The sequence below is a fragment of the Schistocerca americana genome, chromosome 5 (genome assembly GCF_021461395.2).
Source record: "Schistocerca americana isolate TAMUIC-IGC-003095 chromosome 5, iqSchAmer2.1, whole genome shotgun sequence".
NCBI classification, from domain to species: domain Eukaryota; kingdom Metazoa; phylum Arthropoda; class Insecta; order Orthoptera; family Acrididae; genus Schistocerca; species Schistocerca americana.
In genome coordinates this window covers 178,841,941-178,914,029 of record NC_060123.1, presented here as the reverse complement: position 1 = coordinate 178,914,029, position 72,089 = coordinate 178,841,941, and the positions used below count along the sequence as shown (strand labels likewise).

Genomic DNA, 72,089 nt, shown 5'->3' with positions numbered 1-72,089 from the left:
ATAAAGTTATTTACTATTGTTATTTATAGCTGAATTAACTTTCCCTTAACCATATACTTACTTTACAAATCTATTCTACAAAAATACCCTTTGTTTATATCCATACTTCGTCGAAATAACTTGTTAAACAATTATCTTCATATTAACCTTAAACCACACTCACGCATCATTTATATTGTTAAAACACGTTTATAACATTTTACATACACAAAAAGACATAATAACACTTTATGAAAATACTAGAACAGTTTATGAAAAACATTCTATTACTTTAATGCACTCTAGTGGGCACAATCGAAACTAAAATCACAGTCCCCCTATCCAATATTGTCCTCTATCGGCTGATACATTAACTACGTGCGCGTCCAGTCTCGCGTCACCATCTGTCACTATCCAGCTCTGAGAGACATCTCCCACTTAACCGCCTCCAAGGCAGGATCGGTGCACGGCGCTACGCCTCAACTCGACACAGATAGATTAAGAAATCAACCATGTCCTTGTCAAACCAGCACAGCACTTTCCTTTATCAGTTTAGGGGAACGAAGAGAATCTAAATCTGTTTGGCTGATCGGGGAATCGAACTACAATGCTCACAAAAGTTTGTTCCGAGTCTTACCAACGCTTCATCTCGCTCGTTGCTCCTCTTCTGTGAGTACAGCCAATGATAAGAGAATACTTATACGTCATACGAACCGAGGAGACATTTCCAAACGCGACGACGTAGTTTATCTTCCGTGTAATTTTCCGTGCACTTTGCTTCAGAATTGCTGTCACTTACTCTTACGACAGCCCATTAATGACTGTCACAGTCGCCGTTGATGTTCAAAACATGATTTACGTTTCCATTGAGAAGCGCAACTGCTGGCCCCGATGGATCACAGAGACAAGCAGCCTTCGCAACAGCTCCATTGAAATGCAGAGGGGCGCCATCACAGCCCGCCGTCGTGAATGCAGGCGCGACACGCCCAGCTCGGCCATTATCACGCTGCGCTTTAATAATGTGCGGCACGAATAGCGTAATCAGAGTACTGTTCGCTGGACTTAGCCGCACTCGCTGCTTTATGATCCTCGTTTGCATTAAACTGCGGTAATTCCAGCAGCGAATGTCACTCTGCCTAGCGATAGTGAGCCAAATAACGCCTGCTGTATGAACATTAATTAATATCGCATTACGCGCAAGTGTTGGGTTTCAATGTTAGTGACAAACCCCGGGACAATTTAATTAAATTTTCGTAATACTAGCGTCAACAGAAGTGTAGCTTGTTCACTGTAACAGTGGGAATTAGCATCGGCTTACGCCCAAAACCATTCAATACCTCCTCGTTTCGACGAGTACGTTATTGTATCCGACTACAGAGCGAGAGATGTTAGCACACGGTATAGTTACGCTTTCTAAATCATGTTTTAAATTTATTTTCCAGATATTTAAAGTTCTTATTTAGATGGCCGAAATGGACCGCTCGAATCTACATTTACAGTTTCCATTTAGTCGGCAAACGAAAATATTTTAAATCGAATTTTGCGTAGGTATTTTGCCGAACACGATAATAACATTGAAATGGAAATACGTTCCCGATGTCTTGCAAAAGTTATTTGTTTGATAACGAACCGGCTTTCGGCTACTTATGTCATATTCAAGTGACGACATGTCTTGAAGACTGCTAAAAGTTGGAAAAGAACAACACAAGCCTTTGGGGTTAGGACTAAACACCGTGTATTATTTCCCGTCATAATAACCCAAGTAAGTGTAGCACGCTATGCAGATCACTTACCTGTCATTTGACGCACTGGTCTGGATATTTTCTATAGTGTTCGTATCACAGGCCTTCGTGGGCCATTTATCATCTATGATTTCTCCCAAAGTTTCCTCATGACATGCGGACACAATCTGAGTCCTGTGGACCTGAGAATAATCACGACGAAACGCAGAGCTTTTTCTTGCGGTTCTGCTTATTCGAAAGGTGGATGCTAAATGTAGTTTGTACGTCACACCGTAGCCCTTTACATTCATAATGTAAGGTTTCATACGCAATGTGCCACTGTTTCGCGATTAAATTATGCATATTACATAGCAGACCTCTTTCAAATTGTGTCACTCCTTGCATGTAACCCTCTTTGAATCCATTTTAAGGTTTACAAATTACACGATGCCAGGTGATACTCTCACGTACCTAGGAACTTAATTTACCTTATCGACAATAACTTTACTGATTTCTTTAGTGTGTAATCACTTTCTATTGTACTCGTACAACAGTAATTGTCATTAAGATAGACGTTAATGAACCTGTCGGATGCCCAATAAAAACTCTACTCTTGAGTTTGCTGCGCAAACAGTGACCTTCGATAGAGGAAATGTGATGCTGTGGCGGCGGTTTTCCTGGTTTTGGTTCTCACATGCATAGTACTCGCAAAACACAGGAAGTCCACTTCAAAAGAAGGAAATCTCAGTTCAACGTCCCGTCCAGAGACGGGGCAGAAGTACGGAGTAGGGAAACAAGGCGAGGGAAATCATCTGTACTCTTTCCAAAGAAATCGTCCTGGCATTCACCTAGACCAGTTTAGGAAAATCAAGGAAAATATGAGTCTGGATGAGTGGAAGGACATTTGGACAGTCGTCCCATCGAAATCGTCATCTCGCTTGTTGTGGAGCTCGACTGATGTTCCTGATATTCTCATTCAGTTGTCGCTTCATATAGAAGTCGTAGCATCTGTGTTGGTAGGACAATCGAAACTGTTGTGAAAATGTTTTGGACAATAACACCCTTTCAACACTGCGTCCAGTCGCTGGACTCGAAAATGTCGTTGTATTATCAACAGTAAATGCGGCCCAGATAGCGGATCCTGCTTGACTGCTTTGGGTAGTTTTCGAATCTACCTAGCGGCATCAGTTTATTGCGACTAGAGAGAGTTTGCAGCGCACAAAAGCAAGTTGCGTACTACACGGTAGGAAATTCATGTATGTAAACAAAGGGTTATTACACCGTAGGCCCAAGAAAACAGAATCTGCTTGACTAACCAACTCAAAGCCCCGACCTGTGAACATACTACTAGCAAGCTGGGTGCCACGCTTTGTTAAGTAGTCAAAAAAAATGGTTCAAATGGCTCTGAGCACTATGGGACTTAACATCTAAGGTCATCAGTCCCCTAGAACTTAGAACTACTTAAACCTAACTAACCTAAGGACATCACACACATCCATGCCCGAGGCAGGATTCGAACCTGCGACCGTAGCAGTCGCGCGGTTCCGGACTGAAGCGCCTAGAACCGTTTGGCCACACCGGCCGGCAAGTAGAGCCACACCTCCCCACAGCGGCTCAGAGACAAACGTGTACGGCAAGATACGTTTCTTTGTCTCGTTCAGGTAATATTAAAATAATTTTTGTTCACTTACGAAAGCGACAACTTGCATGCATGAATGGCAGAAAGGTAAGGAACGATTAATACACTACTGGCCATTAAAATTCCTACACCGTGAAGATGACGTGCCACAGACGAGAAATTTAACCGACAGGAAGAAGATGCTGTCATATGCAAATGATTAGCTGTTCAGAGCATTCACACAAGGTTGGCGCCGGTGGCGACACCTACAACGTGCTGACATGAGGAAAATTTCCAACCGATTTCTCATGCACAAACAGCAGTTGACCGGCGTTGCCTGTTGAAATGTTGTTGTGATGCCTCGTGTAAGAAAGAGAAATGCGTACCATCATGTTTCCGACTTTGATAAACGTCGGATTGTAGCCTATCGCGATTGTGGTTTATCGCGACATTGCTCCTCGCGTTGGTCGAGATCCAATGACTGTTAGCAGAATACGGAATCGGTGGGCTCAGGAGGGTTATACGGTACGCCGTGCTGGATCCCAACGGCCTCGTATCACTAGGAGCCGAGATGACAGGCATCTTATCCGCATGGCTGTAACGGATCGTGCAGCCACGCCTCGATCCCTGAGTCAACAGATGGGGACTTTGCAAGACAACAACCATCTGCACGAACAGTTCGACAACATTTGCAGCAGCATGGACTATCAGCTCGCAGACCATGGCTGTGGTTACCCTTGACGCTGCATCGCAGACAGGAGTGTCTGCGATGGTGTGAATCCAGGTTCTGTTTACAGCATCATGATGGTCACATCCGTGTTTGGCGACATCGGGTGAACGCACACTGGAAGCGTGTATTCGTCATCGCCATACTGGCGTATCATCCGGCGTGATGGTATGGGGTGCCATTGGTTACACACGTCTCGTCACCTCTTGTTCACACTGACGGCACTTTTAGCAGAGGACGTTACATTTCAGATGTGTTACGACTCGTAGCTTTACCCATTATTCGATCCCTGCGAAACCCTACATTTCAGCAGGATAATGAACGACCGCGTGTTGCAGGTCCTGTACGGGCCGTTCTGGATACAAAAAATGTTCGACTGCTGCCCTGGCCAGGACATTCTCCAGATCTCTCACGAACTGAAAACGTCTGGTCAGTGGCTGCCGAACAACTGGCTCGTCACAATACGCCAGTTACTACTCTTGATGAACTGTGGTATCGTGTTGAAGCTGCATGGGCAGCTGTACCTGTACACGCCATGCAAGCTCTGTTTGAATCAATGCCCATGCGTATCAAGGCCGTTATTACGGCCAAAGGTGGTTGTTCTGGGTACTAATTGCTCACGATCTATGCACCCAAACTGCGTGAAAATGTAATCACGTGTCAGTTCTAGAATAATATATTTGTTCAATGAATACCCGTTTATCATGTGCATTTCTTCTTGGTGCAGCAATTTTAATGGCCAGTAGTGTATTTCCGTAGTCAAAATGCAATATCCGTCAAGTGACTCTGGTAAATATATACACCACTTGACTTACGTGCTGTTCATTACTTTATTTACTACAAACAATCGATTGTATTGGAACTGATATACTCACGAGTATCTCCGATAAGTATGAATACGATTTTCATGTTTCTAAGTCGGTACGATTAAGATATCGGGGAACAGCTGGGTAATGGTATGAACATTTATCAATAACCGTGGAGACACCAGTATTCGCTTATGGTTTTGTGTTCAGCTAGAATTTGCCAAAGTGTGGGTTTCCTGTTGTGAAGTCAGTTCGAAGTGACCTCTAATTTTACTGATTATCCGCTGTGAAATGCTTCGTTTAGTGAGGAATGAACATTCTAGATCATATTGTTTCACGAATTGTCTCGAAAATGTTAGCCACTGGAATAATATAAACTATTTTTGGTGACAATGCACATGTAGGATGATTACTGAAAATATACAACAGGCTATGACAGCATTTCAATGCAATAGGTATATTATTTGCTCATTGTTGGCTGGCTTTTGTAGTTAGAGGGATTTCACTGACATTTATGAATATTTATTTTAAACCTGTATGTATGACTTCACGGAGGTGGAGTACGAGGTGCATTCAAGTTCTAAGGCCTCTGATTTTTTTTCTCCAGACTGGAAAGAGATAGAAACATGCTCATTGTTTTAAAATGAGGCCGCGTTCATTGTCAATACGTCCCAGAGATGGCAGCACCGTACAGCAGATGGAATTTTACCGCCAGCAGCGAGAATGAGAACTGTTTTAAATACTTAAAATGGCGACGTTCTCCTTACTTGAACAGCGCGCAATCATTCGTTTTCTGAATTTGCGTGGTGTGAAACCAATTGAAATTCATCGACAGTTGAAGAAGACATGTGGTGATGGAGTTATGGATGTGTCAAAAGTGCGTTCGTGGGTGCGACAGTTTAATGAAGGCAGAACATCGTGTGACAACAAACCGAAACAAACTCGGGCTCGCACAAGCCGGTCTGAAGACATGATCGAGAAAGCGGAGAGAATTGTTTTGGGGGATCGCCGAATGACTGTTGAACAGATCGCCTCCAGAGTTGGCATTTCTGTGGGTTCTGTGCACACAATCCTGCATGACGACCTGAAAATGCGAAAAGTGTCATCCAGGTAGGTGCCACGAATGCTGACGGATGACCACATGGCTGCCCGTGTGGCATGTTGTCAAGCAATGTTGACGCGCAACGACAGCATGAATGGGACTTTCTTTTCGTCGGTTGTGACAATGGATGAGACGTGGATGCCATTTTTCAATCCAGAAACAAAGCGCCAGTCAGCTCAATGGAAGCAAACAGATTCACTGCCACCAAAAATATTTTGGGTAACCGCCAGTGCTGAAAAAATGATGGTGTCCATGTTCTGGGACAGCGAGGGCGTAATCCTTACCCATTGCGTTCCAAAGGGCACTACGGTAACAGGTGCATCATACGAAAATGTTTTCAAGAACAAATTCCTTCCTGCACTGCAACAAAAACGTCCGGGAAGGGCTGCGTGTGTGCTGTTTCACCAAGACAACTCACCTGCACATCGAGCTAGCGTTACGCAACAGTTTCTTCGTGATAACAACTTTGATGTGATTCCTCATGCTCCCTACTCACCTGACCTGGCTCCTAGTGACTTTTGGCTTTTTTCCAACAATGAAAGACACTCTCCGTGACTGCACATTCACCAGCCGTGCTGCTATTGCCTCAGCGATTTTCCAGTGGTCAAAACAGACTCCTAAAGAAGCCTTCGCCGCTGCCATGGAATCATGGCGTCAGCGTTGTGAAAAATGTGTACGTCTGCAGGGTGATTAGGTCGAGAAGTAACGCCAGTTTCATCGATTTCGGGTGAGTAGTTAATTAGAAAAAAAATCGGAGGCCTTAGAACTTGAATGCACTTCGTAGTTAAGTGGCAATGAAGTTCTGGCTGAGCGTGCACTGAACTGTTGGAAAGAAGTTACAGAAGAGCTCGTAGAGGATCCAAAGCTAGGATGACACCCTGATGTAGGTGTTTCAGTCACTATTTCTACAGTTTCAAGCATTTCTATAGTAACTAATGGTAGTCTGGGTAACGCCGTGCCAAGTCGACTGGTGGGTGAAACGTCTAGTACAGATGCAGCATATAGGGTAGACTGTTTTCGAAGAAGCATTTCGTGAAAGGCTCTGATACTGATGTGTCTGAAAATGTGGATTTATATACTTGGTCTAAGTAGGTTGTGGGCACCAGTCCATTGAGAAATGTCTTTCTCCAGAAGGTATATATTTACTAACAGAATATGTCATTGATAATTTCCTGCATGCTTTTTCAAACTTTCTCTGCACAGATTTTGTGGGCCCTATTCATTGGTGTGAATCTTTACCATCCCATAATTCATGGTGGAATTGGAAATACGTAGTAAATTCAACAGTTTTAATGATTGCTATTCTCAAAGAGTACCTATTTACAAGTATTTCATTTTTATATTGGATAAAACATTTTGTCACTTGCTAGATTATCATTACAACTTGTTATAATGGTAATGAAAGAGTATAATACTTTATGAAAAGTTTGCTTTACACAATATGCTGTAATAAGGGTAAACCATACACTGTTTTCCATCTCCCTCCCATGTATCGCCAAAATAAGTTTTGATTGTAACAAACTTGTATCAGATTGGTGGTTTACACTATGTGGGTCTTATGTTGCTGTTATGTAGTGTTTAATTATTACATGGTCGTCGAAACACCTATGATTTTCTAAAGGGTTAACATTAATAAATCCGAAAAACTGCAATGACAATTGCTGACTGTAAATTGAGCAAAAAAGGTCCTATTGAACTTTTGTCTCGAAATTCATCGTTGCCACAGTAGATGGTGCTCACGCGCGGAAGTTTCTCTGACCATGTGCCGCATGTTCCTCTTATGTTGCAGGCCGTGTGATAGACGCAGCGGTATTAACGTCGGGACCAAGTCGAGATAGTGTCTGTGTGCGGCTAAGCGGATGGAAACGCTGAGCTGTACCAAACGGCTGTACCAAAACAGGTACCCTCACAGACACCAACCTCATCACACAATATTTCAAGTCCTGTTTGGACACTTGTGTGATCATGGGTCTTTTCAGACAGACCAACGTCATGGGAGGCTGTTGACTGTCGTACACCTGATTTGGAGGACCGGTTTCTGCAGTATCCTGTAGAACCTGGTACACAGCCCTCACACAGCCTGTAACACACAAGGAACACACGGCATGTAGTCACAGGAACTTCCATTTTTCATCACTGTCTGCTGTGGCAACGATGCATTCCTGGACACATGTTCATAGGAGCTTTTTTCCCGATTTCCAGTAAGGAATCCGTCACTCTAGTTTGTCGGCTTATTAACGTTCACCCTGTGTGATTATATTTTAAGAAAGTTGCATCTGGTCTATGTTTCAGCTCCATGGTACTGGCTACATGCTGGAACTGCGCAGTAGTGAAGAACACAAAATAAAATTCAAAAAATTTCTGGTCGTATGTGAAGTATGTTAGCGGCAAGAAACAATCAATGCCTTCTCTGAACGATAGCAATGGAGATACCATCGAAGACAGTGCCACAAAAGGAGGGTTACTAAACACAGTCTTCCGAAATGCCTTCACAAAAGAGGACGAAGTAAATATTACAAAATTCGAATCGCAAACATCTGCCAACATGAGTAACGTAGAAGTAAATATGCTCGAAATAGTGAAGCAACTTAAATCACTTAATAAAAGCAAGTCTTCTGGTCCAGACTATATACCAATTAGATTCTTTTCGGAATATGCTGATGCATTAGCTCCATATTTGACAATCATATACAACCGTTCGCTCGACAAAAGATCCGTACCCAGAGACTGGAAAGTTGCCCAGGTCACACCAATATTCAAGAAAGGTAGTAGGAGTAATCTACTAAATTACATGGCCATATCGTTAACGTCGATATGCAGCAGGACTTTAGAACATATATTGTGTTCCAACATAGTGAATTACCTCGAAGAAAATTGTCTATTGACACACAGTTAGCATGGGTTTAGGAAGCATCGCTCCTGTGAAACACAACTAGCTCTTTATTCACATGAAGTGCTGAGTGCTATTGACAAGGGATTTCAGATCTATTTCGTATTTCTGGATTTCCAGAAGGCATTTGACACTGTACCACACAAGCGGCTCGTAGTGAATTTGCTTGCTTATGAAATATCGTCTCAGTTATGTGACTGGATCTGTGACTTCCTGTCAGAGAGGTCACAGTTCATTGTAATTGACGGAAAGTCATCGAGTAAAACAGAAGTGATTTCTGGCGTCCCCCCAAGGTAGTGTTATAGGCCCTTTGCTGTTGCTTATCTGTATAAACTATTTGGGAGACAATCTGAGCAGCCGTCTTCGGTTGTTTGCAGATGACGCTGGCGTTTATTGACTAATAAAGTCATAATAAGATCAAAACAAACTGTAAAGCGATTTAGAGGAAATATCGGATTGGCGCGAAAAGTGGCAGTTGACCTTAAATAACTAGGTCCACATGAGTGCTAAAAGGAACTCCTTAAACTTCGGTTACACGATAAATCAGTCTAATCTAAAAGCCGTAAATTCAACTAAATACCTAGGTATTACAATTACGAACAATTTAAATTGGAAGGAACACACAGAAAACATTGTGGGGAAGGCTAACCAAAGACTGCGTTTTATTGGCAGGACACACTAGAAAATGTAACAGAGCTACTAAGGAGACTGCCTACACTACGCTTGTCCTTCCACTTTTAAAATAACCGTTGCGCGGTGTGGGATCCTTACCAGATAGGACTGACTGAGTACATCGAAAAAGTTCAAAGAAACGCAGCACGTTTTGTATTATCGCGAAATATGGGAGAGAGTGTCACGGAAATGATACAGGATTTGGGCTGCAAATCGTTAAAAGAAAGGCGTTTTTCGTTGCGGCGGAATCTTCTCAAGAAATTCCAATCACCAACTTTCTCCTCCGAATATTTTGTTGACGCCGACTTACATAGGGAGGAACAGTCACCAAGATAAAATGGAAATCAGAGCTCGTACGGAAAGACATAGGTGTTCATTCTTCCCTCGCGCTATACGAGATGGGAATAATAGAGAATTGTGAAGGTGGTTCGATGAACCCTCTGCCAGGCACTTAAATGTGATTTGGAGAGCAGATGTAGATGTAGATGTAGATAAAACGAACGACTGCAACTGTTACAGATTATTGTCGTTCTGAGGATGTGCTGTAAATAAAATAAGTTATCCACCTTTAAAGGCATGGGGCACTCCAACATTAAGCACTTTTCTCTTGTTTAAAGTATAATTACTGAAATGAGTTATTGAGAATCGTGCGATCTGTTCCTTGTTGCTGTGTAGGCATCTCTGTGAGCACGGCTAACGGTGGACTTCCATTACCGCGACGTACGTCTGATCCTCAGCTGCCGCCTACACACGTGCTGGAGTATCACGCACTGATGAGGATCCATCAGCAGACGACGGCCGTGGTCGTTCGTAATGGAGGCAGCAGGTGTTTGGCAGAGTACACTAATTGTCTTCTGCAGCCACCGAGCGGCCAGCCACGCCTGCCCGATGCAGCACGCATGACGTCATAGCCAGCACACCGCGCAGCCGGAGAAACAAGAGCAGTACCACATCCCAAGCGGTCGAAGACTCACAATCCTACATTTAATCACTTTTGCCTTATCTGGAAGCAAGTTTAACTTCATTGGAATTTACAGAAAGATTATTTTTTACGGAAAAAGTGCCTGTCCGCCATTTACGTTCGTTTTCACGATTAGAATTGTTACCTTTCGTTACTCTTCAAGAACTGTCCAGTATTTATGTTTCCTTCTGTTGTTTTTCTGCTGTTTTAATCTGTTATTTAGCCTAGACGTACCTTAGCTCCCCAGACATTTCCATCTGAAGATTATTTTATCACCAACTTTCAGCTTCGCTTAGTATATCTTGTCTTCCTTCATTTAAAGTTGTGGTTTCGCTTGTTGATGCAAATGCCAGAGAAGATCAGCACGAGAACAATTTGCCCTTCGAGTAGCAATTCTTTCCACTCCTCCATACACGACTATGCCGGATCTCAGATAGGGCAACAATTTGTCTGTAACTTCCGTCGTTCTTATAATTACATATTGAATCATATTGCTTTTGAGAATGTATTCGGTTGTTGGGGCACACTGGTGTAAGTAGTGTGACTTAGTACCCAAACGTATTCTAATACCGATTCATGCACGTGGTGACGTTGATTCCCAGCTTTAGTAAACTCTTTGCCTAGCATTACTTAGTTACCGCTGTCCTGGCGCCACACAAAGGATGTAAGCACGCACGCAGCTCGGCCAAGGGCGGCTGGAGTTTGGCCGTGTCTATGGAACTTTGCGTAAGTTGTAAAAGAGTTTTGCTATTTGGGAAGCAAAGTAACTGATGATGGTCGAAGTAGAGAGGATATAAAATGTAGACTGGCAATGGCAAGGAAAGCGTTTCTGAAGCAGAAAAATTTGTTAGCATCGGGTATAGATTTAAGTGTCAGGAAGTCGTTTCTGAAAGTATTTGTTTGGAGTGTAGCCATGTATGGAAGTGAAGAGTGGACAATAAATAGTTTGGACAAGATGAGAATAGAAGCTTTCGAAATGTGGTGCTACAGAAGAATGCTGAAGATTAGATGGGTAGATCACGTACTAATGAGGAGGTATTGAATAGAAGTGAGGAGAAGAGGAGTTTGTGGCACAGCTTGACAAGAAGAAGGAATCGGTTGGTAGGACATGTTCTGAGGTATCAAGGGATCACTAATTTAGCATTGGAGGGCAGCGTGGAGGGTAAAAATCGTAGAGGGAGACCAAGAGATGAAGACACTAAACAGATTCAGAAGGATGTAGGTTGCAGTAGGCACTGGGAGATGAAGAAGCTTGCACAGGATCGAGTATCATGGAGAGCTGCATCAAACCAGTCTCGGGACCGAACAGCACAACAACAACAACAGCATTGCGTTCATTTTACCCGACATACCGATTAAATTGAACCAAGGAACGACGTAAGATATTTAATTCCGCACATCTCATAATACAAAATATTTATACTGAGTATTATGTTTATTAAGCAAAATACTGAACAACATACTCCACAAGAAGAAAATAGCTTATAAAACAGCAAGAAAAACGAAGAAGAAGACTCAAGTATAACCGTATTTAGTAAATGGTCTCTTGCATATCTGTAAAACAACTAAGACTTCTTCAGAGAGGAGTCACTTATCGTTTCAGGACGGTCCCATCCAATGCATTCAGAATGACACCGAAAAGTACACGAAATACACGGGTATCATCCCTTGCCACTGCTTACTACCCACAGATCTTTGGCGCTGGTATGGTTTTGTTCTAGATATCGCTCTGTCTAGTTCATGTCCCATTATGAACAGCACTGATGGCATTTCTTAATTCATCCGCTGTCCAAGAAGCTCTCTCTGTTTTACGGAGTACGTCCTCGGCATCTGAACAGACGTCTCCGTTCTTATAAAAATGATGCACTATGTTTAGTTTGACTTTCATTAAATATATATTGATGTATCTCATTCAGCGAACTACTTTTATTGGTGTGAAACTGAAGTAGGATAAAATGACGCACTCGTCCAATGTGCGCCAAATTACTCAACAAGCATAGTCTATATAAAACTATAGTTCCACACTCCCCTTTCGCTTAAGAGGAATAATACTTATATAATCGTGAATGTTAATGTGTTGAGATAGGCGTAACAACAAAAACTTTTATTTTAACAAAACAGGAAATGGCTTACCTCTTAGAAATTACACATCAATTATTAGAAGAAACAGAGACAAAACACACTCTTGCTTCTTGCGCTGACAACTGGAAAGTCACGTTCTTTAAGCTTATTTGTATAACAGAGCACAAGGTGGCAGCATCTACCAGATAAGACTAGCTCTCACAATTAAGGTCATACTGACGTCCGTCATTTTATCCGCTGTGCCAAATTCCAAATTCCATCACTCTCCCATACAGTGGCTGGTCGGTGACGGGCATAATTGGAGTTCTGTTCTGCAGCGTTGGCTGCTTGACGTGGCCGTTATACACTTTCTATGATTTGCTTCGGCCTGGTACAGGGACGGTGGTAAGTAATATAGTATTTTGAGTCTTGATCAGAATTCACGAGGCAACACCGTGTCTCACTGGAGTCACTTCTGAGCGTCCCTTGTTATTTTGACATTAAAGTGATTCGACTTCTTCTATTGGCTGTGCTTGGTCAATACCTTCGTATGGGTCAGCATCCTGGGAATAAGAATCTGTTAAGACATACACTCGTCTAATCACAATGAGATGCACTTTCAGGAGCCGTATGTGCTCTTTTTTTATTAAAATATGTCTATTGTCTCCTGTATTTAAGTGCCACTTAATATCTGTCTTATTTTGGTAATAGTGGGGCAGATGGTCTCAGTTGTACGGCTTCAGGTTTCTGTTGCATGTCCCTGCTGGGTAAAATAATTTGTATTCTATGCGTGTGTTTTAGAATTTGTCGAGCAATTGTCTGGGACGTCGGCCGAAATTTGCCTAATTTGTATGCTTCCGGCCTTTCTCTTTCTGAAATTTCGTGCACATAAAAATGCTTAATAAGCCTGTCAGTCTGCTCAGAGACGTTTTGAATTCGAAGTCACTGTCTACCGTGGTTATGTATATCAATCCAACAGGTGTTTCCTTTAGGCTCTTTGAGATGCGTATTTGTAAAGTTATAATAATATTTTTGTCTCTATGAAACTTTGAAATTCTGCCTCTGAAGTAATTGATGTTTGTAGACACTAATTTCAGTTTCACAGATGTGTAATGTTTTATCTTATGTCAGCAAAATAGCAATTCCTTCAGGCTGCTTAACAGCCAAGTTTTTTAAAACCATAATACTGAGTTTCGCATTTGGCAGTTGATTTCATTTGGTACCATAGTTTACTTCACAGACGTATAAATTAACTCAAATTTCTGCTTTCCCAGATTGTCCTAGTTAGTGAGATAACAACATTTTTCTGCTTGCCTTTTCAGCTGCGTGTGCAAAACTTTTCTTAAAATGTGTGGTACTCTCTAACGTTGATGGATATTCTGTATCTTGCCTGCTTGGTGGGCATTTATCAGGATACAACGATTTATTTTCAAAATTAGCTTCAAATGGTTCAAATGGCCCTGAGCACTTTGGGACTCAACTGCTGTGGTCATAAGTCCCCTAGAACTTAGAACTACTTAAACCTAACTAACCTAAGGACATCACACACATCCATGCCCGAGGCAGGATTCGAACCTGCGACCGTAGCGGTCGTGCGGTTCCAGACTGTAGCGCCTTTAACCGCTCGGCCACTCCGGCCGGCAAAATTAGCTTCCATGGGGAACAAATATCATTTACTTTTGTAGTAAAAAAATTGGCCTTGGGGATAAAACAAACGAATAATTTTACTCGTAACATTACTTACTTTCGCTATGTACATTACTGCTCCCAGATCCTCGCTCCCTACCAGTGAAAGTACATTTAAGGGAACCATGCTACTCTATCCTGTGCAAACTTCTTCATCTCCGAGTAACTACTGCAGCCTGCATCCTTCCGAATCTGTTTAGTGTATTCACGCCTTGGTCTCCCTCTACGGTTTTTACCCTCCGCGCTTCCCTCCAATACTAGATTGATGACCTCCTCATGCCTCAGAACGTGTACTACCAACCGATTCCTTCTTCTGGTCAATTTGTGCCACAAATTCCTCTTGTGCCCAATTCTGTTCAATGCCGCCACGTTAGATATGTTATCTACCGATCTAATCTTCATCATTCTTCTGTAGCACCACATTTCGAAAGCTTCTATTCTCTTCTTGTCTAAACTATTTATCGTCCATATTTCACTTCCTTACATGGCTATACTCCATACAAATACTTTCATAAAAGACTTCCTGACACTTAAAACTATACTCGATGTTAGCAAATTTCTTTTCTTCAAAAACGCTTTCCTTGGCAGTCTACATTTTATATATGGGGTGGAGAAAAATTGTGTCACGAAATTTATAACCCTGGATAGCTGATACCAGTAGGAACCAAAATAACTAGCGTTGTGTAGGTTGACAACGCACCATTTTTTAAACTACGGAAACGGCACCACGCGCTCCGATTGGCCGCGGGATTGCCCTGTTGCCGGATGCTCTGGACAACGCATGAGCGTGAATGTTTTACCTGCCGCAGATCGCGCTGTATCCAAGGCAGCCCGCATGCTCGGTGGTAGCGCGCCAGCCTTCCAATCTGGGCGCCTGGGGGCGAATCCGCCGGCATCCCGAAACATCCATTGTATCATCAGGTTACCTTCCATTTGGAAAGCGATTCCACTCAGCGACTTTTATATTGACTTGTAAATATACACTCCTGGAAATGGAAAAAAGAACACATTGACACCGGTGTGTCAGACCCACCATACTTGCTCCGGACACTGCGAGAGGGCTGTACAAGCAATGATCACACGCACGGCACAGCGGACACACCAGGAACCGCGGTGTTGGCCGTCGAGTGGCGCTAGCTGCGCAGCATTTGTGCATCGCCGCCGTCAGTGTCAGCCAGTTTGCCGTGGTATACGGAGCTCCATCGCAGTCTTTAACACTGGTAGCATGCCGCGACAGCGTGGACGTGAACCGTATGTGCAGTTGACGGACTTTGAGCGAGGGCGTTTAGTGGGCATGCGGGAGGCCGGGTGAACGTACCGCCGAATTGCTCAACACGTGGGGCGTGAGGTCTCCACAGTACATCGATGTTGTCGCCAGTGGTCGGCGGAAGGTGCACGTGCCCGTCGACCTGGGACCGGACCGCAGCGACGCACGGATGCACGCCAAGACCGTAGGATCCTACGCAGTGCCGTAAGGGACCGTACCGCCACTTCCCAGCAAATTAGGGACACTGTTGCTCCTGGGGTATCGGCGAGGACCATTCGCAATCGTCTCCATGAAGCTGGGCTACGGTCCCGCACACCGTTAGGCCGTCTTCCGCTCACGCCCCAACATCGTGCAGCCCGCCTCCAGTGGTGTCGCGACAGGCGTGAATGGAGGGACGAATGGAGACGTGTCGTCTTCAGCGATGAGAGTCGCTTCTGCCTTGGTGCCAATGATGGTCGTATGCGTGTTTGGCGCCGTGCAGGTGAGCGCCACAATCAGGACTGCATACGACCGAGGCACACAGGGCCAACACCCGGCATCATGGTGTGGGGAGCGATCTCCTACACTGGCCGTACACCACTGGTGATCGTCGAGGGGACACTGAATAGTGCACGGTACATCCAAACCGTCATCGAACCCATCGTTCTACCATTCCTAGACCGGCAAGGGAACTTGCTGTTCCAACAGGACAATGCACGTCCGCATGTATCCCGTGCCACCCAACGTGCTCTAGAAGGTGTAAGTCAACTACCCTGGCCAGCAAGATCTCCGGATCTGTCCCCCATTGAGCATGTTTGGGACTGGATGAAGCGTCGTCTCACGCGGTCTGCACGTCCAGCACGAACGCTGGTCCAACTGAGGCGCCAGGTGGAAATGGCATGGCAAGCCGTTCCACAGGACTACATCCAGCATCTCTTCGATCGTCTTAATGGGAGAATAGCAGCCTGCATTGCTGCGAAAGGTGGATATACACTGTACTAGTGCCGACATTGTGCATGCTCTGTTGCCTGTGTCTATGTGCCTGTGGTTCTGTCAGTGCGATCATGTGATGTATCTGACCCCAGGAATATGTCAATAAAGTTTCCCCTTCCTGGGACAATGAATTCACGGTGTTCTTATTTCAATTTCCAGGAGTGTAGATTGCAGCAATCAGTCGTCCTTGCTTAAATTTTATTATGCAGATTTAGATTTCAGCTAGAAGCTAGCCATTCTCAATGTACTATTATTTTCGCTCAAAGGATGTAAGTACCTGTTATACGGGCTTCACCCATACTTCATTGAATACAGTATTCAATGAACTGTTGGTGAAGCCCTATCATTCGCTCAAAGGATGTAAGTACCTGTTATACGGGCTTCACCCATACTTCATTGAATACAGTATTCAATGAACTGTGGGTGAAGCCCTATTATCAGGGACTTACATGCTTTGAGCGAAAATAATAGTGCATTGAGAATGGCTAGCTTCTAGCTGAAATCTAGATCTGCATAATAAAATTTAAGCATGGACGACTGATTGCTGCAATCTATATTTACACATCCATTGTAGTTTCATGATAAGACGTACCGCGAACAAACCCGTCAACAGCTGTTACTTAGCATACAGAAAGTCTTTTACAAATTTTGTCGGCCCTGAAAAGGGCCTTTTTTTTGTAGCTAGGACGTTGTTTACTTAAAGCAAGTGCTCGAACTGGCGACCCTCTGACGTGACACTAGCTTGGTATCGTTGAACGGTGTTATGCCAAACTCTTTCAAGGATTCCTGGCATTATCCTAATGTGGTTGGTGGCATGTGAAATGCGATCCATTAATTAATTCCTCTTCGTTTCTAGGTGGTTCGCGTCCAGGTGGATGAACTAGAACCTCGAAGAGTCCCTACAGGAAAAGTCCGGTGGCGTGAGGTCTGGTGATCGCGGGGGCCACGTCCTTCGAGCACCTCTGCCAATTACCCGGGCGTCGTTGAGTTCATTTAAATAACCGCACACAGCACGACCCTTATGTGCAGGCGCCTCATCATGTTGCAACCACATGCGTAGCCATATTTCCAGCAGGCCGGGTAGAGTGCAGACTCACCGCAGTCCTTGTAGAAATAATGGTACTGGTGGGCCATCGAAGGTGCAGACCCACTTCAGTCCTTGTAGAGACGGCCAGCAACCATCTGTTGCGACTGTGCAGGTGCACAATCACCATCGAAGAGTCTTGTACAATATAGCAAGTCCATAAACCACCACTTGTGCACTCACAAAGTTTTTGGAATTGTCCTTAGCACCAGCAATGCTGTTAACGAGTCCCTTGCTGAATTATCAACACACGTGCAAACACTAACAGTCCCAACTTCTCACATATTGTGCATATACTATGACCAACAGAAACGTATGCACTGAAATGAATGCTTACAAGTTACTTAATTTGCTGAACTGGTGCTTATTACAATTTTATAACATGAGAATACAATTACAAAGATACAGAAAACGTCATTAAAAACATAATAATAATACAGATAACATTTGTAGTAATACAGGCTTTACAAAAGAATAGAAATAAAAACATACATCAGTGTTACAGGAATTACGTCGTAAGTAAATGTACGAAATAATGAGAATAGTTTTCGAAAAGTTAATTTCACACATGAGCATTGAAACAGAGCAGAATAAATAATGTCTAAACATCTCTACAAAGTAAATAACATATTATTAGAAAAATTCTACAACATAACTCTTATTGGCTAAACACATAAAGACAGGAAAAACACAAATACACAAGGGTACACAAACACATAGGGGTAACGCCAAAGGAAATGACAGGGTTTGTGTTACTGCAGTATTTTGCAAACAAAACCTTTTTTTTGTGGAAATCTCCCTTCGTTCATCATTATTCCCAAAAAGTCCTATCTAAGCCTGCTTTCTGTATTCTATTCATCCTCTTTTAAAATAATTATTCTTCATTGTACAATACTCATTTTGGCTCAAATCTTCTCAATGCATTCTTTCCCTATTCTCCGTAGTAAGTTTCTTATATAGTCTACCCCCTCTTAAGCTAACTTAAGTCTACTGAGCTCAGATATGTATACTAAATGACGAGGCAATGCAGAAGTACAAAACAGTTAACACAAACAGCAATGAAAAAAATGCAAATTGGCAAAGCAAGAAGCAGTATATCTAAATTAGCAGAGCAAATCCAACATTACAACTAATATGAGCCAATGTGCAGCAACAAGAAAAATAAATCAGTAGTGAAACTGGCTTAACAGAGTAATACAAAGTGAAATTCTGTAGCACTATGCCTGGCACACAGCAGCAGCAAATGCAAAAACTTATATCTAAACATGACAAGCCCACAAGCAAAAAGGAAAAAAAAGTACACTTAAGACAACAATGCAGATAAGGGAAATGTATATTCACATCTTAATGTCTATGTAATTAAAGTGGTGCACCACAACATATTCTACAAAAGAAATTACAAAGTACTTGAAAAGAAAATTATGTATGCAATTCCTGTGAAGGGAAATGTCTTTTTGTGCTCCTTCGTTTTTTTTAAGTAGATCATACAATTATTATTTACTGGATCTGTAGGCATAAAATAATTATATTAGTACATTTATTAAATTTTATTTTAACCAATGCTGCAGTGCTGCTAGAAACTAGATATTAAACAAAATGAGCAATCTCTCAACTAGAAAGACAATAGATGTAAAATGTTTCTCATCATTTCATTAGGCATTTTAGTAAATATCATAATTTAAGAGCTCCACAGTGTAATCATATGTTTTCAAGGTTGAGCGTGTCCTATTTGCGATGCTTTCTACAAAGAAATGTCAATAGCGAGGATAATGGCCTCTTTTTTTCTCCACCTATGCCTCTGAAAGGCACACACTAATGGTTTTTTTCCAGGTGACTGTCGCACAGCTGGGTGCTTACAGTGCATTACGTCAAGGTGACCTACCTTCCTTACTGAAATATTTACGACATCAGTTTCTGCTACAGTGACAGTTTAATACCAACAAAATTTCACAGGTCGAAATATTTGCGTTACAAATCTGTAGAAACAAAATCTTATAAATATAACAGTGTCCAAAAAATTTTCGCCAGCATTGTGATACATTCATGCATTTACACACATTTCATAACTCTTAAAGTACGATTCTTAGTTTCCAACATCCTTTTCCACAAGTCAGAGTCCCTAACCACTACTCATTATTCCTCACCTTGTTACACATATACATATTCGTCGAAACTTCTTCAATATTTCATCATAATAAATAAATAGCATAATTCAAAACCTAAAAAAATTCTCTGCTCATTTCAATTGTGTCATCTACCTCAATCGTACTTTAAAAATCGTGATCCCATACCAAATATATCATTCAAAGCTCTCATAGTATCACAATGGTTCCAAAAAAAATATGAACAGTTCACAAATTACAGACAAAATACAATTTCATATATATGATGTTATCCAACTGTGTAATTGCGTAAACATGTGTCACTGACGTAGTAAAAAAAAAAGTTTGTTTCACTGTTAAATAATCAGATAGCTGTGTAATTCTGTGTTAGAGAAATATGGTACCGATGTGTAAAGTTGTATAAGCAAATAACATATTGGCTAGGGCTCCTTGTGCTTCCCAAACACATGGTACACAAAGTAAGCGTGTACCCCATTGAGGATTAATGTAATTATATCCTCAGGTGTTACAAATTACAGCAATGGAATGAAATGTATCACAGAAAATTATCTTTGTAATTCCAAAATCTTTAAAAATAAATGGTTTAAGTACAAAATTAATCACTCAAATGCGTGTCCTGTAGCGCTAAATGTGTGTCTTGCTGTAAGATAATTCTGTGGAAGTGTTGTAGTTATCGTCCTCTGTAAGCAAGGTTCTCCTGAAGTCAATGTACTTACCTCATCATAAACAAAAGTGAAATGCTTTTTCGTATCGATATCGTAGTTATTACGAACCTTACCGTGATCAAGAAAGTACTATAATGTAATGTATTGTTGTGCTAGGGAAAAGGCTGTCTCATTGTAGCTATACCACAAAAATTACTACTAAAACATGTTTTACTTTCCAGAATAATACAGAAAAACTGTGCAGATATAAAACAGATACACCACAAAAGCAACAATGTAAATTGTGTCACACATTAGTAGCATCGTGATAGAGTCGTGTAGCTGTCAAATAAACTAACCACTGTGTCATCTGGTATCTGTCAGAAAGCACTTTAAATCCGTAATGTATTTTCAAGTAAACCAAAATGTTGCATTAAAATCTCATTAGCAGTACTGGTACATGTTCTAAGTACGCAAGCCTTATAGTCGTTACGTAATCGTGCAACTAACATGCAAGATTGCACGCACACAATAACACTGTGTCGTCTGTTCACTATAACAATGCGTTCGTAATTACTGTCTAAATAAGTACTCTTGGTTCTTGACTGGATATTTAACTTCAAACATTCTTGCATGTTAACAGTTTCTAAGTCTGACAAAGCATACTAGTAACATGAAGTGAAAAGTTTTATGGATAAGACAAAGTTAAAAAGCAGATTATCTTTCAATAAACGGTTTTATGTGTGAAATGTGGTGTAAACCTTTACTCTTCGCAGAGTTTCAACTTCAACGGAATTATCGTGTGGTATATGGTACATCGGTAAAGAATGCTCAAATTTTTCTCAAGGTTAGCATCTATGTAATTTTTCTCTGAACCAGCTGGCGCACGTGGCTGCCTGCGGTGCGAGTCATTGTCTGCTATCTCTTTGTTGGCGTGCGTCGTTATTGGGATCAGGAGACCTAACTTCTACAAATTCACCTTGCCAAGAGGGCCCAGCCCTGTTTGAATCTCGCCAGTTGTAATGAAATTCAGGTCTGTCGTTATGATTATATCGTCTGTCGTCGTGTCGGTAGTTCCTGTAGTTTCTTTCTTGTTGGTTAAGTGGTGGAGAATTTCTCCCTGAATTATCACTGCATGGTGGACCGTTGAGTCTGAAGTTATTCTGTCTCCCCTGATAATAATAGTTTTGGTTGCCATATTGTCTGTTTGTCGTATTCATTACTACAGCCTACTTACATAATGTCTCCCACTCATTTTTAGTGCAAATACGACTATCTCTTGCATTTCATATTTTTTGTGAGTGAAAATTGAAAATAAAAAATACTTGAGAATATAAGTTTTCTGTGGATTTTTAAATACAAATATGCCTGTCTATCCTTTCTTTTTTTTTTTTGCTATCGTTTCGGCCTGCTATGGACCACGAAGATTTTTATCTCTTCCCTGATTGTGTTTTCCTCTTTTGCCAGTAGATTTCCATTTTGGCTGCCTGTGCTTCTATTCTCTATTTTGACCATTTGCAGACAGGACGTGGAACTCACGTAGTAAGCAAAATAAGGTTTTTAGTAATTTTGGCTCTTCTTCTGAAAACTTCTCGATCCTTAATGTCATCAAATGAAATTTCAGCTTCCTGTAAGTGCTTTTTAACTTGGCTTGCCCATTTCGAATACAATTTTGTTTTTGAAATTGATGAACGTATGCGATGAGTATGTCTTTGCGGGTTCATTCTTTCCAGATGGTCAAAAAAAAAAAAAAAAGAAAAAAGGATATTCTCCTCTTCCTCATGCTGGTAACTATGTCTTCTGTATGTTAGTGTAATTCACAGTTGTGTCTTCGGCGGAATTCTCCGTTTTCTTTGATAGGGCCAAGGATTTTCCTCAAAATTTTCCGGTCTTTTATTTCAAGTTTTTGTAGTAATCCTTTCTTTCTCATGATTAAACATTCTGATGCATACAGATCTGACTGTCTAGTTACAGTGTTATAATGACAAAGGTTTAGTTTAAAAAACAGGCTTTTGCTTTTGTATAAGTCTTTGCACAGATGAAAAGCACCTGCTAGTTTAGAACCGTTTTCTGAACCGTCACGTGTAATTATTTCTCCAAGATATGTATATTTCTTCGATTGACTGATTTTCTCATGTTGTATTTGAACATGAGGAGGAGCATGTTAGATGTTTGTGGTGATTTCAGTTTTGTTAAATACTATTTTTAGGCCAGTCTTAGCAGCAATTGATTGCAGGCTGGAGGCTTGAACCTTAGCTTCGTCAATATTACTTGCAATGCGAGCCAGATCATCAGTAAAATCCAAACAGTTTCGACTGAGGCCATTTATTTTGTGTTCAATTTGAATCCCATAACCTGGCGGTACGATTGTTTTCTACTCTCTGACTATCTTTTCCAGGACACAGTTGAAAAGCAGTGGAAAGAGCAGGTCACCTTGTCTCACCCCTGTACAGATTTCAAATTGTTCTGATAGTTTGCCCCTGGACTTGATCTTTGACACTGTGTTGTTTAAAGAGGCGCTTACCAGATTGATTGTTTTCATATCTAGACCAAATTCAGCAAGGGTGTTCTTTATTGTTTCTCGACCAATTGAGTCATACGCTTTTTGAAAGTCGTCAAAGGTCACAACAAACGTTTTTGATCTTGATTTGGCCTATGATATAACAGATTTCAGAAAATGGATCTGCTGTGCACAGGATCTTGATGTCCTGAAACCAGCTTGATATTCGCCCAGTTGTTGATGTAAGACTAATTCAGCTCTGTTTAACAACAGTCTGGAAAAGATCTTGTACATCTTTGGTAGCAAAGAGATTCCTCAGTAATTATTCAGATCACTCTTATCTCATTTTTTAAGAAGTGGGTGAATAATTGCTACGGTCCAGTCTGGAGCTAGAGTTTCAGTTTACCACATTTCAGCCAAGATGCGATCCTCACCTCCAGATTTGTTATTTTTCAACCTGTGTATAGTTTTTACGATTTCATCTAATGTGGGAGAGGGACTACCTGCAGGAGGAACAGTAGGATAGAAATCAAGCTTTTCATTTGGATTTTCAGCATTCAGTAGGGATGAAAAGTAATTTCCAAAAGCTGCTGAACATGATTTGTTATTCAAATTTAGTTTTCCGTCGAGTCCTCTTATATGTAACTTAGGAGGTTTAAACTTCGATACCTGTGATTTAAAGGCTTTATAAAATTCCAGAGTGTGATGTCTTCTAAAATTTGCTTCTATTTCATCGATTTGGTATTTGTTGAAGAGTCGCCTAGTTGTTCTCAATACGTTTGATGTATCTTTCCTTACCTTCAAGAAGTTTTCGTGATTTTCGGAGGTTTTCTTGCTATTCCATTTTATCCAAGCCTGTCTTGACTTTTCAATTGCTTCATTACAATCTTCGTTCCACCATGGGTGAATGTATTTTTTATTGGTCAGTATAGTTTCTCTGGCTGATTGTACCATGGCTTCTTTAATTATGTTCGTCTGTTTTATTCGGTTTGTGTGTAGAGTTTCTGTAAATTTGCTGTTGGCATCTTTCAGTTTACTTATATCAAATTTTGGAGGACTGGTTTTTCTTGAAATATTGCAAAGGTTCTTTCGGCTATCTGGGATGATATTCATTTTTACCAGAGACAAGTAATGATCAGAATTAATGTTGGCATTCCTCAAAACTTTAACATTGAAAATTTCCCTGGTGGATTTTTTAGAAACAGCTACATGTTCCAGCTGGAATTCTCCAAACAATGCGTTAAGGTGTTTCCAAGTTATGGCTTTTCGAGGTAGACGCTTGAAGGCTGTGGATTTTAAAAGAAGATTACAGTTTTTACAAATATCAATTAGTCGCTCATCATTTTTATTTCTTCTTTTATGTGCAGGGTAGTCACCAACGATTTGTTTATACTTTTTTCTCTACCGATTTGTGCATTAAAATCGCTTATCAAAATTATGGAATGGTGTTTTGGAACTTTGTCAATTGTTTTTTACAAGTTTTGCTCAAATTTTGTCGACTGATTCTGATTCTTTTTTGTTTGATTCATTTATGGGAGCATGGAAATTTTCTATCATATAAGCTTTATTCATAGATTTGAAGGAGTGTTGACATTCTTCCACGACATCAAGAGAAATCCAAGACTGAATCGATCATTTTCTTGTCGGCAATAAAGCAAGTGTCTAGATGTGGTGTATTTTTGTGACTCTTTTGCCAGATTTTCCTTTGAATATTGTAAAGTCCTCTGATTCAAAACAACATTTATCTGTAAATCAGGTCTCCTGTACAGCTGATATCATTACTTTTTCTCTTAGTATGTTTAGCGTTTGTTTCAATTTTCCAACTTGAAGAAAAGAGTTTATATTTATGGTTGCCAAGAAAGTCTCACGTTTCTATTGTATTTTATATTATTTTGTGAGTGAAAATTAAAACAAAAAATTAGCAAGGAATATTAGGTTTTTCTTCGGGACCTCGTTAAAAATTTTCAAAAGTATCAGGACCCTATCTAAAATTACTTGCCGACTCCTGGCCTAGTCAATGTCTGGAATTACGAAATCGTAGAGGTTGCAGGAACTATAGGGCTAGCTGCGAATGTCAGACGGAAGTACGTTTTCACAGCTGAATAAATATGTGGTTTCTGGATGACAGCTATACGTGAACTTGACGAGTGAGGACCCAGCACGGCAGAAGGACGCGGAACTAGAGCCGAAACGTCTGAGTGCAGGAGTATGGTGTGGTGGTTGTAGTGGGTCGGGTGGGGGGGGGGTGAGTGGAATGGAGGTAGGAGTCAGTATTTGCCTTGGGTTGGCCGCCACGGGAGTCAATGGGGACTCCGCAATGTTGTGAGAGGCGACTGAGTACGCTGGCAAGAAGAGATTGGCAGTTAGATTCCGAGCAGTGGAAAGCGGAGAGACACAGTGGTCGCACAGTGGTCCGAAGGTAGCTGCCTGTAATATATTAACCGGTGGGAGGAAGTAATCGTTAGAATGGATATGAAGCTGTTCTTTTTAACTCGACCTCAGGATGGACTCGAAGCATCTCAATGTGTTAGAGGCTACTTGATAAGTATGTACAGGGGAGGGCGGGGGGGGGGGGGCATTACAGAATGGAAGTAATATTATAAAATTTAATCTTTTATATTTCAATTGATATTCGCCAGTGCCTTCTGCCTGGCGGCTAGTTTCGGCTCGTAAGTCACATAGCATTATACCGGACAGAACCACTTCGAAACTCACGTGTTGGAACATCAGCAGCTAAACTCACGTGTTTCTGACGAGACAACTCTACCAAACCGCGCGTCTATAATTTGGCTGTCCAACAGAGAGGTTTGGAGGCGGTCACGTGGGGGTGGAGCAGCGGCTAGCTTCCGCGAGCGGACACGCATCTGATGGCAGATTCTGACCTGGTTAGACGCTCTCCTATGCTACTCTCTTGGGCTGCAGTCAATTCGTTTTTGGCAGCTTCTCTAGGCCTGCCTTCAACCACTTTTTACTGAAATAGATCATTATTTCTACCATTCTATCATAAAATGTTTAACTTCATCACCTCAACGTGTGCCTACTTCTTTTCCTTCCTTGCCAATCCTGACACATTAAGAAATAGTTCTCAACAAGTTTCCCGAAAACTGTCTTCAGCAGACAATTCAACAACTCATACGAAGCGAAAATATATTAGATCTTTTAGCTACAAACAGACGTGACCTTATCGATAGTATCGGTATAGAGGCAGGAATTAGTAACCATGATCTCATCGTAATGACGATAGTTACTAAAGACGGTTAGGAGAGTACTTATGCTGGGAAGAGCAGATAAGCAGTTGTTAGCATGCAGCTTAGACAGCGAATGGACATCATTTAGTTGCAGTATGACGGTCGTAGATGAATTGGGGGGCAAAGTTTAAACTGACTGTAAGTCAGGTTTTGGAATGCGCCGAGTAAGTGGATTAAGGATGTAAAACAGACATCATGGTATGGCAACAAAATTAGAAAAATGCCGCGAAAGCATTGAGTGTTGCTATCTCTGGTCAAGAGAGACCGTGTAAATGTCGAAAGGCATAAGTTAGTAGAAATTCGTGGGGCTGTAAAAAGACCGATGTATGAAGCGTTCTACGGCTTCCACAGCCGTACCTTAGCGAATGATTTTATCGAGAACCCGAGAAAAATATTGTCCTACTAACAAGGACCCACCAGATCCATTTCATAGGTTTGTGTTAAGAAGTTTGTTGTTTATGGGTTTTGGAAGCCTCTGGCTTCTGCTATGACGTAAGCTTATATCAAGAAAGGAAAAGAGTCTTTTTTTCTCTTTCAATCACTGCATTTATGTTTTGCTATCCTGATTCTTTTTTCCGTGTTCTAACCTTGTGTTTTGATTCCTTAAGTCTGGTTTGCGTTTTTTCTCGTGGTTGAAGGGTGTTTACGGTCAGTTAGGGCAGGCATGCCAACGTAGGCTGATGGGGCAGAAGGACAGAGAAGTTTACCAAGAGATAGAGACTGGTTCTTTTGTATAAGTGTTTAAGCAATTGTTGTTATCAGGTAGAACGGTCTTTTCCGTAGCGCTCTTCCCCTGTCTGGCCTCCGGATTGGGCGATTGCTCGTCAGTTGAACAGCGGAAAACTCTTGTTTGAGTTCTTGGCAAGTCAGGTGATGTTATGTTAACCGGGGACCTAGAAACGACGGAGAGGCTCCGTCCCGCTGCAGTCGCAGTGGTCCACAACGCCACGACGACTACCGCAGTCCACTTCACCCCTCCGCAGTCCACTTCACCCCTCCGCCGCCCCACACCGAACGACTCCTCCCCACGGGAACGTCTCACACCAGACGAGTGAAACCCCTATGTACGCGTGGTAGAGTAATGGGGGTGTACGCATACTTGGAGAACTTGTTTGCGCAGCAATCGCCGAGATAGTGTAGCTGAGGCGCAATAAGGGGAACCAACACGCATTCTCCGAGGCAGGTGGAAAACCGCCTAAGAACCATCCAAAGACTGGCTGGCTCACCGGGCCATGACACACGTCCGCCAGGCGTATTTGTGCTGGGGACCAGGCGTTCCTTCCCATTCCGAAAAGCCGTGCGTTAGACCGCACGGCTAACCGGGCGGGCCAAATAATGTTTCTCGAGACAATTAGAAGTGCGGATACAAGTAATGGATTTTTTTATACACCTTAATTTTGTGTTACTTTCGGTTTCCAGGCTTAAAATATTAGGAGAAACTTATGTTATTCCTTTTGAGTATAGTTTCACATGTGCACAAGCGTCTTGTCCATACATCGTTTGGCCATCATGTGAAGTGTTAAGACAAGGGAATCGTGCTTAGGTAGCTAAAGTTGCTCCATTGTCAGCTCTTTAGATAATTTAAAGGAGACTATTTGTGCTTAACACTGTCTTGGAATCCTAAATTTTGCAATTTTTCAAAGGTCATTGTAGTTGGATCTTTTCTTCAGCCACGTTTTCATGACATTTGCTTTCGTAGTCTTTCACGAGCGTTCCCAACCTTTAGTATTTGTCTAGAATGTACGTGATTTTTCATTAAGATGAGATTTTTATGTCCAAATAGGTTTTGCATTTGTGTACTCGCCAGTGTTCTACTATGTCTTCGCCAGATAATACCGAGGTACCTATTCGCATTTAGCATAAATTTTCTGCCTAAAGTGGATACCTATTCCTGCAGCTACATTTTGTCTGTTTGCTGATTTAATGTCTTTCCGTGGCTCTCGTACGTGGTTCTTTCACTCCACCCATTCGCTCGCGATATTGTGTTAGGCGTACTATAGCTTTCTGTAATAGACTGCTCTCTTTGAAGCAGGACCGAGCGAGGTGGTGCAGTGGTTCGCAGAATAGATTCGCATTCGGGAGGACGACGATTCAAACCCACCTCAGGCCGTCCTCTTTTAGGTTTCCCGTGATTTCTCTAAATGGCTTCAGGCAAATGCCAGGCTGGTTTCTATGAAAGGGCACGGCCGACTTCCTTCCCCATCCGTCCCTAACCCGATTGGACCGATGACCTCGTTGTTGGTCCCCTCCCAAAATCAACCAACCAAATCTTAGAAGAAGAACTAGTACCTATGTGTGTAGCGAGATTTTAATTTTCTCAATTTTACGAATTTTCGTGCTTTCGTTCCTGTTCATTGTTATGACTTACTTCTCTGCCCATTCTAATACAGTAAATAAGGTGGTGTGGAAGCTTCTTTAACGCTACATGTTGTTTTATACGAGTGATAAAAAACTCGGTTCTGTATGTAATCATTTTATTTATGAATCCAAGTCTTTTCCTTCCCACCCTCGCATTGTGATGCGATGATCCTAGCTTCTATTTGAAATAATGGGGGGGTACATACCCAGAAATTGTACGTTTACGGTGAATATCACTACCAGTGCCGATTACCATCTTATGTAGAGCATTGATTGCCTCATGTGGCTTTTGGTTTCTGTTGTAATCAAAATTAATTTAATTTTTGAAGTCTCAAACAATAAAGTACAGTTAAATGAGAATTAACTACATGTTTCACAAAGCCACAGAGCTCAGGATAAGTCAAAGTCTATGACCAGTAGTATACAGGCATCTTCCGCTACGTTTAATTACCAAGGAGGTCGAAAGCGTTTATTCAGTTGCTCGTCGACCAGATCGGCGTGGCAGTAGAAGAGAGCAAAACGGGAGCTGGATTCATAAATTTCGTGTTCACAAATAACTCATGCAGGAGGATCATATAGAAGTATCGCTCGACTGTCGCACAGTTTCCCGTAAGGTGGACGTACGAACTATTGGGATTGAGAAGCAGTAGTTGAAGCAGTTGGAAGCAAGTGGGTCGCCATTTCCGCACGGAAGCCCAGTTCGGTTTTACAGAGAGTATTCTACGCTATTGGCGCCTTACCTAGGTTGCATTTATCGTGAATGTATCGCCCAGCGCAAAGTCCCTGGTGACTGGGAAAAACTGCAGGTTGAAAGTCATGTCAGCCACCTTTCCAAGATTATTTTTGTAATGATTAATGTGGCTTCATGCCATTCATCAGTTAAGTCCCTTAGGAATTCACACACATTTGAACATTTGAATAAGGCGTGGATGGTGAGTAATCTAGTGGAACAATGGCTGGGCTCATTCAATGCCAAAATGAAAAAAGTAAATCGCCAGCCATCTTTTCCTGCCCCTCGGAAGTCTTAATATCAAACGTAAAACTGATTTAGTTCCCGCCAGGTTAGGCCAGCCTCACACAATCCACGGGACAGAAGCTTTTTAACACATTCAGGTCCCGTTTATAGGCAATTATCGATGCAGTCTCTCATTCTTAGTGTTGAAGAAGCCTAAAGCACTTCCTCTTGCGCTGTCAGTTTCTGTCCTGGATCCAGTAAATTGGGTTGCTTGGCTGTTACCAAGTGCTTCAAGAAAGCGGGTTTTCGAGGTAAAGAAGAAGACGGTTCTGTGGCCATCGAAGGTCAAGAAAATGCAGCAGCCATTACCGAATTAATTAAAATACGAAACAACTTCATGTAGTGCAGGTGACTACATTCAAACTGATGACTTTCTGTCAACTCACTCCACTTCTTCTTCAGCAACAGATTTAGCAGAAGCCGACAATACAGAATATGATCAAGAAGAAACAATGGAAGAAGAAGAGGAGCAAAATGATGTCCCTACAAAAACTAATGCGCCTGAAAAAGTTATTGCATGAATAAACGATGTTATACAATTTGCAGCACACACAAATTCTCCCAAGCTGTTGGAGCTGTTCTAGAGAGCAAAAAAATTGAGTTAAAATAAGAAAGATTTTGAAGAGTTAATTCAGACAGGTTTCCCACCTTGACACGTGGCAAAACACGTGAAATATAATGCAAATAAACACGGATATAATATGTATATGCATACAATAATAAACGGATTTAATTGTCCTCTTGTACAATATACAGTTATTGAAATTCTGCAGTGCAGGAGTGAAGGTAAGTAAATAAGTGCATAATTATGAATTTATACTTTTGTTTAAGATACAGTACGCGATAAAACAGTCCCGTTTCATCGGCACTGAACACATCTTTCGGACCATAATTCGCAAATACGTTATACACTATTGTCTTCCATTTTTTGCTGCGCTTCCTGCACATCCTTAGCTTCCCCACACACTTCATTCCACACGATGTTGTGCGTAGTTTTGAAACTGTCCGGCGATCCTGGGGACGCCTTAAACTATATATTTCCAAGCAGTTTACGAATTTCACAGTCCCACTTTGCAATATGGATCCAGACAAATGTAAGTTTTTGCCCGAGCGCTTTCGAATCATTCCCATTCTATATCGCTAATTTCTTCATTTCCCGTTTTCTTCGTCGTTCTTTTCATTTACCCGTTCTCTTTCATCCATTCATCCCGTATCTTATCCTTGTTTCTTGAAGTATATTACATTTATATTTTACAGCATTTGAAATGCTACTAGTCGACGGAAACTGGCAGAAAATAAAGCAGGTTGTGCATTTCCTTGGAACGCTTCACCTTGCCGGGTGAAACCATTGTTTAACGGAACAGCACCCTACCCGTTCACTGCGCATATTTCAGCAGTGCTCGTAGGTGCGCAACAGTGTTACAGTGTAGACACTCGCGCATCAGTAGTAATGGAAAACAGAGCGTTCACCAACTAACCATTTCCTTTGATGTGCTGACACTCAGTGTAACTTGTCCGTTGTTGCACAGAGTGGTGCGATTTGATGTCTACACCCGCCGTGCCGCGCTGAACATAAAGTCTTTTCTGGGTTTTGCGTCACTTAACAGCATTGTGAGTGCTATACAGTCTTTGTTTTCAAAACTAGAGTCGTTGCAGAGTCGCGAATAACTAACTTATTCTGTAATAGAATAGTACTGTATAACCTCTTTTCCGCATTGTACAATGAATTATTAAGTAAGTCTTAAAATTTGATTCCGTTTCCGCGTAAGGGACGTTTCACTTTATATAAAAAATTAGCATATAAAAGTTTATTGAATGCGTCGGGACTGAAATGTTTTTACGGTTGGGCAGATTTCCGAATTACACACGTTCCGCTTTGATCAAGTTTTATTGCCGATCTCCGCCACCCCTCCTACACCCTCCACGAGGGGCGAGGCCCCAGATCAGAGTCTGGAAGTTTTATGATGTTCTCGGAGTTAGCGGTAGGCTGAAGCTGTGGTGAGTACACGTGGTACTTTCTATAGCACTCGGTATAAAACTTTTTGTTTGGGATTCCAGTTAGGCGTTTCGTTTTATACTTAGGCAGTTTATACAGTCATTTCATTCGAGTATCGAGTGAATTACGGGGTTGAATTCTCTGAGTGTAAGCTTTTCCGGTTTTCAGTTAACTTTTTCAAAGTGTTTGACTTATCCAGTGATGCTGCGATTGCTTCATTGTGCTTCACGGATTTTCTTGAGCATAATAAATGGTAGAAGCAAGGTTTGACGGCAAAGTAATCGTGATTCATAGGGACTGTTAAGTGTTTCGTTGACTGGAGAACTTACTTTCTAGTCAAAATGGTTCAAATGGCTCCGAGCACTATGGGACTTAACATCCGAGGTCATCAGTCCTAGAATTTAGAACTACTTAAACCTAACTAACCTAAGGACATCACACACATCCATGCCCGAGGCAGGATTCGAACCTGCGACCGTAGCAGTCTCGTAGTTCCGGACTGTAGCGCCTAGAACCGCTCGGCCACCGTGGCCGACCACTTTCTAGTCACTTCCCTAGTCACTTCCTTTTCCCAGCAGTAGCGAGTGTTTGAGTTTTATTGTGTTTACCAAAGCGACCGCGTCCCATTCCTCCGACGAAACGTCCTGTTCCAAATAGAACGATGCCTAGAGAGTGTAAGACATCCACTTATTAAATGATTACCTAAATTCGAGGAGAATTTACCCCATTTTTACTCAGTGTCCTTTTTCGTGGAGAATAGTTCGTTAGTCTTTTCGCCCACTTGTATTCCACCACCCTTGTCCACCTCCAGTGATAACTGACAATAGTTGTCCCATTTGAGAAATTTCTTGTGAGTACTTAATGAAACTGCATGATCAATTGTGCTATAGTCAGATTGTGTTACGGATTACAGATTAATCGTTGGGCCAAAGTCACTTAAACATTCTTAATTACTTCATACAACATTGTACTCAGTGAAATTTCCAATTAGAGAGGGAATATTCTAATTTCGAATATAGAAAGGTCGTTCATAAAGAAAAGATTCTGTTCACAAATCGGTATGGTTTTAGAAAGTATCGGTGGTGCGAAACTGAAGTATCCCTTTTCTCCCACGATATTCTGCGAATCTTGGATGATGTACAACAGGCATATTCCTTATTTCTACAACTCTGGAAAGCATTTGACACGGTGGCCCACTGCAGACTGTTGACGAAGGTACGAACATGTGGAATAGGTACCCAAATATGTCAGTGGCTCGAGGACTTTGTAAGTAATACAACACAGTACGTTGTCCTCGACGACTAGTGTTCATCGGAGACATGTATATCGTCATATGTGTCCCAGGGAAGTGTGGTAGGTCCGATCTTTTTCTCTGTATGCACAAATGATCTGGCGGATAGAGTGAATAGCAGTCTGCAACAGTTTTATTATGACGCTATAATATATGGGAAAGTATCGACACAGAATGACTGTAGAAGGATAAAGGATATTTTAGACAGAATTTCTCGTTGCCGTGATGAAAGGTGACTTGCTGTAAATGTAGAAAAATAAAAGTTAATGCAGATGAAGGCGCAAAGTTGGAGTACAGCGTTAGGAGTTTGATTCTTAACAAAGTCACGTCTGTGAAATATCTACGTGTAACATTGCAAAGTGTTAAGAAATGGAGCTAGAATGTAAGGATGATAGGAGAGAAGTCCAATTGTCGACTTCGATTGATTTGAAGATCGCATATAGAACTCTCATTGGGAGATTGCACGTAGAATATTTGCGTGACGCGTTCTTGAGTACTGCCCGAGTGTATGGGATCCACACCAGGTCGGTTTAAGGGAATACATCAAAGAAATCCAGAATCCTAGTGCTAGATTTGTTAGCGGTAGATTCGATCAATAGGAGAATGTTACGGAGATGCTTCGTGAACACAAATGGGAATCCCTGGGGTAAGACAACGTTCTTTTCGCCACATTGTATTCAGAAAATTTATGGAACAGGCATTTGCAACTGACTGCAGAACGATTCTAGTGCCACCGACATACGTTTCGCCTCAGGACCGCGAAGACAAGAAAACAGAAGTTAGAGCTTATATGGAGGCACATAGACAGTCATTTTACCCTCGCTCCGTTTGCGAATGGACGAGGAAGAGATATGACTATTAATGGTACTTCCCGTCACGCACCGTACTGTGGCATGCGGAGTATGTATGTAAATGTAGATGCAAATTAAATCTCACACTTCAAATTGCGTATATAGAATTAAATCCTACGGTTCAAATTACGTGTATACAATTAAATCTTACACTTCAAATTACGTTTATAGAAACACTGATTAACGGAGATTAATAAGACAGAGATTAATGAGACACCATCGTTTCAATTATATCAACGTGTCCTTTTGCGTAATTATTCTTCAAGTATTTTCAGGTACTTAGTGTTGCCGTTACTTTTTCAGAGTGTGATGTAATCTTCATGTGTGATTCTTCTATTTTTATCCATACTTCTCAGCCATCCGGCGTTGATTTCCTTAAGGCCTAGAGTGAACCGATGCCTACGAACCGATGCTTGGCCTTCGAGACGGTCAGAGGGGCCAGTGATTCCTATTTTTTTTTTTTTTTAATATTACCCTTTTCTCGCAGCGTGAATCTTTTATGGTGAAACTGGGGAACCGATTGATTTGAGTGAAAGATATTGATGGGGGAAAAAAAGAGGCAGTTGAACGTAAATATCCCTTTTTAGGTAGGAAAATAAAGGGACGGAACATCAAAAAGTGTTGTCATGACATGAAATCGGAATTTGATGTAGTGTGGCGTAGTTTATGTCTTAACGGCAATAAATTATATAGGATCGAGGCAAAATCGTCATGAGCTGGGTGCCAAAGTGTAGCAGGTCTGGTGTAGCTGTGGAAAAATCGGAGGTTAACATTTGCAGTTCTTGCTTGTCAGGATGAGTTAGAATCTTACTGTGGTCATAGTAGGGTCTGTCAATAGTTTGGGAGATGGGGAGACATGCGGGAAAGCGGCAAGCACACCAGCGGTGGTCATGCACACACTATTTTATTTAAACATTCTACTTGACTCCTCCATGAACATGATTACTGTTTAATCTTTCCATCCAGATTGCATAGTCACTGGGGTACATTCTTCCCTCATGTAATATTCTGACAGATTCAGATTCCCACAGACGGGCAGTGTTGCAGAGAGGCGAGCTGCTTACTCACAGTGGAAGATTCCCAAGTGACGATAAACGGTCTTCACGAAACTTAGCGTGTGTGTAGAAGGGGCAAGGTAATGCAATACGTACTTTTTTGTTTGTGCCCCATCTCACTTTAGGGGTAAAAGACACAGCGAAAGGTAATTTGGCATAATATGTTTGGAGGGAATATCTTCGAAACGATGATATATAAAAATGTGTTCCACTTAAAATTTTATATTTAATTAACTTTACTGAAAAATTTATAATCGAATTTTGAAATAATCTGAAATTTTTCATATACCCCACCACCATTAATTAATTTAAAAAAATGAAGACTGTTGTTACAACATACATTAAAGAAGCTTTCACGATACATACCTCTATGTGCGTGGTTTCTGAATAAAGTTGGTTGCTGAAATACTGTTTATGGAAACTAAGCTGTACACAGTGTTCTGTCACATTATTTTCAACATACCTAATTTAAGCACCTAAAAATTCATTATTAGTCCAGTTATTTTACTTATCTTTGTTTTATGTTTTAAATTGTTTTTCTTTATGTTATACATTTTTTAATTTTATCGTTTCACGTAATTGTATTTCGTTAACTGAAAATATTAGGTAACTCATTGTCATGATACAAAATTGTTACAATAATGTAATCCGCAACAAAAAAGCTTAAAACTTAATAATGTCTTGTTAGACCATGCACATAAAATTAACGAAATTTCTTCACATAAAACCGGGCGATGTGGCTCAGTGGCTAGCACACTGGACTCGCATTCGGAAGGACGACTGTTCACTCTCGTGTCCGGCCATCCTGATTTAGGTTTTCCGTGATTTCCCTAACTCGCTCCAGGCAAATGATGGGATGGTTCCTTCGAAAAGGCACGGCCAACTTCCTTCCCCGTCCTTTCCTAATCCGATGAGACCGATGACTTCGCTGTCTGGTCTCCTCCCCCAAAAACGACCCCCAACCATCTCCACATAATACACGCGACAGATAACAAAATTCAGCAGGATTTCAAACTGCCGCATGTGATCCCCTAAATATTCTGATTTATATCAGTCATATTTCAGACATTCATAACCCCTGGCGTAGAGCGTTGAAGAACACTAGTGACTGCACCTCGTTTATATTGTTTTATGGTGGAGATTGACATCATAATCATTCAACAGAGCTAGATCTGAAAATATTTCACAAAGATCTTCCAACATCGACAATCAGATACATTTCACTACAGCTAATGAGCCGTCGTGTCCTGTGGGATCACGAGATGAGCGAGTTCCTTGTCCTCGGGTAGGATGGTCAATAAGGTTTTCTCATACTGACCGTCTGCCTTTTCGTAGCTTAAAAAGAACTAATGGTGAGTCTGGGCCAATAATTCGAGAGTCTCTTTTTGAAGCCCCATATTTTCTTGTGACATCTTCGACATGTGATAAACAAACATCTGAGTAGGTCAAAACACATTTCAAAGACTTTTCTTCCAGTGAGGAAGAAAAATCTGTACTGTTGTTAAATTTTTGGGTCTAACAAAATGACAGAACCTTACAGAGTATGCTACCTGAGAAGGAGTGTTTTCGTTTGGTGATCCCAAAAGGCTCGACAGCATAGGTATAGCCGTGAGACGTACACGGCTTTCGATGGTGCAAGAACTTTATGAGAAAATTTTCAGATCTAGTTCTGCTGAATGATTATGATATCAGTCTCTACTTGAGAAACAATGTAATCAAGCTGCAGTCACTAGTACTTAATCAATTCTCTCCGCTAAGGCTTGCCAATGTGCTGAAATATGCCTGACACAAAGCAGGATATTTAGAGGTTCACCCTCTACAGTTTGAAATCGTGCTTGAGCCGTGTGGCTCTATGAGCGGTATTCCCACCAGCAGTATGGGTCATCTTTCCGGTGGTGTACACAGAGCGCGCGGTGGCGCCACCTATCGGACCGACAGGGGAGCGAGGTGTAAAAAAAAAAATGGCTCTGAGCGCTATGGGACTTAACATCTGAGGTCATCGGTCTCCTAGAACTTAGAACTACTTAAACCTAACTAACCTAAGGACATCACACACATCCATGCCCGAGGCAGGATTGGAACCTGCGACCGTAGCAGTCGCGCGGATCCGGACTGATGCGCCTAGAACCGCTCGGCGACCACGGTAAACTCTAGCAAGTTAGGAAGGTTTTGCTTTGGGACGCCTAACAGTAACGTCGTTTGGGAAGTCTGGCGGACAGTACAGGTGCCGTGCGAGGCAGCAGAGAGAGCACATCCAAAAGGGGCTGTTCACCTGGGTGACGGCGCCGTAGGAAATACGCCGGCGTGGAAGCAGTCACGTTACTGGGAAGCCGTTGGTGTATTTCGCTTGCTACATATCTCTTGGCACTGGGATCTGCGGCGGCTGGCTTCATCGAACAAGCAGGAAGGTAAGGGCCTTGCTTGTGCTGTTAATTGTGGCCGGAATCGACTACTGAGTTCTGCGCTGTTGACTTCATTTTCTTGGCCGGCCGTTGCTACTCCTACTGAGTCTGTCCTCGAATGTGTTTAATTTCAACTTGCTTAGCACGCACTGTTCTAGTGCGAGCTGTATGTGATATGATGATTAACATTTACTAGGGCCTGGAGTGCTGATACATTCTGTTTAACCGTCATTGAAACAGTTTGGCTGGGCCTTGTCTAAGTGCCGCCTGGTTATTGTATTTATATCGCACGACGGGGTTAAGCTCGCCAATTGCTGTAGATATACATGGATAAAATTTTCTCTGGATATGTTTTGCAGTGAATGGCAATAACATTACTGTTGCGTTTCTATCCGAAATAATAGTGTGTCTGAGAGATACGTGTCTAATTCTAAATGAGTAGTTTCATAAATTCTTACGAGTTACTGAGACGCCCGTAGTTATTGTGTGTTTAAATAGTTTGAAACTGATTCTATTAATGAAAGTACAAGAATTCCTTTAATGACAGTATGTGGATATTGTAATCATTTTTTATTTAATCAGCCGGCCGGAGTCGTCGTGCGGTTCTAGGCGCTACAGTCTGGAACCGAGCGACCGCTACGGTCGCAGGTTCGAATCCTGCCTCGGACATGGTCGTGTGTGATGTCCTTAGGTTGGTTAGGTTTCATTGGTTCTAAGTTCTAGACGACTGGTGACCTCAGACGTTAAGTCGCATAGTGCTCAGAGCCATTTGAACCATTTGATTTAATCACAAATTTAAGTGCGGCCATTTGCTGTAAGTCGCTTTGTGTTTTGCGTCGGGGGTGGGGGTCGAACTCGATATACCGATAGCCCGCACGCTAGTTATTTACATTTGATTTCGTTTTATCGGGACTTTTGCTGTTTCTCTTGGTAGCGGGTGCGGGGTCCTGGGTTGCCTCCTGCTTGTGCTGTTACGTATTTTCCGCCCCCTTTGCCCGCGCGTGCCAGCTGGCCGTATATCTAGTTCGCTGGCGGCTTAATGTATAATTGGCCTTATGCACATAAGATAATAGATTTCTACTGCTTAGCTGATGTTCATTAGTATGTTGATTAATTCTACAGATGATGTGCTGTAATGAATTATTGTTTTTCTAGCTACTTAAGGCAGATGTCAATCTGTTGTAGATACCCACTAGTTCTGGGATTTTTGTGCCTATTCGTGACCATTACTGCTCCCGTTTGGGGGTCCATGCCGAGCCTCTATTGGAAACAGCTGAGTGGGCGGGCGTACGCTTCTGGGCGTAGTTTGTTGAGTCCCACGAGGTTGCTTGGTCACGTGATATTTTATATCCTACATTGTAGGGTGCCTGCCATTTAAGTAACGTGGTTGTGTACCATGGTATCTGATTTGCTGTTGCTTGTACTCTGAATTACTTTTGGTAATACCAATCACCGCAGTAACGAAAGACTACATTTCCTCATTAAATTTTAGTAAATTGTTCATGTATATCACAGTTTCTGAGTAAATAATTTTTAACCCATTTCACTAAATTTTTAATAAGCCATAAGTGCCGTGGTTTATGAATGTTTAAATTTTGAAGCAACTTGCACCACATCAATCGTAATTTTAAAAATGTGTTGATTTATTTGTTATTTGCCTTGTTTAAATGTGCCTAATAAATGTTCAGTGCAATTGTATTGATTGCCTGTCGTATTACTTGGTCCAGTCCAACCAACCCACAGCCTATCGTGTTGAATTCAATGCTGTGCTGACACATCAGTGCTGAATTTTGTTTTATATTGTGTTATCTGCCGCGTATGATACGTGAAGAAATTTCGTTGAATTTATGTGCATGACGTAAGAAAAAGTTATGTTTTAAGCATTTATTTACGTATTATCATGAATGGAATGGTTTTCTTTTTAAGTAATGAGTTACTTATAGTTGTCAATTAATGAAACGCAAACATGTGCAACGGTAAACTAAGAAGCATAGAAACAAGAAAAAATAATGTAAAACGTAAAATAACAATTTAAAACATAAAACAAATGTAAGTAAAATAGATAACTAGACCAATAATGAATGTTTAGGTACTTTAATTAGGTACATCGAAAATATTCTGACAGCAGATGTGCACAGGTTGTATTCGAGAAACGGTATTTCAAAAACCAGCTTTATTACACATGGATGTGTGTAGCCTAAGTTACTACACTTTAACATAAAAGATATTATTAAAATGGAGCGTAAGTTGATTCATATCCAAAGGAGTTGATCACTCTCTCCAATTTCACAGCTTCTAAGTGACAATGCAAATTAATTACATCTGAGACTTGAGTACAAATTCAGTCTAGGCAATATGTAACAACCTCTTATTTGAGTTATACAAAATGTTTAATATCAGTATTTTCTATGATATTTCATAGTTTCCTGTTGAGATTTGTTTGCAAGTGTCTCTAAAATCAATTACTTAACTATAGTTACAAATATCAAATAAACACTTTAATCTGAATATGAATCAAACTTTTCATGCTCAGGACGAAACACGGCGAGAAATCCACGCTTGAAAACAAATGCTGATGCTGCCAATACTGCGTGTCGCGCTGTTGCATTTGACCACGAACGGCTCCTGTCCAGCGTCCAAGCATGAGCCGTGGTCAGGACAGGACAGCATTCTGTGTGGCTGTGATCACGTTATGTCCGAGCTAACTGAATTAAAACACGGGCAAACTGTTTTTGCTCGTATCGCGGGTGCTTCCGTGACCAGGCGGCCGAAGTGTTTGTTGTTTCAAGAGACACTGAATAAGGGGAAGGCGGAAAACATCCCCCGCTAAGTCGCAACACGCGGGAATGTGTATGCTGGTGCTCGTGAAAGACGGTCCTCGAAGAGGATTTTGTCGCAAATAAGAGGACGGTAGCTGTAAAACTAACTGCAGGAGTGAATGACGCACTGGCAAAGTCTGTCCGCGCCAAAACATCACGAAGGGAGTTCCGAAAGCTGGGAACTAGAGTGTGGGCTGCAATTTCAAAACCGTTCATCTGTGATGCAAGTATCCGTAACAGGAAGACGTGATACCGAAGCCATAAATCCTGGACTGTGGAAGAACAGAGGAAAGTCTTTTGGTCGGGTGAGTCTTGCTGCACAGTGTTACCAACTTCTGGCTGAGCTTACGTCCACGTTGGCAATAGCGCTGGTCCGGAGCATGCTTTTTCAGTGCTGGCTCGGCCGCTCTGAGTCGCTGGGCAGTGACACACGGTTTCTGTCTCCTCGCTGGGCCGCACTGCCTTCGCTCAGCTCTCACCTATCGCTACTGTGGGAAGCGCTCCATTACGTTGTGTTTCAAGCTGAGTTCCATCACACACTCAGGAACATTGAAAATAGCGCACCAACAGGGAAGACAGGTGCAAACGCGAAACTTAGCAGATAAGTACAGTGATATCCGATATGCATATGATTCAAGTTTGGTGCCATTGCCTGTAGTGGTGGTGTAGTCGTGCAGTGGACCGTATTTAAATGGAGCATAGCGGACGAGTCATACACGTGACGATCACATACCGACTCGAGGAAGACATTAGTAGTCGCAGAGTGTCAGGCAGATTTGTTAGATGGCATTTCTCACAGTTAAGCCAGTTTGAGAGGGCCTAATCATCGGCATGAAAACGGTAGGCTGGTCGACAGGCCGTGAGTCTCAGCAGGTCGAGCGTTCGGTGTGTACCAGCAGACGATGTTGAGAGCAATGGACACGTGCGACGTACCGGGTCTGAAGACCAGGAAGACGACGAGGCGAGGGGTTCAAAGGACTATGCGGCAAGCGATCGGACTAAATACTAGCGTGTGGTAGTATTAATACGAAATACTTGCGTGTGTAAATCTAAGTTGAAAATAATTAAGATTTCCGTGTGCAGAACTTGAATTAGGGACAAGCACTTCTACGTGGTGAGTACAGTGTGAGTCTCAACCAGACTATGAAACAATAAAAAGAATTTGAAAATCCTAGCATTCAGTTGAGGATTCGTGTGTGAAATAAATAAGACACCAAAACTTCCATTATGAGGTACATTAGTGTGACGCCAGCATGATATTCAGATACTCTGAGAGTGAATGAAGGTGAGTCAACCATCTACCCGGCAACTCCATGAGGAGCACAGGGAGATGTGCATAAATCCCCTAGAGTTTGTGGTAGGAAAATTATTACGTGGGTCAGTGACGTGTGAATCTGGGGTGACTATTGTTTGGTGTCGGAAAGCAGAACGAGAAGAAAACCAAACATTTCGTTTTTAGAGCTGTGTTTTATGCTGTCATTGTGATGTATTATGTGTATTTAATCTGTGTGATTTGCATGAGACAGTAATGAATTTAGTGGGTCAAGCATGATTTTTCCCAGTACAGCACGAAAGTCAGTAAATTCGTTATGTCGTTAATGAATGAGATTACGAGAGTGTGGGAGAGAATGGAGTAGCAAAAGATTCCTTACCAATCCAGAAAGTGCACAGTATCAATAGACAGAAACATTACGACACCATAGAATAGTAAAATGCTTATGTTATTTCATGCCCATTGGGAGGAGAATCACTTGATTTACTATTGTGTTTAAGTGTAATGCAAGAAATTTTGCAACAGTAAGGTGAAAGAATTTATTGTTATAAAAGGGGAGATATATGAGACAAACAGTGGTCTTGGTTATTGAGTTGTGGGTAGACATTTTGTTGAGGCATTTTAACATAACCTCCATTATCTTGCTGGTTTGTCCAAGCTTTAGGTAAAATATATACGACAGGAAGAAAATGTGGTCTTGCCAGGGTGGAGTGAGTCCATCAGAAATGTGCGATAGCTCTTAGTCAGACGCGTTATCCATTCCGTTGTATTAAAAAGTAAGGACGAGAATAAATTATAGCTTAAGTGAATGGAACTAGGTCTCATATTTCAAGCATAGTTGCAGTGGGTCTGATGTACGAATAGTAATTGCACTCGCTTGGCAAGCCACTCATCTAGTAGGCCTGACTATTGGATGCCACAGAATGGGGTAGGAACCTCCCATTTTGGATGGGAATCATCAAACCAGGTGCCCTGTTCTACACTGCCGTTATAACCGCGACATCGGCGGCATGTGATGTTTAGTGGTGAATCGTGAATCGTGATTCGTCATGGGGGGGGGGGGGGGGGGGGGAGATGAATGTGTGCCGCATACGCGCGCTGAGTAGAAGTGAAGCCACCCTGTTGCCCCACCCCCCTACTTCGGTCAGACGGCCTAGTGGTGTTGGGGTCGTTGCCTACGACAGCCTGTGCCGTCTGTGGTGCGCGGAACATTAAAGGCTTAAAGGCCCAGCGTTATGCTGATGACATTTTTCAACCACATGTGGAACTTTTCCCACAAGGTGTATCCAGGGCACTTTTCCAGGAAAATAATGCTCGTCTGCATACAGCTCGAGTTGCTCAAGACTTCCTACATAGTGTAACCACTATTCCATGGCCGGCCTTTCCTACGGACTGGTCCCCTATAGAGCTTGTGTGGAACAAAATGAAACGACAGGTGCCGCCGTGTCACTCTGAGCACAATTCGCAAAAAAAAAAAAAAAAAAAAAAAAAAAAAAAAAAAAAAAAAAAAAAAAAATCACTATGCGACTTAACTTCTGAGGTCATCAGTCGCCTAGAACTTAGAACTAATTAAACCTAACTGACCTAAGGACAACACACACATCGATGCCCGAGGCAGGACGCGAACCTGCGACCGTAGCGGTCGCTCGGTTCCAGACTGCAGCGCCTAGAACCGCACGGCCACTCCGGCCGACCACGACTTGCAGCTGGATTTTGAGGATATGTGAGTGAGTCTGCCCCAGGACAACGACAGACATCTAATCAACTCGATGCCTAAAGATGTTGCGGCATGTATTGCAGCAAAAGGTGGTCCAACGCGTTTGTGATGTTGCTCAGTGTTTGCGTACTTAAATTCACTGTGTTTCTTTACTTGTCTTGATTTTGGGGTCAAGTGACTCATCTGTATCATGATGTCTAATATATTTCATTTCGATCCGATGCTCCCCTCTGGGTCTGTTATTTTCAATGATCCTGAGCCTTTTTCTCTCAACTATTTTACCAGTGTTGTTATATTTTCCATCAGGGATAAGAAAAATGTAGGTTAAAAAGTCATCTATACAGCTTCCCTCGAGATCTGCATCTCTGTATGCTTCATGTAGGTTACTGTTCACGGCGTTTCAAGGGTTCTTCATATGAGCCTTACACTTTCCTTTACTAGTTGCATTCAATGACAAAGCAAGCAGAGAATAATTCTACACCTCCAGATTGGCTTTCATCTATATTGTACTTACATTCTATACTCGAAATATATGTCGGATGCAATAGCATGTTTGAAAGTTATCTGAAACACTGCTTTTCTAAGTTTGTGAAAAAAGAGCTTTCCGTGCAACCGCTGTCATTCCATGTCTCTGAATGGTCCTGTAACACATTCATACGGTTTCATCCCGCCAATTACAATGTGTTTCACGTCGCTATATCTTTTCCTTCATCGCTGAATCTTTTCATTCAGGCCACCGCAGCGACGATGAAAACATTCGAATGGTATTAATCATTAGCGGCTCTGGATAACTATTTTATTAAAAGATGCGTTTGATTTGATTATTATATACTGTACATTACTTGTGTCCTAGAAGTGTTAACGAAAATTTCTCGAAATTAAATTGGTGGCATTTCGAGCAAAGTTGTGAAGCATTCGACTGCGGCACGTTCTTGAGGAGCAACAGTTCTACTCCTGGAAAGGATGGTCGAGACAGCTGTCGAAAGTTCGATAGCTATATTCAAAATTACAGCTTCAATACCGCTAATATCGTATTTAAATCCAAATCTTCCTTAACTTCCGTAGTATAGACTTAATATACATACCATACATATCACTGCGTTTCAATAACTGTACCTAATTAATGTATATAACCGCTAAGCCATACCTTACAAAACAAAACTCAGTTACATGTTGTAATAGTGTGCACACCCGCCTGTTTACCCGGGGCACTCCACTGCACGTTCAGTCAGTCAATGTAACAACCTATCGTGACGAGAAATCAGCAGCACGAGACAATGGCCCCAAATGTGACCTGATGTAATGTTACTGAACTCATTTGGTATTTTGTTGAGAGGGGCGCGCAAAGCACTAGTCATTTCTTTTACTAACGTTGGTTTTCTGTGATGCACTGTTGAGAAGTTCCTGGACAATGTCGCTCCCAAACATTCCCCCTCGTCGTTGAAATTGAGTCTCTCATGATTCATGTACACTGTCGATGAGTGAAATCTACTTATCTCAATAATTATTATTCAGAACACTACATGCACCAGCACGCTGAAAGACGTTAATACATATATATTCCTCAAACTGTTTTTGCGAAAGTTATTTTCTATATTTTTTTGTTGCTATACATTAATCCTGTGCCTTACATTTTAACAGCATTCGTGGGGCGGACGGTAAATTAAATAACTCCTTTGCTGTTTACAAGAGCCTGAAAAACTATTTTTACGGTCAGCTAGAAAGCAACGGAGAACATACTGACCGTAATTTGCAGTCTGCAAGTCCACATTACTTTCTGTACTGACTGAAAGAAAATGTTCCTACTTGCTATTTGCTCAGCCGGATTAGGGTCTAATACTGTAAATGAAAATTTTGAGTTGTACCTAATCAATATATTCAGAAAAAGTTCACATGTACAAAATATACCATTCATGATAGTAATAATGTCCCTATCGGAAACAGCATTATTAACAGTACAGAGGGGACCTCTACAGGAAGTTCCAAGTAAAATGGTCTATCACCCTGACTTCTAATCGTCAAAGTTCACGGCTTGCCTCAGAAGTGGAAAATCTCGGCACTTGCCACGCAATTTTGTCAGCATTAGGGGTGGCACACAGACCGTTACTTTAGTGAAATCTAAGCTATCCAGGACGGTGTACAGTCCTCGCCAGTTGACTTCCTTCTTTCACACAAAAAATGTAGTAGCGGCCTTAGCGTTTGACTGACGTGGACAGGTTGATATCTCGGTGCGATGTGGCTATTCCCATTGCCTCTCTGGTCGTATTTATATATGGTCGTAACGGACCGCCAAATAGACCATCTCCTATCAACCGCCTTAAGCATAGGTAGCAGCATCTAAATGGCAGTTTTCTCGGATACCTATTGTTTAATAATTCCGTTATGAAATAGTTCACGATTTTCATAATTTTTATATGAATGGAATTATGTTTGCTTTAGGTATTGACAAAGTTTTAGCTCGACAGCACTTTTACGTGGTCGGCTACAATCTTTAGAACGGAACCGACAAAAGAACATGACCTCTTGTAATGATTACCATTTACACTAAAGTCTTGAAACTTGGTACAGCTACGTTTCATTATCAGAGTAATCGAGTGCTGTAATTAGAACTTTCTGTAACAAATACAAGAGATACTTAGTCTATTATGAATAGGCACATTTTCGTTTCAAATTTAGTACCTAGTATGTAACTTGAAAACTAATAGAGATAACCTAATGGAGTCATATAGTTAACGTTTTTATATGAAACTGAGGCTACGTAAAAATTTTCATGTTTCTGAGTCTAATATTTAGCGCCTTCAATTTTGGTAAAAAGGCCTATTTCGACCAAAATATTGGTCTGATTAAGTTCAGACTCGTTACTTGTGATTTTGACGTACATTTGCACATTCTGAGCAATTTTTAGCATTTTAGCTTCATTATTTAGCACTACTTATTGTTTTTAAATAATACACTTAGCAAAGCACATTTATTAGATCATTCTGAGACTTCACAATGTTAACATTAATATATGCTGAAGCATATACTGACAAACTTTGGAAAAGTTCTTTTTTTTTTTAATTTCACTCTTACATGATGGTGCATTCCTTTACATGCTAAGCACAGGCGCGTTATGATCATGCGGCGCTGACAATAGTGAACTGGTATAAGTCGCAGCAGACTCACTCGCATCTGGATCTCTCACAATGATACACCGCTTGTTTGACCACACATTGATAAATGTCTTCAGTCCGAAATAATTCTTCAGATCTTCATATCTGGCTGGCTGTTCGTGGAGTGGATGGCAAACAGCTCAACCAAGTAAAGGACTTTAATTTTGGAAGAAAATATGCTCCGTTATGAAATGTTATTGAGCATATGCTGAAAAGGCAGGAAAGCTGAATGTAGTGTGTGCCTTTTGCTGTACGCTTTAAAACTGCGTAACGAGCAGCGGAGAATAATAAGCGGCGAATACCGCTGCCAGAGGTGTAGGCACGCGCTGATGGGAGAGGCAGCGTGGCGGACACGTGAATGGCGGGAGGGGTGGGAGGCTCTGTAGGCGGATGGCGAGTCGTGGTGCGCTTGTTGAGCGATGAAAACGCCGGGGAAGCACACAGGGGGCCAAACAGCTGCCAGCTGGCGCAGGCGCAGGCGCAGCCAATGCCGGGACCTCCGGCGTAAACAGAATTTCAGTTTAAACCGCAAAGGTCAGCGAATATATTAAAGCCTGTCTGTCCATGTCCGCGGACGATGCAATTGTGTGCATGGAGGTCGCGTCATAGAAAGATCAGCAGCTCACTAATCTGTTCAATAGCTTATCTCTCTCCCTCTCTCTCTCTCTCTCTCTCTCTCTCTCTCTCTCTCTCACACACACACACACACACACACACACACACACACACACACACACACAATTTTAGATTTTAGCTGGCACAATGATCAACATTGTCCCATACAAAATCGGAACTGGTTCGAAGGCACTGCTTCCCACCAAGTTCCCTTATATCTTTCCCTTGGTTGTCAAGTGAATGTTGCAACTGAAAATTCCCAACTGTTCCCAATAGGGGCTTCTCTGCGACACCCCCAACCCACTGGAATATTAGAATAAAAAGAAAGAATTTCTATAAGTGCTTACCCACACGTACACAACGTAACTTTGATTTTTGCCTGGAACAATGATCAACATGTAACAAAACGTATTGTTCAACCTAATTTCTGGGATTATAGTTGACAGTCTGTCCAAGTTGTTACCGGAACTCGTCTTGTTCGTAATGTTGTTATTGAAATATGTTAATTAAACAGTTAAATGAAATCCTAATGCAATACTGAATGCTGTTGTCTAATAATTCGACTTAAGGTAAAAAATAAATAAAAGAATGAAAAAATTAAAAACTAGAAAAAAAAGGAAAAGAGATACATCACGAAGTAATTATTGAAATCGGGCGGAAATCGGTAGATGTGATGTACATGTACTGACAAACAAATGATTACAGTAACACAAAACTTGTGTGATTTATTCAAGAGAAAGAGCTTCACAAATTGAGCAATTTAGCAACGTGTTGGTCCACTTCTGACCCATATGCAAGCAGTTATTCGGTTTGGCATTGTTTGACAGAATTATTGGATGTCCTCCTGAGCGATATCGTGCCAAATTCTGTCCAATTGGCATGTTACGTCGTAAAATCTTGAAACGGTTGGAGGGCGGTGCCCACAGTACTCTCTGGGGAGAGATCTGGCTATCTTACTGGACAAGGTAGGGTTTGGCACGCACGAACACAAGCAGTAGAAACTCGCGCCGTATGTGGCCGGGCATTATCTTGCAGAATTGTAAGCACAAGATGGTTTGCTCAAAAAATGACTCTAAGCGCTATGGGACTTAACATCTGAGGTCATCAGTCGCCTAGACTGAGAACTACTTAAACCTAACTAACCTAAGGACATCACACACATCTATGCCCGAGGCAGGATTCGAACTTGCGACCGTAGCAGCAGCGCGGTTCCAGACTGAAGCGCCTAGAACCGCTCGTCCACAGTCGCGGGCGTTGGTTTGCCATTAAGGTCAATAAAATGGGGCGTACAATATCGTTGACGTACCACTGCGCAGTAAGGGAACCGCGGATGACAATCGAAGAGATCTTGCTACGAAAAGAAATGGCACCCCATATCATTTCCCCTGGCTTTCGGATCATAAGGTGGGTGACAGTCAAGCTGGTATCCCTCCGATTTCCGGAATGTCTCCAGAAACTTCTTCGCTGGTCATCAGGGCTCATTTCGAAGCGAGACTCATCTCTCAACACAATCAGACTCCAGTCAATGGGATTCCAGGCCGAAGACGTGTCCGGAAACGCGAGGTCTGCGCTGGGATACAAACCTGACCGTCGCCCGCCATGCAGCCCCACACCCCGTAGTGATGGTCCGCTTGTCATTTATCTTCATAGCAGGATGCCTTTGCTTGTCATCCGCGCCATCCTTATAGCACAGCGGTACGCCGACGGTGTTCCGTTTTCTTGCCCTTCATGGCAACCGTCCTGGGGTTGCATTTCAGCAAGATAATGCCCAGCCTCTCTCACGGGGAGAGTTTTTTCTGCTTGTTTTCGTGCTTTCCGAACCCTGCCTCGGTCAGTAGGGTCATCTGATCTCTCGCCAGTTGCATTGCGGGCGGTGCCCTCCAAACAACTCCGGATTTTAACACGCCAATTGGACAGAACTTTGGATGATATTCCTCAGGAGAACATCCCAAAACTCTACCGATGCTTGCATAAGTGCCAGAGGTGGAACAAAGCGTTACGCAATTGCTCACTTGTGAAAGCTCTCTTGAATAAATCATCCAGTTTTTCTCGGATTGTACTCATTTGTTTGTGTGAACATGCACATCACACCTCTTGGTTTCAACCCCATTTGTACAATTCCTTCGTGGGTCGTCCGTTTTTTTTTTCTTTTATTAGGATGTATGTGGAATCTGACCCCAATAAGCCCATTTAATTACATACAACTTGGTGACAACGGTTAACCAATAGTTAGCCTTCGCACTAAAAAGCACAATGTAACGCAGTCTACCAAGCATCACCATAAGTGATTAATTGCAAGAATGATTGACTACCCACGAACACGAAACATACTGGATGACGTTGTTACATGGGGACAAAGTGGAGGAAACGATCCCTGCGAGGATAACTAACATAGAAGGTCATGTGGACAAACGACTGGAAATGCTTTCCGAGGAAGTAGAGACCTTTTGACAGTGACTCCGGTATCAGCAACAGTCTGGTGGCCCTCCAGCGTGGTGTACGCCATACCACCGTGTGGAACATTCCCCACGACAACTAACCACTATCCGTATCACCTACAGGCCTTATTATGTACGGACGTGAGTCCGCGGCGGTGGTTTTGTCGCTGGTTCGTCGCTTAGACCATCACGATGTTGGAATTTCTCTTATCTATCCTTTTCACAGGCGCTGTCCGCCCCAACAACTGAACGGTCAGCACTTTGGAATGCCACGCGCGAGGTCCTGGGTTCGATTCCCTGCTGGAGTGGAGGATTTTCTCCCCTCAGGGACTGGATTTTGTGCTGTCCTCATCATCATTTCATCCCCATTGTCGACGCACAGTTGCCCAAAGCGGCGTCGCACTCAATAAGACTTGCACTTGGCGGTCGAACTTTCCGCCTGAGAGGTCCCGCCCACTGACGCCATACGATCATTTCATTTTTTTCACCGATGCCACCCTTACGAGAGCTAGTATAGTCACCTTGCACAGTACCCATCTGTGAGCTGCACAGAATCTCTATGGCTTGGTGGCAACGAACCACTAGTACCGGTTCAGCCTCCAGTGTGGCGGCGTGGATTCTTGACGACCGCCTCCTGGGATCAGCTATCCTTCCACAACTCCTCACAGGTGAGGCGTATTTTCTTGTGGGTTACCCTGCCCCTCCTGCTGCAGAACATGCCTTTGTTGCTACGAAGGGTAATGAGGCTACTACGTGACGGTGCTCCATCTGACTGCCCTCTTGAGTGTGGAGCTAAAACGCTGGTACAGATAGAATATTCGTACTTGTCTGGTTCAAATGGCTCTGAGCACTATGGGACTTAACTTCTGAGGTCATCAGTCCCCTAGAACTTACAACCACTTAAGCCTAACTAACCTAAGGACATCACACACATCCATGCCCGAGGCAGGATTCGAACCTGCGACCGTAGCGGTCGCGCGATTCCAGACTGTAGCGCCTAGAACCGCTCGGCCAATCCGGCCGGCATACTTGTCTGCTGTCTTCATATGTCTGTTACCTATCATTGAAACCTACACTGTTAAAAATCTTTTGTCGTCACCTTTTGTGGGTATAAAACCCATGCAGCGTCTTTCCGTTTATATATCCACACTACCTTTTTCGTTCCGTTTTCAGCATTTTGCCCTCATTTAATAAAATCAGAATGTAGGATATTCAGCTAAGATCTAGTGTAAATGGAGCCTTCCCTACAGAAATCATCTTTGCCATACACACATGTGAGTGCTGCTTGTATAATTTGCAACGTGTAAGAGCATTTCTGAAGCATAAGCAGAAATTAATTTCCCTGAATACAAATAATGGCTGTTAACTGGAAATTTGATAAGAGGCGGTCTGTGAGATTTGTGATTGTGCTGCTGCTGTTAACACCAATTTTCCTGTCCGCTGATTTGTCTTTAACTGCTCAAAATCACATAAGGTTAAAAGATACCTGCAGAGCCGCGGAATAGGTGAAACATTTGTAGAGACTGACAGAGTTATATGGGAAACTGGAGCGTAGTATCGGCTGCTGCAGGCTGCGAGCTTACTTAAACACATCGTGAAAGAAAAGCAAAGGTAGTCTTCATCAGAAATTCTTCTTAAGAAAAAACATACTACAAGACAAGCAAGTGCACAATTATGGTCATTAATCAATACCATAAGAATCCATTAAGAGAAATCCACGTCAGGTTCAGTAACAGGTCACAATGTAGAAAAATATTTGAAAGCCGATTTCCACGAGTCGAGCCGACTTGTTCCGATTGAGAGGGAGACTTAATAGGTAATATGGACACGGATACCGTTGGTCGACACGAACATTTCTATTATTTATTTACTATTTTCTTATCCTCTGTTAGCTGGTTTGCTGTGGCCGAGCGGTTCTAGGCGCTTCAGTCCGGAACCGCGCTGCTGCTACGGTCGCAGATTCGAATCCTGCCTCGGGCATGGATGTGTGTGATGTCCTTAGGTTAGTTAGGTATAAGTAGTTCTAAGTCTAGGGGACTGATGACGTCAGATGTTAAGTCTCATAGTGCTTAGAGCCGTTTGAATCATTTATCCTCTCTTATCTAGATACAAGGACAGACCAAATGTTGTACATAAATTAGTATTCATAAACACAAGATGCTCTAAAATTCCGTTATAAACCTGGAGTACGTGTAGAAGGAACTGTGCTTACAACATTCGATTAGGAGCCCGTACCCGGGAACGTACCCTTTCCGTGCTACACCCGTTTGAAAACAGGTTTGATATATATATATACAAAAAAATGGATAAATTCAGTTGATACCATCAAAAACAAACAAATATTGTAAGTTTTAATAGGGTAAGACAGCAGAGATCCTGATGATCCAGAATTCAGTCAATGAGGATTCAATGTCGTTACAAAGTAACGCCGTAATTCCTGTGTGAAACATTGACAAAATATCTCCTGTAATACTGAATCATGTTGATCCAGCAAAGAAACGGTCCCTGACGAAGAATCGCCGGTCCCTGCAATATCTGCAATGCGTGGAAATCCCACGTGGGATGGCATGCCTATCGCAGTGCACGAGTCTGGATTCACTGTCCAGTTTGTTTCAATTACAAATTGTACAAACATTGCAATAAATACCAGATAAACTTTTCTGACAGAAAGATATGTCAATAATATATATGACGGTAGTGTCTGTTCTCGAAAGAACAGTTACCGTGGATGACCATGCAGCTTTGCTAGAAATGAAATGATAATTAAATGGACACAATAGCTGCAAACAGGCGTTGATGTACTTCATTGGGGACATGTTGAAAATGTGTGCCCCGACCGGGATTTGAACCCGGGATCTCCTGCTTACATGGCAGACGCTCTATCCATCTGAGCCACCGCGGGCACAGAGGATAGTGCGACTGCAGGGACTTATCCCTTGAACGCTCCCCGTGAGATCCACATTCCCAACATGTCCACACCACTACATTCGTAGTGCGCCTAATAGATGTTTGCCCATCATACTCATTACTCGTGGCAGATTAATCTACCAAGTCCCGTACGAGTTCGGGCATAGTGTGTGCGTTCGCACAAGAAGGTCAATGGCCGGGAAGCCATATTTTAACTATATATGACGGTAGTATCTGTTCCCGAAAGAACAGTTACCGTGGATGACCATGCAGCTTTGCTAGAAATGAAATGATAATTAAATGGACAACCTAGCTGCAAACAGCACACGCTATGCCCGAACTCGTACGGGACTTGGTAGATTAATCTGCCACGAGTAATGAGTATGATGGGCAAACATCTATTAGGCGCACTACGAATGTAGTGGTGTGGACATGTTGGGAATGTGGATCTCACGGGGAGCGTGCGAGGGATAAGTCCCTGCAGACGCACTATCCTCTGTGCACGCGGTGGCTCAGATGGATGCCGGCACGGTAGCTCAGCGTGTTCGGACAGAGGGTTACGTACCTTCTGTAATAAAAAAACTGAGTTGATCGATCATCAAAGAACTTAATCGGATGTCTTACGACGTCCGTCCCGAGCAGATACAACGAACAAACGCGGACAAAATGAGAATTTAAAAAAAAAAAAAAAAAAAAAAAGATGGATACAGCGTCTGCCATGTAAGCAGGAGATCCCGGGTTCGAATGCCGGTCGGGGCACACATTTTCAGCATGTCCCCAATGAAGTACATCAACGCCTGTTTGCAGGTAGGGTGTCCATTTAACACTTCGGTACTAAACTTCAAAGAAGTACGCAATATCCAATTCAGAATTGTATGAGATTTGCATGCACCATATGTCTGTTGAACTGTGGGAATTACCGCTTCATAATAAATTAAGGTTGTAGAAGAACAACTTAGAGCTGCTATAACGTCCAAACAATAATGTCAGGCATAGAAAATGTAAATTAAAACAGCTTGCATAGTATGCTTGTTTTTATTTCGTAACATCATACGCGACCATATTTTGTGGTAACTAATAAAGGGAAGCTAAAGTTCTCCGAGTAAAAAAGAGTGAAAGACGAATTGGTCACATGAGACAATCGTCAAAGACGTTAGAACATTATAATGCTGAAGATAAAGCACTCAGTTTATTCCAGTCTTATCTAAGCAACATGGCACAGTTTATTTATGAAAATAAGTAGAGATCAGAAATTTCCCAATGAAAAGAAGAATATTCCAAGGCTCTGATGTTGGATACATCCTTCTCGAATTATGTAACATGTAAGAATATACTATTTGCTCACGATATGATACTAATAACCACGGGAGGTAATGAACGAAGTGTACTAGGTAAAACAGAGAAATTCTGCAAATGACACGTCACTTGTGTCGGGTCAGATAGCTGTGCATAAACCAGGCCGAAACAGAATAAATAATTTTTAATCTCAGTATTAGTAAAAATTATAATACAACAGTGAAATTACTTGAAATGATCATAGACCGAAAACTCTACTGGGAAGCAGACACCAGTTATCCGCGCCGCAAACTAGCTCATTGTACTTGTTTATTGCATAAATTAAGAAACAGTATGAGTAAACAGTTTTTACTCCACTTATACTTTGCTTTCTTCCGTTCCCACCTACGTACAACACTGAATATTGCTTGGCGGTATTTCCCCAAGAGCTAGATGTATTTTCATATGACAAAAGAAAGCGTTCACTTGTATATTACGATTAGAATCCAGAGAGTCGAACAGAAACTGCTTTAACTGCATCGGAGCAAGAAAAGTGCCTATCAGTTAAAAACAAAATATATGCTAGAGAACATCTGTAAGCATTCAACATGAGATTTATGAAATGATGGTACGGCATTATTAGCTGGGTGACGCCGTCTGGGCTTGTTCGGCCAGCTAGTGCAAGTCTTTTTATTTGAGGCTACTCAGGCAACTTGCGTGTCGAAGCATGAGATGTGATGTGTATACACGCAATACCAGATGTACTCACTTGTTGGTTTAATCTACCTGAACACTTCCTGTAGACCGTAATAACTGTAAGTACTTAAACACAAAATTTTCCAACGTTACCATACGAACCTCGTATAATACTGCTAAATAAATGTAAGAGTACACTACAAACTTAGCCAAAATACAACGAATTCTATTCTACTGAAGGATTCGTTGAGACTAATCACTATGATATATGTTCTTCCTGCGTGGTAAGGAAACCTTTTAATTCTTGCCGGCCGAGGTGGCCGAACGGTTCTAGGCGCTACAGTCTGGAACCGCGCGACCGCTACGGTCGCAGGTTCGAATCCTGCCTCGGGCATGGAGGTGTGTGATGTCCTTAGGTTAGTTAGGTTTAAGTAGTTCTAAGTTCTAGGGGACTGATGACCTCAGCAGTTAAGTCCCATAGTGCTCAGAGCCATTTGAACCATTTTAATTCTTAAATAAACTAGTTTTTCTTTGCGTGTGAAACTGACTGTTCTATACAACGTAACTCAACTGTATGACTAAGTCAGCTCAACACGTAGAACGTCCATTATTGTTACTAACCACTTCGAAGACACTTTCTTTCTGTTTACTGTTTAGAATTAAAACATAGTTCATCAATTAAGTGGAAAAATCACGCTATACTGATGCACACTAATTTGCAGAGCCGGATTTTCTTTCAGATGTTGATGCTGTAATACCACATTTGTACGCACACTATCTAGCCTTCAGCAGAAAGCCAGTTTTAATGTCGACCATGGAGCGGTATTGTAGTCTGTAACGGGGTACTTTTTGCTTGCAAAACACGAGGTGGAAAATTTTATATTTTTATTTTGGGTTTAGTTCACCGCTCGTGGTCTCGTGGTAGCTTTCTCGCTTCCCGAGCACTTGATCCCGGGTTCGGTTCCTGGCGGGGTCACAGATTTTCACCGTCCGCGAGATGACTGTGTGTTTGTGTATCGTCGTCATCATCATCATGCATCACCATTACGGTCGGAGGAAGGCAACGGCAAACCACCTCCATCAGAACCTTACCTAGTACGGCGGTGCGGGTCTCCCGCATCGTTTCCCTACGCATGGGACTTCATTTCCATCTTGGGTATATGCTTCAGAGTATCCTGAATCCAAGTTTTCGATCTCCAAAACCCTCGGGATAACTTTTTGTGGCCATAAAGAACAAGAAATTTTGCACTTTTTTGAAATTTTCGTCTATCACTCAGAAACTAAGCATCCTGCTAAAAATGTTATCCTTACCAAAATTTTTCTTTGAGTGACTTAGCCGCTCGAGCGCGTGTGTATATATTACTTAGCTCCGAGCGGGCTATAATCAAGTTTTTGCTGAGTCATTTCCTGTTTTCTAGTGACCTTGAGTGGGACTTAGCCGCTGCAGGTGTTACCTCGCTTAGAGTTGTATGTGTGCAGCAGCGAGGGGCCTAGTATTACGAGGCTCTCGCTGCACTATAATTAATTGTAGGGCTTTAGGACATTAGGGTAAGTTATTTATTAACCTCAATGAATTAAAAACCTCAAAGTCCTTCTCAGACGCACAGCCGTAGGCCATCCTAGAAAATGGCCTCACGGTAAGTGAGGTCTCCTTGACAGGGTGATTAAAATAGGCAAATAAGTATCTTAATTAAGTGTGTTTAGGGTGGATGTTGTTGCGGGGCTGGTGGGTGGGCATGTAACGTTACGTCCGACTTAGCCGCTCGAGCGCGTGTGTATATATTACTTAGCTCCGAGCGGGCTATAATCAAGTTTTTGCTGAGTCATTTCCTGTTTTCTAGTGACCTTGAGTGGGACTTAGCCGCTGCAGGTGTTACCTCGCTTAGAGTTGTATGTGTGCAGCAGCGAGGGGCCTAGTATTACGAGGCCCTCGCTGCACTATAATTAATTGTAGGGCTTTAGGACATTAGGGTAAGTTATTTATTAACCTCAATGAATTAAAAACCTCAAAGTCCTTCTCAGACGCACAGCCGTAGGCCATCCTAGAAAATGGCCTCACGGTAAGTGAGGTCTCCTTGACAGGGTGATTAAAATAGGCAAATAAGTATCTTAATTAAGTGTGTTTAGGGTAGATGTTGTTGCGGGGCTGGTGGGTGGGCATGTAACGTTACGTCAAAATCGGTGCAGCCGGTTGGCCGTTGTCAGTAGTCAAAGTTAGTTCTTTTTTATCGGTTTAGCTAAAAAGTCGACCTCAACGCCTGTAACTCAAAAATGGCTGCTCCAAATGAAAAATGTCGTGTTGAAAGCTGCAGGGCATGAAATTTCATGTTAGAGAATCATCTAGTTTTTCAGTTTTAGGCACTATTAAGCGTTCATACACTTGAAAGCCGAAGTGATTCCATTTTGTTGTTTTTCTTTTAACTCAGATTTATTAAATGAAATGAAAGTTGGAAGATCACTGTCTAATGAGCACATATGTGTTCGCTACGTATTATCTTTCTAATTTTCTTCATTAATATGTATTTTTATTCGTTTTCATCCGCGCCTTAATTGGTAAGGGTAGGTTGCTAAAATGAAAAAAAGAGTGCATCGTAATGGCCAATATGTATTTACGGTTGAGTAATATAAAATTTAGTACAAATGGACAATAATACGGCATGACAACTGAGCCGCGCACGGCTCGTATTCATGCCATTTATTGTTTGTCATCTTTGATTACGGTACGGCCCCCTCGTTTTCTTATTCCATTTACTGGTCTCACTAACTTCCTGCCTTACCTGCCTGTGGGTGGCAGCAGCAGCGCGTATCGATAGTGTACTGTCATACCATCTCTGGAGCGACCGATAGTATTTCCGGGTCGTCGTGTGTCAGTTAGAGACGGACCAGCAGTGCTGTCGGGCACGGGACAGCAGTCGGGGACGAAGGAGCGCCGGGCACGGAGCGCCAGTGAGGTGCGGACAGCCAGTACTTGCCGACCGCTGGCAACACAAATGTACTGTCCGACTGAAGAAGACTGGAGAGGCAACGACCGTTGGTTGATCGTTCGATCGGCCATTTCATCGCCGACGTGTACTTGATCTTTTGACCGTTGCCGGGTGTTGGGGAGTTGGTCGGTTTGGGAGGAAGTCTCCGTGGCGCGTAGTGTGGCGGAGCCGCTGGCGGCGCGCACGCGCGGTTGGAGTTGTGAGGCGCTTCTTGCGAGGGTTACGATGTTCGTCGCCCACCGATCTTGGACGCTAAAGTTGAGTGCTCACGTAACCTACTATCAGAACCTCAACTGCTGTCACATCTCTTCGTTTGATCCTGGTTGTCGGTTTCTGGGAGATTCCCGCGAGCAAACAACGTGTGTGCATTGAAGTCGGCTAGAAAATGGCTCTGAGCACCATGGGACTTAACTTATAAGGTCACCAGTCCCCTAGAACTTAGAATTACTTAAACCTAACTAACCTCAGGACATCACACAACACCCAGTCATCACGGGGCAGAGAAAATCCCTGACCCCGGGGGGAATCGAACCCGGGAACCCGGGCGCGCGAAGCGAGAACGCTACCGCACGACCGGCGTGTAGTTCGACAACTGAGGTGTTGTTGGTAGTTTTTTGCGTTTATTCTGGCTTGGCTGGATTGAGAACCAGTATCCAGAACGTTGTGCTATTGACATCTTGTTGTCGTTTCGCTGGTCGGGTGAAGCAGAACTAATCTTGTTGGTTCGTTCGTCGGCTGGCTTTCGGTTGGGTTGCCTTCCCATTAACAGGTTGTCGGTCTGGCTGCCTGTCTCACCCAGACGTGTGTTAGTGCTACCGTCCCAGGCCGACCCTTGGAACCTTCTGAGCGCCGCTCCTTTTTTTTACATACTGATTTCCTTTTTAGTCTTAAGTACTCAATGTGGCCTTCAGCCGAGTTTTAGCTTATTAAAATTGCAAGGCTTTTCTTCTTAGGCCTTAAGCCGTAAAAAAAATTGTTCTTGTTTGGTATGTGGTCTTCAGCCGAGTTTTCAGCCTTTTCAAATCAAAATCTGAAAAATTTTGTTTAGGCCTTAAGCCGTAAGAAATATTTTCTAGTTTGTATGTGGCCTTCAGCCGAGTTTTCCAGCTTAAATTTAAAACAATTGAAATTTCTTTGTCTGGGCTTTAAGCCGTGATATTGTTTGGGTTTCGTATGTGGCCTTCAGCCGAGTATTACGTGAAGCATTTTAGGATAAAGACTCTAGCCTATTTTAGTTGTAATTTAGAAGCTCTTCCCTTTAGGCCTTAAGCCGTAAAATTGTTTTCTGTATGGTGAGTGGCTTTCAGCCGAGTTTTAATCTCTCTTAAATTTAAAATTCAAAATCCTTGTCTTCCCCTTAAGTCATTAGATCATTATTCTTTAGTATAAGGCCTTCAGCCGAGTTTAACATGAAATATTTTAAGACAAAGCCTTCAGACTTTTGAAATTGAAAGCTATACTTCCTACACCTTAAGCCGTTAAATTGTTTGGTTGATATGCAGCCTTCAGCCGAGTTTTCACCCTATTTAGATTAAACACTGAAAATCTTTGTCTCGACCTTAAGCCGTAACACTGTTCTTGACGAATGTGTGGCCTTCAGCCGAGTTCTATGGAAAAATTTTAAGCTAACGCTTTCAGCCTATTTATATTGAATATTTAAAAAAAATTTAAGAAGTGAAACCTCCAGAGGAACTCCTGTACCTCAATTCCTTGCTTAGGCCTTGTGCCTTGGATTTTCGATGTGGCCTTCAGCCGATCTAAATTAAATCAAAGGAGCTCTTTCGTTAAGACCTTGAGAGTGTTTCATCCTTGCTTGTGTGATTGTGTGTTTTTATGTTGAGTGCAATTGATAGTAACTTATTTTGGCCCCTTTCCACAAATATAACCTCATCCGCTCTGTCCTGCTAGCCCATGGACTTCAACAATATTAAAAAACAATTAAAATATCAGAGATATCAAGTTTCAATTTCATCGAGGTCGTCTGGGAGACTGCGGCAGGTCCCAGTGCAGTATCCCATCTTCGCGATCCACTGTGGCACCTTCACCAGCTTGCTCGTCCTGAAACATACCTTCTATCCCTTCCGCATATTTGTCAAGCCCAATTCCTGGGGCGTTCTGTCAAGATAAGCGACTACAGTGTTTGCACGTCGTGGAGCGGTTCTGTCCGGATTTGCGACCTCCACATACTGCTGAGCATCGCGTTTTGCATACACAGGAAACCATCTTCAGCAGCGAGCGTGGTGCCGCATATTTTGTTATCGTCACAGGAAGCAAGCGTGATAAATTTCTCTTCCTACCCCACTGGCATGGATCAATTTGCTTCCCCAGCGAAGATTGCACTTGATAGTAGGATCGCAATGACTGTCACCTTGTTGCGTACGATGTTGGCGGTAGCCTTACATGTTTGAAAGATTTTCTCGTGGCAGGGTTTACAGAATGCTTGGACCTGATCTCGTCGGAAGTCGCACAGTTGGAATTCAGCTGTTCTGCTGCCTGTGTTATTAAGTTATTAACTGCGGGTTTAGCAAAGTCAGCAACGTGCACTTGTAGCTGTCGTTCCATAAGGTTTAGTAATGTCGCTTTTCCTTGGTCAAAAAAGAGGGTGTGGATCACATCCTGTGAAGGCATGGCTGAAAAGGGCAAATGCAGAAACGAAATTGAGAGAATTTCTGGAGTACCGAACTCCTGCTGATTGCCCTGTTTCCGGTTTATGGAAGTACAAGTTGTTGTAGTTGTTTCCTCGACCGGTAGCAGAACAAGCACGCCGATATTCTCGCTTACGATTGCCACACTGTCAGACCCAGCAACTTGGGTAATAGCTGTTTTCACAACTAATGAAGCCGCACCTTCTGCCCGTAGCACTTGAATGACTCCAACCTCAACTTTCAACATGAGCATAAAAATCAAGCGGTCTTGATGCTCTTATTAGCGACAAACTTCTCCTTTGCAATTGCAGCATTTGTATCTTCATCGAAAGTGATATCTGATTAAGAGTTTGGTGTCTTTAAACGTCGAGATCTTTCAGAAGACTATGCTCCCCTTCGCGAAGCATCTCTTGGGTAGATAAAAGTTCAGAAGTGGAACTTCTTTCCCTACCAACGTCCTTGTCAGACTCCATAGCTGTGTAGAGAGAGATTTGATTTCTCCCATGGAATGGGAAGTACAAGTATTCATCCCGTCAGTCGTGGACATGTTGAAATCGACGTCATCAGAGGTAATCTGGATGCATCCCTCATTAGTTATGTCAGGATTCTCACGTCGTGCAATCGAAGACGTTTCACATAGGGAATCTCCAATATATGGAGCTGCGAATCGAGTTACACTAAGAGCCTTGACAATAAATCTTGATCCTAATCTTTTATACGCGAATGTAGTGAGCCCAGTCAATAGTGAAGCTAGCAACACACTTTTTTCAATTTATTTAGAGTTCATTGTTTGTTTTTAGAAAATCAACTACTCAAAGAAATGGATCGATGATTCAGGTATCACTAGTTGGACGTCTGGCAAGAACTCATTAGGTGGAGTGTATTGCGATGTGCCATAGACCTGTGTATGAATGGCTTCACGAGGTACATCTGCAGCAGCAGTTTGCTGTGATAGAAACTATCAGACAGTATCTTATAACCTGTACTTTTGAAACACACTACTGTGCTCTTTTTATGTCTGTTAACAATCATTATTTCTTCACCTTTCTTCCGGAAGAGTCGGGTTTTTATGGTCATTAAATCTGCTCCCAGCCATTTTTGGTTTGGTCCTTTAACTCCTGCAAAGTAAACTGGCCCTCTCCTGATTGTTCGATGTAGGAAGATATCATTTATATTGCTTCATCTGTCTGTGTTGATCCAGCAGTTCCTTGTTTTCCTCCTCCCCTGATTGGCCAGTACGAATCTCTCTGTTAAAACGATATTGCGCATTGTTATCGCATAGGCCCTCAGCAGGGGTATGCCCCAACACTTTGCGAGCCCATTTATCACCTCGTCTTTCAGGAACCCCAATAACAATATCTGTTTTAAGCTTCATCTCTTTACGAACAGTAATTTGCGTTGCGTAGGGAAGTCTGCTAAGTTTCTCCCGATTAGCATCAAGTTCCTCGCCAAAATAAAATCAGTGTTATTAAAATCAGATACTTTGTATGATCGAAGATTAGAATCTGACGGTGCAGCGCCTTTTGCGAAAGACAATCTAATCAATTTTGGATTCCTGTACTTTTTATGACAAGCACTGTGCACTTCAGCTTCACCCAGACCCTTTAGGAACTTAAGATGTGCTGAGATTTTTCTATCCTTACTGGATTGTACTAGCGTTCCCAGTCCTTTCTGTTTCACTCTAATCACACCACCACCTGCCAAATTGGCGTCGCCTATATAACTCACCTCCATACGATCTAGAGCACTCACATTAAATGCACTAATCGAGCAACTAAAGTAAACTCAAACGAGAAACTAGAGTTTTGCAAGACATAAAGAGGTTTGACGCGTCCCTCGTCCAACATACAAAGACTGGGGGCGGCTAACTATGGAAAAAATATCAAAAGAACGGAGAGGATGGCAGCATCGGTTGTATACGTCATGTCAATCGAGGGAGATCTGTAGATACCATTGGACCAGAAGGTGGGACAGATTTATGTCTTCTTATTAGAAATTTAATTTCATTGAAAAACTGACTTGCAAAAAAAAATTGAATACTTTGACTTTCAAGTTTATGAACGCTTAATAGTATAGATTTAAGTGTCAGTAAGTCATTCCTAAAAGTATTTGTATGGAGTGTAGCCATGTATGGAAGTGAACGATAAATAGTTTAGATAAGAAGAGAATAGAAGCTTTTGAAACGTGGTGCTACAGCAGAATGCTGAAAATTGGATGGGTAGATCACATAACTAATAAGGAAGTATTGAATAGAATTGGGGAGAAGAGAAATTTGTGGCAAAACTTGACTAAAAGAAGGGATCGGTTGGTAGGACATATTCTGAAACATCAAGGGATTACCAATTTAGTATTGGAGGGCAGTGTAGAGGGTAAAAATCATAAGGGAGACCAAGAGATGAATACAGTAAACACATTCAGAAGGATGTAGGTTGCAGTAAGTACTGGAAGATGAAGAACCTTGCACCGGATAGAATAGCATGGAGAGCTGCATCAAACCAGTCTCTGGACTGAAGACCACAACAACAACATAATCACTAAAAACATGAAATTTAGTGCACTACAACTTTAATATTCAGATATTTAGGATTTGGAGTAGCCATTTCCGAGTTACAGGCACTGGAGCCGACTTTTAAAATAAGCTGATAAAAACGGGCGAACTTTGACAAGCGACTGCTGCCAACGGGTGCACCGATTTTGACATTAAATAGGTCATTCGACGCAAAATTTAATGCTCTTTTAATTTGGTACGGGTAGCATTTTCAGTATGATGTATAGTTTCCGAGAAATAGGCGAAAACCCGAAAATAGTGCCAAAATTTCTTGATTTTTTGACCACAAAAAGTTTTGGAGATCGAAAACTTAGATTTAGCATACTCTCAACTATACACACAACATTAAAAAATAAAATCTTCTACCTCATTTTTTGCAAACAATGGGCCCATTTTTGTGACACCGTTAGTGGACTGTTGTACTGCTAATATTAAACAGCGCATCATGAAATTGACTGGCGAGCGAATGTTACCGCTGAGATACAATTGGAAGCTCAGTTTCTGGTAATATGTTATTTCGAAAGACCCTCACTGTGCGTTCGAAGCACTTTGTCGTCTTTGAGTATATTTGTTTAAAATGCTTGATGTGTACAAACAGTTGTGTATTTGACAGAAAGATACGACAGGTACCACAATATTCTTTACTGAGGCACAAAGCTTTAATAGTTTCCTTGGTTCACTACCTCTCTCGCAAAACCATGTCTAGAGAGCATAATTGTAATTAAAAAGAAGAATTGTGTCACAATGTGTTCGAAAACTTTGTCTTATCATTACTCTTGTACTTACGTGAGATGTCCAGACTACAGGTGAGGCAAATATTTGGCTGGCACAAACTTTTTAGTTTATTTAATTTCAGCATGTTACGAGTGTTGAAACTGCAGACGTATTGGACAGCCCATGACTGCTACAGTAACATATGCAATTATCAGAAGGATTCGTTTCATGATGGTGCAACTTTGATAAGGTCGAGTGAATGCAGTAGCGATGTTAGTTCTGAAGACTGTAGTTTCTTCGTCGTACCAACTCCTTAATGCATCATACCACACATCAGACACCTACAACATCTGTGTGACATTAACACCATATTTAATACACCCTGTTTCTTAGTTGCACCTACGTAGAACAGAAAACCTTCCCGTAATTCCTCTTTTGCAGCCATCAGTGTCGGGACACAAGTTAGTCCTGTTGTGTCATAAAATATCTGCATTTGAAAGAATCATGTAGCAGTGTCTGTATCAAAAGCCATAGTTTCTGTTTCTCTGTGACGTAAATTGTCTTCTTGCTCATTACCATAGCGGAACATCCACATAATTGTTTACATCACATGTCCATTTCTCCTTTCTTCCAGTTCCCTTCACTTTCTCCAGGATTCATTTTAGATTTCCTGCTCTCTCCCTTTCTCTCTCTCTGTTTCTCTCTTACTTTGACTCCAACCTCTGTTAACTAATGATTCATTTTTAATTCATCGCTCTAGTCTTCCTCAGCTTATGCTGAAATTAATTCCCAGCTGTTGTTATCATCCTGTAGTTGCTATTTGATGTAGACGTTGTTTCACAGAAAGTACAGTTTCTATAAGTGTATGAGCGCCATTACTTCTGAAGGTGATTGCTATCACTACCACTATATTATTACTTTACAGTTGTATTAATATCGTAATTATTATAATCACTAAAATTATTATCGACCCTTAAATGCAGTGTAATGCTATTTTCAAACTGACTTTGTAGTTAGAGGAAGTCAGCGACTAAGAATCTTAATCTTGAGAGGTAAAATGACATTCTATAATCAGCGCAAATGTGTCACAGCGGAAACCCATGTAATCTCAGCAATACATCATTCGGTAGCTTGTGGAGTATTGACATAAAAATAAAAAAGTTTACTGCTTAAAAAGAAAAAGTTGTACTTTATTCACTATCTGTCTAAGTCCACTGAACTATAGTTCTTCCTCCATAAAAAAAACATTTTGGTGTCATATCATTGTAAGATAATGTGTCCGACACACGTCTTTTTGTACTCAAACTTACTAATCTTTATGCTGTGAAATTCTTGATCGAGTCATCTCAAATGGCGCTATTTGCGCATTGATTCATACCACCGTAACCTGCGCTTCACCAAACCGCTTGACGCTTCCGGAACGTCAGAGGACGTGAGGAACAGCATTTGCTGCATTCTCTCTTCCGCCGAGAAGGATGTTTTCTCAGCGAGTTTACGAGGAGTCATCTGCGTGCCTCCGAAAGTAGGACGAATTTTATTAAAAAAGTAATCACAGAGCGCACACCCGTTGTCCTCAGAGATCCAGCATATTCGGCAGCCACCGGCGGGCGTTAATGAGCACATGTGTCGTCTGAAAGCGCACACAAGCTTCGAGAGAGGAAGGAGGTCCAAGCTGCGATAAATTTTCTGCCAAGAGATTTGACAGCATATGGAAGAGATTCGTGAGGGTCGTGCCAAAACTGATTGACGGAAGTCGGATTGCAGCGAGCCTGATCGGAATAATCCTATAGCTAGAATAAAACAGCCATCAGACTTCTGCACTATCGATGAGGCCGGAATGATCCTCTTCTCACTTTAAGTGGAATCGTTATTAGAACTTAATGTTCTACCCTGCTATATGATAAGGGAATAATGTGGCCACCTTAGACTTACGAACAAAGTTACAGCCACAGAGCCCATTGTAGTGTCTGCGGTGCTCATCACTTGTTTATTGTGACATAGCAACACAGTCAGTAACGAGACAGTAAAATACGTACTTACTAGTGACAATGTGTTTCGAGTTCTAGATTTCATCGTCAGGTGAGCATCTTAATTTTTATATCGTTGTCGTAGCACTCACAATACAACGTTGTCAAGTTAATAACTGAGTTCGCTTTGAACTTTGGGATAGACCATTGTCCTTCATATCTAAACAGACAACAGAATATGCAGTTTTTACAACATTTTGATTTATTTGAACACGTAACCAGTTTCGGCTTTAGAGCTATCACCAAATCTTCAAGGACAGTGATCCATTTCCAACCACGCGTTCAGTGTGTCATAGTTTATATTTAACATATGATGATGACTATAAATCAGTACCTATCCAAATAAAACAAAGCGCTTCCGAGGCAACGAATACTACAATTACTGTCGGTTGTTGTGAGCGATTGCGTTCCTCAGTGTTGTGTTGATGATGTAAGATATCATTTTTTCATATGAACACAGTACCGTTTTTCTAATTGAGTCTTCGTGAATAACCATAATCTACAGCAGCTATTCTAGAGCGTTTCAGTGCTTTTCAACAGTGTCACGTACTCTCACGGAGACAGACTGTGTTGTACGAGTACACTGAGCAACGCACTCCCGTGGCAACAACCGTTGGTCGTACGCAAGGCCATGGAAACACAGTCATGCAACAACGAGACAATGTCGCAATCTCCACTTGAAAACAATTGTAATTTTAACAGAGATGGTTTATGAACGAGTATGCGTAGGGCCTATGCTTGAGAACCGTGCTATTGTTTACGACAAAAACTAACGTGATTTGTCACTTTTGTAGTTTCATTTTACAATGTTGCTGGAAGTGTCTCAGTGTAAGTGACGAATATAGTAAAATTGATGTATTCTGAAATTGTTACATGTGTACCGACGGCCTTGGGAGAGCCAGTCCTGACAAAACTCTACCATCTGGTGAGCAAGATGTATGAGACAGGCGAAATACCCTCAGACTTCCATAAGAATATAATAATTCCAATCCCAAAGAAAGCAGGTGTTGACAGATGTGAAAATTACCGAACTATCAGTTTAATAAGTCACAGCTGCAAAATACTAACACGAATTCTTTACAGACGAATGGAAAAACTGGTAGAAGATCAGTTTGGATTCCGTAGAAATATTGTAACACGTGAGGCAATACTGACCTTACGACTTATTTTAGAAGAAAGATTAAGGAAACGCAAACCTACGTTTCTAGCTTTTGACAATGTTGACTGGAATACTCTCTTTTAAATTCTAAAGGTGGCAGGGGTAAAATACAGGGAGCGAAAGGCTATCTACAATTTGTACAGAAACCAGATGGCAGTTATAAGAGTGGAGGGGCATGAAAGGGAAGCAGTGGTTGGGAAGGGAGTGAGACAGGATTGTACACTATCCCCGGTGTTATTCAATCTGTATATTGAGCAGGCAGTAAAGGAAGCAAGAGAAAAATTCGGAGTTGGAATTAAAATCCATGGAGAAGTAATAAAAACTTTGAGGTTCGCCGATGACATTGTAATTCCGTCAGAGACAGCAAAGGACCTAGAATAGCAGCTGTATGGAATGGACAGTGTCTTGAAAGGAAGATATAAGATGAACATCAAGAAAAGCAAAACGAGGATAATGGAATGTTGTCGAATTAAGTCGGGCGATGCTGAGGGAATCAGATTAGGAAATGAGAAGCTTAAGGTAGTAAAGGAGTTTTGCTATCTGGGGAGCAAAATAACTGATGATGGTCGAAGTAGAGAGGATATAAAATGTAGACTGGCAATGGCAAGGCAAGCGTTTCTGAAGAAGAGGAATTTGTTAATATCGAGTATAGATTTAAGTGTCAGGAAGTCGTTTCTGAAAGTATTTGTAAGGAGTGTAGCAATGTATGGAAGTGAAACGTGGACGATAAATAGATTGGACAAGAAGACAATTGAAGCTTTCGATATGTGGTGCTACAGAAGAATGCTGAAAATTAGATGGGTGGATCACATAACTAATGAGGAGGTATTGAATAGAATTGGGGAGGAGTTTGTGGCTCAACTTGACAAGAAGAAGGGACCGGTTGGTAGCACATGTTCTGAGCCATCAAGGGATCACAAAAATTAGCATTGAAGGGCAGCGTGGAGGGTAAATATCGTAGATGGAGACCAAGATATGAGTACACTAAACAGATTCAGAAGGATGTAGGTTGCAGTAAGTACTGGGAGATGGAGAAGCTTGCACATGATAAGACAGCATGGAGAGCTGCGTCAAACCTGTCTCAGGACTGAAGACCACAACAACAACATACATGTGTAACGTTCACGTTGTTTGTGTGTCGACTTTTTAACATTGTGGTGGTCGGGGATGGATGACCTCTACAGTGGGTGGTGGACGTAGGCTGCTAGTAGTCAGTACAGCCATCGATTCACCACATTATGCGGGGTTGCAGGTGTGCCGTGGGATGCTACAAGGTTCGTTTTAGTCCCGCATTAGATGCTGCAATGCTAAGTACATGTTTTAACCCATGAGAAAATATCGCGGTACTGTCAGTCAGCAATCAACGCCAGAAAGCGCGGGCTGGACTCGAATGGCGCAGCTTACCACGACCATTTGTCGCAGCAGAGTATGGCGTTGCAACAGGCAACGGTCGATGGCTCGGCGAGGTGGAGTTGTCAGCAGTCCTGCCGCGACAGTAACTAGTGGCCGGATACTGGGCAGCGACTGGAGACCGGTGTAAGCTGGAGCGGGCAGCGCCGGGCGTGCATTATCAAACTGTGAAACCCAGTGTAGGCGGAAGCGGTTCACAGTGGCGACGCGTGCCCGCACAATCATCGTCGCACTGGGCGACGACCAGCGACAGTGTGTGCCCGCACAGGCAGTAACGCTGAGGCAACTACACTACTGGCCATTAAAGGTGCTACACCAAGAAGAAGTGCAGATGATAAACGGGTATTCACTGTACAAATATATTATCCTAGAACTGACATGCGATTCCATTTTTACTCAGTTTGCGTGCATAGATCCTGAGAAATCAGTACCTCTGGCCGTAATAACGGCATTGATACGCCTGGGCATTGATTCAAACAGAGCTTGGATTGCGTGTACAGGTACAGCTGCCCATGCAGCTTCAACACGATACCACAGTTCATCAAGAGTAGTGACCGGCGTATTGTGACGAGCCAGTTGCTCGGCCACCATTGACCACACGTTTCCAATTGGTGAGAGATCTGGAGAATGTGCTGGTCAGGACTGCAGTCGAACATTTTCTGTATCCAGAAAGGCCCGTACAGGACCTGCAACATGCGGTCGTGCATTATCCTGCTGATATGTAGGGTTTCGCAGGGATCGAATGAAGGATAGAGCCACGGGTCGTAACACTTCTGAAATGTAACGTCCACTGTTCAAAGTGCCGTCAATGCGAACAAGAGGTGACCGAGACGTGTAACCAATGGCGCCCCATACCATCACGCCTGTTGATACGCCAGTATGGCGATGTCGAATACACGCTTCCTTTGTGCGTTCACCGCGATGCGACCATCATGATGCTGTAAGCAGAACTTGGATTCATCCGAAAAAGTGACGTTTTGCCATTCGTGCACCCAGGTTCGTCGTCGAGTACACCATCGCAGGCGCTCCTGTCTGTGATGCAGCGTCAAGGGTAACCGCAGCCATGGTCTTTGAGCTGATAGTCCATGCTGCTGCAAACGTCGTCGAACTGTTCGTGCAGATGGTTGTTGTCTTGTAAACGTCCCCATCTGTTGACTCAAGGATCGAGACGTGGTTGCATGATCCGTTACAGCCATGCGGATAAGATGCCTGTCATCTCGACTGCTAGTGATACGAGGCTGTTGGAATCCAGCACCGCGTTCCGTATTACCCTCCTGAGCCCACCGATTCCATATTCTGCTAACAGTCATTGGATCTCGACCAACGCGAGCAGCTATGTCGCGATATGATAAACCGCAATCGCGATAGCCTACAATCCGACCTTTATCAAAGTCAGAAACGTGATGGTATGCATTTCTCCTCCTTACACAAGGCATCACAACAACGTTTCAGCAGGCAACGCCGGTCAACTGCTGTTTGTGTATGAGAAATCGGTTGGAAACTTTCCTCATGTCAGCACGTTGTAGGTGTCACCACCGGTAGCAACCTTGTGTCAATGCTCTGAAAAGCTAATCATTTTCATATCACAGCATCTTCTTCCTGTCGGTTAAATTTCGCGTCTGTAGCATGTCATCTTCGTGGAGTAGCAATTTTAATGGCCAGTAGTGTAGATGGACCATCAGAGTTAGCCACCAGGTGTCCCACCGGCTGTAAGGCGGGGAGCCAACAGCTTTCAGTCTTAGACAGCTAAAATCTAGCTATGACGGCTTCTTGAACCATTTCAGCCCCTAAACTGGGTTCGGCCTCCCCTCGTAGCTTGTTGAACTGGTAACTGCCTGTCTGCAAGCAGTAGTACTGTACGGACTTGTCTCATGTTGTTTGGTCAAGGCGTTGTCCATCATGTAACACGCAATAGAACAAGGGCTCGGTTGCATAAAGAGACCAGGTCACCAACACAAAAGCGGCTTCTGCCTTTCTGTTTGTGAATAATACTTCTGAGGTCATCAGTCCCCTAGAACTTAGAACTACATAAACCTAACTAACCTAAAAACATCACACACATCCATGCCCGAGGCAGGATTCGAACCTGCGACCGTAGCGGTCGCGCGATTCCAGTCTGAAACGCCTAGAACCGATCGGCTACACCGTCGGCATCGGGTGGCAGTAGTTGCATAATCAGTTTGAATTCCTTGATGTAAGGGAGGCCTATAGTTTTCTGTCTGATATACTTCAACAGCGATTCTTGTGTTAAACCCTGGGTAACACCTTTTCGTTTATGTGTCCTTGCCAAGTAAAGACACTGTAGCACAAAGCGTCTCCCCTGTTTGTAAGATCTGTCCCACCGAATTGCTTTTCATGGCAGTTCTGAAAATACTATCCTCATACCTTATGATTTGACAAATGTGCACTTCACTGAAGCGCCAAAGAAACTGATACAGGTATGCGTATTCAAATACAGAGAAATGTAAACAGGCGAATACGGCGTTGCTGTCGACCACTCCGATATAAGACAACAAGTGTCTGGCATAGTTCTTAGATAGGTTACTGCTGCTGCAATGGAGAGTTGTAAACATTTAAGTAAGTTTGAACGTGGTGTTATAGTTGGCGCACGATCGATAGGGTACAGCATCTCCGAAGTACCGATGAAGTGGGGATTTTCCCATGCGACCATTTCCCGAGTGTACCGTGAATATCAGGAATCCGGTAAAACATCAAATGTCCCACAGTGCTGTGGCCGGTAGAAGATGCTGCAAGAACGGCATCAACGACGTCTGAAAAGAGTCGTTCAAGGTGAAAGAAGTGCAACCCTTTCGCACATTGCTGCAGATTTCAGTGGTGGGCCATGAACTAGCGTCAGCGTGCGTACCATTCAACGAAACATCATTGATATGGGCTTTCGGAGCCGAAGGTCCACTCGTGTACCCTTGATGGCTGCAAAACACAAAGCTTTACGCCTCGCCTGGGCCCGTCAAAACCGCCATTGGACTGTTGAGGACTGCAAACATGTTTGCTTGTCGGACAAGTCTCGTTTCAAATTGTATCGATCGGTTGGACGTGAACCGGAATGGAGACACCTCACGAATCCATGAACTGAGCATGTCAGCAGGGGACTGTTCAAGCTGGTGGAGGCTCTGTAATGTTGTGAGGCGTCAGTAGTTGGAATGATATGGGACCAATGACATGGGACCCTAGATACGTCTAGATAGGACTCTGACAGCTGACACGAACGTAAGCATCCTGTCTGATCACCTGCATCTATTCATGCCCATAGAGCATTCCAATGGACTTGGGCAGTTCCAACAGGACAATGCGACGCCCCACACGTCCAGAATTGCTCCAGAATGGCTAGAGGAACACTCTTCTGAGTTTAAACATTTCCACTGGCAACCAAAGTCCCCAGAAATGAACATTATTGTGAATATCTGGGATTCCTTGGAACGTGCTGTCGAGAAAAAGATCTTCACCCTCTCGCCCTCTTACGTATTTATGGACAGCCCTCTGCAGGATTCATGGTGTAAATTCCCTCCATCATTACTTCAGACATTATTCGATTCCATGCCACGTCGTGATGTGGCACTTCTGCGTGTTCGCGGGGAACCTACACGATATTGGACAGGTGTTCCAGTTTCTTTGGCTTTTCAAGGCAGTTCATTTTAAACCTCAACATTCATTATACGATTTTTCATTGTCTGTGTTGTTAAGAAGAACGATGCAATTTTCATACCGACATCCATGCCCGAAAGAACAGGCACTGCGACGACCACAGCCGTTATGAAATACCTGGTGACCACGGACAACCATCAGGGCTGTATAAGGGAATCACGACAGTGAAAATTGTTCCGGACAGGGACTCGTATCGGAAATTCCCGCATAACGCGAGTGGTCGCCTTAACCGCTTTGGCTGTCCGTACACAGCTCATGCCCGTACCCCAACTTTCATAGGTCTTCGTTCCTGCCTCACATATTGAGTGTGGCCGTATGTCATCTACCGTTAGGAGAAGCGGTTAAGTTGACCGCTCGCCTAAATCGGGAAATCTAGGTTTGAGTCTCGGTCCGGCATAAATTTTCATTGTGGTCATTCCCTTACACAGCTGACGGTTGTCCGTATTTGCAGCTGCGATACATTTCGTGTACTTGAAAACGGCTGCAGTCGCCGCAATACCTCCTTGCACTGCACAGTTCTTCTTAACGTCAAAGACACTACAATGTCATATTTATCCGCCGATACCAGGCAGCGATTTTCAATTAAAATGTGCTCTCTTGTATGGGAATTACAAACGTGTTCACGAGTGCAGGAACGACGGCATATGGAAGCTTGTGTCTGGCTGTTGGTAGTGTACGGACAGCCAAAATAGTTAAGGTGACCCATTGCGTAAAGCGAGAAACCCGGTTCGACTTCCCGTCCGGCACAAATTTTCATTGTTGTGATTCCCTTCCACACTTGTTGCAGCTGCGAATACACTTCACGAACATGGCTCTTTGGCTGAGCGCTGAACTAATTCTGCTTCCTACGGTTAACCCAGCCTACCGGCAACTGATACACTGTCAGTTTCTTGCTAAACTAGGTGCAAGTTTGCACAAAGTAAGTCAGATCCACAAAGATACAAGAAATTGAAACAATTATCAGTATAACTTTGGGGCGTCGATTAATATGTTACTGCTGCATGTGCTGGAGCGTATG

General features: G+C 42.4%; 1 non-coding gene across 1 annotated transcript; it reads right to left on the bottom strand.

Moving 5' to 3' along the window:
- Window positions 1-51,871: 51,871 nt before the first annotated feature.
- On the bottom strand, window positions 51,872-51,946 carry Trnat-ugu. Its single transcript has one exon. It is a non-coding gene; the product is annotated as a tRNA-Thr (tRNA).
- Window positions 51,947-72,089: the final 20,143 nt, after the last annotated feature.